This window comes from Elephas maximus, chromosome 3 (assembly GCF_024166365.1).
Source record: "Elephas maximus indicus isolate mEleMax1 chromosome 3, mEleMax1 primary haplotype, whole genome shotgun sequence".
Classification (NCBI taxonomy): Eukaryota; Metazoa; Chordata; class Mammalia; order Proboscidea; family Elephantidae; genus Elephas; species Elephas maximus.
In genome coordinates, this window is record NC_064821.1 from 194,572,991 (window position 1) to 194,641,921 (window position 68,931).

Sequence of the window (68,931 nt, forward strand, 5' to 3'; positions counted from 1 at the left end):
GACCCTATAGGATAGGGTAGAAATGCCTCATAGAATTTCCATGGCTGTAAATCTTTGCAGAAGCATATTACCACATCTTTCTCCCGAGGAGTGGCTAGTGGGTTTGAACTGCCAACCTTCCACTTATCAGCTTAGCTCTTAACCATTGTGCCACCAGGACTCCTGAAAGGTGTTGTTGGTGTTGTTAAGTGCCGAAGAGTCAGTTCCGACTCATAGGGGCCCTATACACAAAAGAACGAAACACTGCCCAGTCCTGCGCCATCCTCACAATCGATGTTATGCTTGAGCCCATTGCGGCAGCCACTGTGTCAGTTCACCTCGTTGAGGGTCTTCCTCTTTTCTGATGACCTGTACTTTGCCAAGCATGATGTCTTTCTCCAGGGACTGATCCCTCCTGACAACATGTCCAAAGTATGTAAGATGCTGTCGTGCCATCCTTGCTTCTAAGGAGCATTCTGGTTGTACTTCTAAGACAGATTTGTTCATTCTTTTGGCAGTCCATGGTGTATTCAATGTTATTCTCCAACACCACAATTCAAAGGCGTCAATTCTTCTTTAGTCTTCCTTATTCATTGTCCAGCTTTCACATGCACATGATGCGACTGAAAATACCATGGTTTGGGTCAGGCACACCTTAGTCTTCAAGGTCCTTTGAGGCAGATTTACCCAACAGAATGGGTCCTTTGATTTCTTGACTGCTGCTTCCATGGCTGTTGATTGTGGATCCAAGTAAAATGAAATCCTTGACAACTTCAGTCTTTTCTCTGTTTATCGTGATGTTGCTCGTTGGTCCAGTTGTGAGGATTTTTGTTTTCTTTATGTTGAGGTGCAATCCATACTGAAGGCTGTGGTCTTTGATCTTCGTTAGTAAGTGCTTCAAGTCCTTTTCACTTTCAACAAGCAAGGTTATGTCATCTGCATAAAGGAGGTTGTTAATGAGTCTTCCTCCAATCCTGATGCCCCGTTCTTCACATAGTCCTGTTTCTTGGATTATTTGCTCAGCATACAGGTTAAACAGGTATGATGAAAGAATACAACCCTGACACACCCCTTTCCTGACTTTAAACCAATCAGTATCCCCCTGTTCTGTCTGAACAACCACCTCTTGATCTATGTAAAGGTTCATTATGAGCACAATTAAGTGTTCTGGAATTCCCATTCTTCGCAATGTTATCCATAATTTGTTATGATCCACACAGTCGAATGCCTTTGCATAGTCAATAAAACACAGGTAAACATCCTTCTGGTATTCTCTGCTTTTAGCCAGGATCCATCTGACATCAGCAGTAATATCCCTGGTTCCACTTCCTCTTCTGAAACTGGCCTGAATTTCTGGCAGTTCCCTGTCAATATGCTGTTTTTGAATGATCTTCAGCAAAATTTTGCTTGCGTGTGATATTAATGACATTGTTCTATAATTTCCACATTCGGTTGGATCACCTTTGTTGGGAATAGGCATGAATAAGGATCTCTTCCAGTCAGTTGGCCAGGAAGTTGTCTTCCATATTTCTTGGCATAGATGAGTGAGCATCTCCAGCGCTGCATCCGTTTGTTGAAACATTTCAATTGATATTCCATCAATTTCTGGAGTCTTGTTTTTCACCAATGCCTTCAGTGTAGCTTGGACTTCTTTCTTCAGTACCATCGGTCCCTGGTATATGCTACCTCTTGAAATGGTTGACCATTGACTAATTCTTTTTGGTGTAATGACTCTGTGTATTCCTTCCATCTTCTTTTGATGGTTCCTGGGTCATTTAATATTTTCCCCATAGAATCCTTCACTATCGCAACTCGAGGCTCGAATTTTTGTTTCAGTTCTCTCAGCTTGAGAAACGCCGAGCGTGTTCTTCCCTTTTGGTGTTCCATCTCCAGCTCTTTGCACATGTCATTATAATACTTTACTTTGTCTTCTCGAGCTGCCCTTTGAAATCTTCTGTTCAGTTCTTTTACTTCATCAGTTCTTCCTTTCGCTTTAGCTGCTTGACATTCAAGAGCAAGTTTCAGAGTCTCCTCTGACATCCACCTTGGTCTTTTCTTTCCTGTCTTTTCAATGACCTCTTGCTTTCTTCATGTATGATGTCCTTGATGTCATTCCACAACTCATCTGGTCTTCTGTCACTAGTGTTCAATGTGTCAAATCTATTCTTGAGATGGTCTCTAAATTCAGGTGGGATATACTCAAGGTCATATGAAAGTGATCAAACATGCAATCAAGATGCATTGATAATTACTGGTGATTGGAATGCAAAAGTTGGAAACAAAGAAGAAGGACCAGTAGTTGGAAAATATGGCCTTGGTGATAGAAACAATGCTGGAGATGGAATGATAGAATTTTGCAAGACCAACGACTTCTTTATTGCAAATACCTTCTTTCACCAACATAAACGGCCACTACGCACATGGACCTCTCCAGATGGAATACACAGAAATCAAACCGACTACATCTATGGAAAGAGAGGATGGAAAAGCTCAATATCATCAGTCAGAACAAGGCCAGGGGCAGACTGTGGAACAAACCATCAATTGCTCATGTGCAAGTTCAAGCTAAAACTGGAGAAAATCAGAGCAAGTCCAAGACAGCCAAAATAAGAATAGTGTTGGGGAAGATGAAAGAAGAAGAAAAAAAAAGAGGCAGAGAGGGAAGGTGTGGAGGGGGCTGTACATGCCTACCCAGCCCAGATCCTACAGAGAACTCCAGAATCCTGGTCATCCTCTTCTCCCAATTCTGTCTTTTGGGCAGAGGGGACCTGGGGATGGACTGCCTGTGCCTGGGATGCCCCCTTCACCCTTGACTTCTAATTGCGGTCCTGCCAATCTTTCTGCTAGCAGCCAAGTGCTTAGCCAAGGCCCAGCCCAGATGCTGCCAGCTGCAATGTCCTCTGAACTTCCCCCCACCCCCCTGCCACCTCAGTGAGAGGCTTTGGGGGCTGAACGTGGCTCTTGGCATGGACTCCTTGAATCATCAAGTCTTCTCTGTGGTTCCTTCTGCCTTGGGACTTGAGTGCCCCCCTCACCACCAGGGGAGAGGAGGAGTTTTGGCATTTAAGCGCTCTCTCTCACAGGGATGGCAGAGGGGAGGAGGGGAGTTTCAGAGGAGAGTGCAGTCTGGGGGCATCTAGGCTGGGCCTTGAAAGCTAAGCAGGATCGCAATCAGGTGTCATGGGTGGGAGGGCATCCTGGGCAGAGGGAGGGACCTGGGCAAAGGCACCAAGGCAGAGGGATGGCATCAAGCCATGCTAAGAGCACAAGGGGCCAGAGAGTCTGCCATCTCCACTTCTCTCCTTTTCTCCCCTGCTGTGGATATTCGGAAGTGTGTGTGCTGCCAGAAGTTTCCTTAGGCTGAATCTGCTGTTAGAGTGAATCGCAATATGGGAAGGGAGGGGAGCCAGCTGCGGGGGTAGCGACAGGAGGGCAAGGGGAGGAATGGCAGCAGCTGTAGTCCCTGCTCCAGGCTTTTGCTTATCTAGATGGTGCCCGGGTTAGAGCCAGAAGTGCCTGGAGGAAGTGGAGAGGGGTCAGGAAGAGCATGAGGGATCCTGGGAGCCTGGAGAGATGGGTGGAGAGGGTTCTTGGTGACCCTAGAGTCAGGTTCCAGGACTGCTTGGAGGCAATGGGGGAGGAAGACCAGTGGAGAAATGTAGAGGATCCTAGTGGTCTCAAGGGGCCCCAGAGAACCCAAGGAATGAATGTTCTGTGAAGCTAAAGGAATCAGGGGATTTGGGGGTCAGGTTTGGAAGATGTTAGAGGGAATTAGGGCTTTTGTAGACTCTGGGGGCTGAAACTAGAAGTCTAGAGTAGATGAAGAGATTTAAGGTTCCCACTGGCTGTGTGGACCCCCTTCTCTCCTTTTGCATGGTTCAGAGCGTAGACTTTGTAGCTCAGAAGGAATCGCTGGCAGCCAAGCCTGTGATTTCCTGGTGCAACCCTGGAGGGTGAGGTCCTCAACTGTGGTATAAACAACACCCATAAGCACCACAAGGAAGAAGTTCAGGGACCTGGACAGTAGCCCCCTTTCTGTTCCCATTTGTGCCAGGGATTGTGTTGCAAACTATGTGGTAGGCTTTCTATTTGACAGATGAGTTAAATTGAAACTCAGAGAAGTAAATTACCTATAATTTGCTCAAGTGAACTAATACATATGTTTATCTATCAGGTCTGGCTCCAAAGCCTGTGTTTTTTCTTCTCCGTGCCCTCTGCCCCTAGCTGGTTTATCATTAATTCATTGAGCATCTATTGAAAATCCATTATGTGCTGGAGTGTGTGATACGTTCAAAGAATACAAAGATAAATGAGACACTAAGGCAGAGGAGATGCATAAGTAAGCAAATCCAGGTAATTCAGCATGGTGGGAACTGAACTAGAAGCAGGGGATTTACTAGGAGAGTGTAACAGGGAGTGGTCCATTTTGCCTGGGATGAGGTTGCATGGGCGGAGAGTTCAGGAAAGGCTTCAGAGAGGAGGTAATAGTTGAGAGAGTGGATTTAAAGGGTGAGCAGATGACCTTTGGGATGAATGAGAAGGGAGACATGCAGGAGAGTGAAGGCTGTTCCGGATGGAGGGAGCAAAGCGAGTGAAGGCCTAGAGCTGCTGTGTCCCTTGGGAGATGTCATGGGTGTGAAGGGGCAGGAGCTCAAGAGATGAAGCTCAAGTTGCCGGCCTGTCTGAGAGCTTTGCCTTAGCTTGCTAGCACTAGGGAGCCATTGAGGGACTTTCAGCAGGGAAGTGATGAGATCTGTTTCCTTACCCTCATCCCTTCCTTCTTGTTCATAGCACATGGTTCCCACATCTCCATGAGAGCTTGTCATGGCATACTGTACTTACTCATGTGCCTTCTCTCCCTGGAAGCAGTGTGTTCCTCAAGGGCAGGGACTGGCTTTTGTCTACCTTGTGACTTCTCTACCCAACCCAGGGCCTAGTATAAGTAGATGTTCAGCACATCTTGGCTAAATTAATGAAGTCTTTTTTTAAGACCTTCCTCTATGCTAAAAGATTGCTTGGTGCTGGTGCCAGGCAATTGTATAAGACACCACTCCTGCCTATCAAGACTCAGGCCTCACCCATCTCCATAGCCCTCTCAGCCTAGTGTGGGGAACCTTGTATTCAACGTAATAGAGTGGAAAAAGCACGAACAGGTCTGACTTTGAATACCAGCTCCACCATTGATTAGTGGAGGGGCTTTGGGTAAGTTATTTCACTTCTTAAGGCTCAGTTTCCTCATCTGTAAATGTTGGTCATAATTTGAAGCCCACCAGATTGTTTTGTGTGTTAAAGCCTATGCCAAGTGCAGACGTGTAGTAGGTGCTCAATATATTTTAGATATGATAATAATAAATATGTATAATAACTACCATGGGCACTGGAGCCCTGGTGGTACAGTGGTTAAGAGCGCGGCTGCTAACCAAAAGGTCGGCGGTTCTAATTCACCAGCTCCTTGGAAACCTTATGAGATAGTTCTACTCTGACCTATAGGGTTGCTATGAGTCAGAATTGACTCGATGGAATTGGGTTTCTGTTTTTTTTTTTTTTTTCTGTTATCATAGGCACTGGTCACTTACCTATTGTTTTTCAACTCTAAATTCTCCCCTTCACACTCTGCTCTGTGATGCAGGGACTGAGACCCTGCAAACCACATTTCTCAGACTCCTTTATCATCAGGCTCTCTTCTTAGGTTCTGCCGGTAGCAGGTGCTAGAGGCAGACACCGTAGGATGAAGGGACTTGCTCACTCCTATTTTTTTCCTTTCAGTGTTGCTCCAGTACAAGCTTGGGCAGCACCGCTGCTCTGAGGCCTGCATCCTAGCTCTCTGGGGCCCCTTCCCTGAGTTTCTAGATTCTGATGACCCCAACCTCACCCACTTGTTCTCCCAGCCTATGGTGGTAGCCTCTTTCTGTAGTTATTATCTCTGTATTACTTAGTGTTCCATTTTGCTTTTTAGCCCTCCAACACCAGTACTGCCAACTCTTATATTCAATACTCTCTGTGGAAATACCTAGGGTGGTTTGTTTTCCTGAAGGGACTCCTAACATTAATACCAGAGACTCTGGTGACATAGTTAAGAGCTACATCTGTTAACCAAAATGTCAGTGGTTCGAATCCACCAAGTGCTCCTTGGAAATCCTATGGGGCAGTTCTACTCTGTCCTATAGGGTTGCTATGAGTTTGAATTGACATGACAGCAACGGGTTTGATTTGGATCAACGCTAATACCAGGGCTTAATATGACAGCAGGTACTAAATGCCCCATGGACGATGAAGAGATCAGAAAGGGCATATTGGGAGTCTCAAAGACCACATGTCTGTCAGTTTGTTGTACTGTAAGGGCTTGTGTGTTGCTGTGATGCTGGAAGCTATGCCACTGGTATTCAGATACCAGCAGGGTTACCCATGGAGGACATGTTTCAGCTAGGCTTCCAGACTAAGACAGAGAAGGAAGAAGGACCCAGCAGTCTACTTCTGAAAAGAGTTAGCCAGTGAAAAGCTTACGAATAGCAGCTGAACATTGTCAGATACAGTGCCAGAAGATGAGCCCCCCAGGTTGGAAGGCACTCAAAAGGCGACTGGGGAAGAGCTGCCTCCTGAAAGTAGAATTGACCTTAATGATGTGAATGGAGTGAAGCTTTCGGGACCTTTGTTTGCTGGTGTGGCATGACTCAAAATGAGAAGAAACAGCTGCAAACATCCATTAATAACTGGAACCTGAAATGTATGAAGTATGACTCTAGGAAAATTGGAAATCATCAAAAATGAAATGGAACGAATAAACATCAATATCCTAGGCATTAGTGAGCTGAAATGGACTGGTATTGGCCATTTTGAATTGGACCATCATACAGTTTACTATGCCAGGAATGACAACTTGAAGAGGGATGGTGTTGCATTCATTGTCAAAAAGAATATTTCAAGATCTATCCTGAAGTACAACACTGTCAGTGATAGGATAATATCCATACACCTACAAGGAAGACCAGTTAATAAGACTATTATTCAAATTTACGCACCTACTTCTAAGATTAAAGATGAAGAAATTGAAGATTTTTACCAACTTCTGCAGTTTGAAATTAATGGAACATGAAATCAGGATGCATTGATAATTACTGGTGATTGGACTGTGAAAGTTGAAAACAAGAAGGATCGGTAGTCGGAAAATATGGCCTTGCTAATAGAAACAATGCTGGAGATCAAATGACAGAGTTTTGCACCAACATAAATGGCGATTATACACATGGACCTCTCCAGATGGAATACACAGAAATCAAATCGACTACATCTATGGAAAGAGACGATGGAAAAGCTCAATATCATCAGTCAGAACAAGGCCAGGGGCTGACTGTGGAACAGACCATCAATTGCTCATATGCAAGTTCAAGCTGAAACTGGACAAAATTAGAGCAAGTCCACAGAGCCAATGCACAACCTTGAGTATATCCCACCCAAATTTAGAGACAATCTCAAGAATAGATTTGATGCGATGAACACTAATGACTGAAGATCAGACAAGATGTGGAACGACATCATACATGAAGAAAGCAAGAGGTCATTGAAAAGACAGGAAAGAAAAGACCAAGGTGGATGTCAGAGGAGACTCTGAAACTTGATCTTGAAAGTCGAGCAGCTAAAGCAAAAGGAAGAATTGATGAAGTAAAAGAACTGAACAGTAGATTTCAAAGCGCCTCTCGAGAAGACAAAGTAAAGTATTATAATGACATGTGCAAAGAGCTGCAAATGGAAAACCAAAAGGGAAGAACACGCTCGCGTTTCTCAAGCTGAGAGAACTAAAACAAAAACTCAAGCCTCGAGTTGCAATAGTGACGGATTCTATGGGGAAAATATTAAACGATGCAGGAAGCATCAAAAGAAGACGGAAAGAATAAACAGAGTCATTATACCAAAATAATTCTTCGACGTTCAACCATTTCAAGAGGTGGCATATGATCAGGAACCAATGGTACTGAAGGAGGAAGTCCAAGCTGCACTGAAGACATTGGCGAAAAACAAGGCTCCAGAAATTGATGGAATATCAACTGAGATGTTTCAACAAACAGATGCAGCGCTGGAGGTGCTCACTCATCTATGCCAAGAAATTTGGAAGACATCTGCCTGGCCAACCCACTGGAAGAGACCTATATTCATGCCTAGTCCCAAGAAAGGTGATCCGACTGAATGTTGAAATTATCGAACAATATCATTAACATCACAGGCAAACAAAATTTTGCTGAAGATCATTCAAAAGCAGCTGCAGCAGTACATCGACAGGGAATTGCCAGAAATTCAGGCCGGTTTCAGGAGAGGACATGGAACCAGGGATATCCCTGCTGATGTCAGATGGATCCTGGCTGAAAGCAGACAATACCAGAAGGATGTTTACCTGTGTTTTATTGACTATGCAAAGGCATTTGACTGTGTGGATGATGACAAACTATGGATGACATTGCGAAGAATGGGAATTCCAGAACACTTAGGTGTGCTCATGAGGAAACTTTACATAGATCAAGAGGCAGTTGTTCGGACAGAACAGGGGGATACTGATTGGTTTAAAGTCGGGAAAGGTCTGCGTCAGGGTTGTATTCTTTCACCATACCTATTCAATCTGTATGTTGAGGAAATAATCCGAGAAGCCGGACTATATGAAGAAGAATGGGGCATCAGGACTGGAGGAAGACTCATTAATAACCTGCGCTATGCAGATGACACAACCTTGCTTGCTGAAACTGAAGAGGACTTGAAGCACTTACTGATGAAGATCAAGGACAATAGCCCTCAGTATGGATTACACCTCAACATAAAGAAAATAAAAATCCTCACAACTGGACCAATAAGCCACATCATGTTGAATGGAGAAAAGATTGAAGTTGTTAAGGATTTTAATTTTACTTGGATCCACAATCAACAGCCATGGAAGCAGCAGTCAAGAAATGAAGTGACCCATTGCATTGGGCAAATCTGCTGCAAAGGACCTCTTTAAAGTGTTGAAAAGCAAAGATGTCACCTTGAAGACTAAGGTGCACCTGACGGAAGGCATGCTATTTTCAATCACATCATATGCTGGACAGTGAACAAGGAAGACCGAAGAAGAATTGATGCATTTGAATTGTGGTGTTGGCGAAGAATATTGACTATACCATGGACTGCCAAAAGAACAAATAAATCTGTCTTGGAAGAAGTACAACCAGAATGCTCCTTAGAATCAAGGATGGTGAGACTGTGTCTTAAATGCTTCAGACGTGTTGTCAGGAGGGATCAGTCCCTGGAGAAGGACATCATGGTTGGTAAAGTACAGGGTCAGTGGAAAAGAGGAAGACTCTCAACGAGATGGATCGACACAGTGGCTACAACAATGGGCTCAAGCATAACATCGATTGTGAGGATGGCACAGGACCGGGCAGTGTTTCGTTCTGTGGTACATAGGGTTGCTATTAGTGGGAACCAACTTGACAGCACCTAACAACAACAATGAAAACAAAGACCAAAAGAAGGGAGGATGGATGTGGACTGATGTTGAGGCAAATCCAAGCAGGGCACAGGCCTTGTGATGGGCAGCATGGTGCAAGCCGGCAGATAGGGAAGAGTTTAGGTTGATTGGAACATGGGGTTTGTATTGGGCAGGGACATACCATGATGCCGGAAAGGCAAAGTTGCTGCTGGAAGTGAAGGGCTTAAATGCCAAGGCCTTCACAGGCAGAGAAGACACAATTTAGATTTAAAGACAGGGACTGAAGGGCAAGAGAGGACAATTCAGCTATCCTCTCAGGCCTTGAGGCAGGCTGGGTGGTAGAAGGGGGCTGGAGCTTTAGTAGTCGGCTATGTGATCTTAGGCAAATCATTTTGCCTCTCAGATCATTGATGCCATCTTTTTAAAGTGAATTTGAAAAAAAAATCATACTTCGGAAAAAGCTGCGTGCTGGTATATTGACATTAGATACTACTCTGAGTAAGTGGGAAGGAGCAGCTCTAGGGGAGGGGCTTGCAGGTAGGGGGAGGGTATTTCCATGCTGGAAAGAGAGGAAACGGGGAGCCCAGTGGGAAAGAATTTGAGGGGAGGCCTTAAAGGGTCTGGATGGTTCAGACTGGGAGGAGGGGTTGGGCAGTTGTAGGAGGGAGACAGGTTTGGGTGGTGAGTGTGGTATGTCTGGGAAATGAAGGGGTGAGGAAACCCAGACTCTGGTCCACTGAGGTCACTATAGGTGGAGCTGGTCCCGCAGGTTGGGAAGGGAAGGTACCCTCACTTTTTGTGGCCCCAAAGACACTGCAAGCAGAGGGCTGTCAGCCTCCCTTGGGATGGTTCAGGTCCAGAGTTGCCAGGAATCTCTGAGAAAGTTTGCCTTCCATCTCCTGGAAAACATCATGGGGCTACAAAAACATTTACCAATCATAAATTCAAGAAAACTGACTCTGGCCAAGCCCAGGACACGGGGGCCAATGTTCTTGGCGAAGGTGTGTGGGACAGACCGGGTAGGGAGAGGGTACAGCCAGGGGCCTGACAAGCTCTGACCCTGCTCATGGTGAGCCCCGTACCTCGTCCATCTGGGCAGGGAGGCTCGTTCTTTTAAAAAGCAAACTGCTCGTTTCTCACTATGTAAATAATGTATGTTTTATTAAAAAACAAAACAAAACAGAAAGTAGAGATAAGCAAAAAGAAGATATAAATCACCCCTAATCCCATCACCTAGGTGTGTGTATGTATACGCTTTCAGACATTTTTCTGAGTTTGTACTTGTAAATGTAAAAAATGGCATCACTTTTATTATTCGTGACCTGCTCTTTTCCCTCCGCAGTACATCATGGCCGTCTGCCCGTGTCACTAAGTGTACTGCTACAGCATCTTTGTAAATAAGACCACAATTAGATAACAAGGATAATAATTTGTGTAGTGCTCTGTAGCTTACAAAGCACTTGGCTTCCATTATCTTATTTCAGCCCTTGGCCTTTCTGCACAGGGGTCTCTCCCTGAGGAAGTTCTGCTTTCCAAAGAGGCCCCCTTTCACACCTGTGCCTCCCACCTGGCTGAACGCCTTCTCACAGTCCAACTTTCATTCTCTACTTCAGCAGCAGTTGACTTCCACTCAGACTGCCATTGCCAGAGTTGGATGCTGGCTGGACCTCCTCCTAGGTTTTCTGTCCAACCTCTGGCCTTTTTGTCCTCACTTGCTCCGCCTTCCAGAGAGGACAAACCTCTGCCTCATTTTCTCAAGAATCCTTCACCATAGTCCTTTCTCCCCCACCGCCACCCTAGTCTTCTCAGCAGCATTCACCCTTCCCCTCTCTCTCCCTGCACCTCTGCTCGCCTCCCTCCTCCTGCCTCCTTCTGGATAAGGAGCACAGCCTGATCAAACCCAGAGGGAGAGCCTGAGCAGGCCTTCTGTTCTCTCAGGAGGTGCCCGTCTTTATCTCTGAAAATGATTGAACAGAAAGTCTGTCTCCCTGTTGTTGCTCACGAGAGGGAAGGGTTGGGGGCCAGATTTGCAGAGACTGAAGGTGGGTGAGATGTCCTGGGATGGTCTCAAGGACTTCCATTGCTATGAGGAGAGGGTTCTGAACTCCAATCTCCTTACTTCTCTCTCCCCCTTGCCTCACTTTGTTTCTCCCTCTCCCCACCAACTCCCCCCACCCCCATCCTTCTCTGTCTTCTCTCTGTGTGACATTAGGAGAATGGCTTGGGTGCTTGACAGCTGCCGTCCACTCTGGGGGGAGGGGTGGAGATGGGGACCACCTTTGCTGCAGCCCTTTGCTCTGTAACCAGAGCCAGGAGGAGCCGGAACTGAGAGCGCCTCACTTTGTCCTGCCTCCACCAAGGGCTGGCTCAGTGGCACAGCACCCCAGGCCTCAGGTCACCTCTACCTGCACCTCCACAGGCTTCTGGGCCTCTCTTCCTGGAGAGAGGTCTACAACCTGTCCTCCCCACCCTCACAAAGAAGCATCAGTTGTTCTTGAGCTTGGAAGGTGTGGGACATGAGACCCACAACTCCCAGCATCTCTTTGCCCAGGTGGAGGACCTATCACGAGGACACTGGGACAGCTTCGGGGGGTGATGATGAACGTGACATTGTGCCTCCACTCCATTACCCCCTCACCCTCAGCCAGCTGCAGGTTACGTTTTTTGAGAACTATTATTGAGTTCTGTCTGAATCTGGGGCAGGAAAGGAGGGGATCAGGAAGGGTGTTCCTGAATTTTCTCCTTCAGTCACTGCATTTACCCTTCTGCCTCTGTAGTAAGGTGTCCATCCCTTCCTATCCAGGTCAACCTATTGTCTGTCCCCAGCTATCTCTGAGGGGAGACACTTCTTCCCTCCACAAACTTCCTCATATAGTTGGGAAGTCCCTTCTGAAGTCTCTTCTATTTCTCTTGCTATCTTGTCAAATCCATTTTTTTTCTAGGACATAGATGGCAGTAGAACTTATCTTCCAGCATCACTACATTTTTCTCCAAAAAGTTCTTCCGGGCCAGCTACCAGCTGCTGGATTTTGGAGTCAGAGTCCAGACAGCATATTTCTGAAGCCCTCTCCACGTCCAGATGGCCAACACTTCCAGAGCATACAATGTTCGGCACAGTGAAGATTAGGGGGCATGGGCGGTGAGGAGAGGGTTTGACCTCATTGCTGCATTCCGGGCCTGTGCCAGTTCAGATGTACCTGTGGTGTGTGCGTGTGCGTGTGCATGTGCGTGTCTGTGTGTGTGCGCGCGCGCGCGCGCGACTCAGATGGAGACTTCCACTCTGCTGGAGACCAGTATAGAAGGGAGGGAGAGCTGCAGTCCCACCGGCGGCCGTTAGGGGGCACTGTCGCTTTAGTCACAAGTGACTGCCAGGAGTAGGGCAAAGGGGCAGCTCCAGACAGGTGGTCCTCGCTGCCCACCCTACCCTTGTTAGACTACTGTGTATAAGTTATAGTTGCTTCCTTAGAGACAGTCTCACACAGACTCATGCCTGCTCCACTCAGGCCCTGTCCCAAGGAACTGTGGTTTGCTGGACAGCTGCTGAGGGCCTGGATTCAGGCAAGCTGGTACAGAATGCTAAAAAGCGCTGAGCCATGATCAGCCCCTCGCACTGCCACCCCTTCCCCCAGGTTTTGAGTCATTCTTCCGCAACTCTTCACCTTAGCATGCCGTCATGGCACTGGTATAAAAGCCTTGGAACTGATTCCCCTGTGTCCTCTCCAATATGTCTTAGAGGCATTTCACCACTTGTGGGACTTCCAGAAGCTGCGATTCGGGTCTCCCACAATAACCGTAGTGAGGCAGACACACAACCCTACTCTGATGTGTGACCCCTGCCTTGGGTGGGGGTGTCCCCTATGGACTGGTGATGTCGTCGGGGCTCCTCCTCCCCCCATCCCGTGTGTTCTGCCCACTTAAAGCCTACCCTGTAATACCCTAGAAAATGTCTGCCCAATGGAAATACCAAAGGACAAAATAAATATGAGGTGTGGGGGATGGTGTTAAGGCTGGGAGGCCAGATGCAAAGGCCCCCTGCCAGGCTCAGCCACTTCTGGCCTCAGAGCAAGAGATAATAGCAAGGTTGTCCCATTTAACTGCCATGGCAACCCTGGCTGCTCAGGTTCTCATGGAGGTGGTGTTTGACAGCAGTGTATTTATCTCGTACCATCGTCTTAGGGTCACCACCTCAAGTCCCAAAGGAGGGCGAGAGGAAGTTCATCCAACAGTAACACCATATAGATGGAGAGCTAATGGGCTGCTCGGGACCAGGGTACAAACAGACCACAGCATTTATTGTGCCTTCCCCAGTCTTCCCATGAGAGGAGGGGGTGGGGGGCAAGGGTGAGGGAAGGGAGGAAGACAAGGCTCTTAAAGACTTAATAATCCAGGGTAGGAGGGGGATGGAAGGGGAAGAGATTGGGGGATGGGCTGAATCTGCCCCAAGGGATGCCCCTGGAGAAAAGGGTGGAGGAGCACCAAGCTTGGGGGTCCCTGGGTGGGGTGCAGGGAGAGGAAGAGCTGATTGATGGGTGGGTGGAGGAGAGGGCAGGCCTGCTAGGGGGCATGCTGGGAGTCCGCTGTGATACCCCCTGCACCTGGTATCTTACCTAGTGGTAAGAAGAGCAGTCATATGGACCCCCACCCCCAGCACCCCAAGCATTGATGGAGAAGACTCCAGGCCTGGTTCTGACTGCTCATCTGGTTTCAGAATGTGGTGACGGCCCTGGATGTCCAGAAGAGACCCAACGCTGAGGGTAGGGTTCTCTGGATCCTGCCTTCAGGGTGGGCAGTCCCTTTCTTGCTAGTCTGAGCAGAGTTACTTTGAGGACCAGGAAAAGTCTAATCCCCGGACTAACTCCTGGTCCCCCTGTTGTGATCCTGCTTACTTTCTCACAGAGAACTCAGACTCCTGAGAAAATCTTTCCTGCAGTGGGTTGGCTCTGATACCCCCTGCATCCAACCTTTTCTGCTCCTGCCCCACCCATGGCCACCTCTGTCCTGAGTGTGGGGTGGAGGTGTGAACACCTGGACATCCCATGGCAGCAAGGCTGGGTTCCTTCCTCTCTGCCCACAGGAAGGAGGCCAGTCATCAGGGAACGGGGTGCCCCTCAGTGCCATGGACCCCCATTTGGGGGGCTGAAGTTTGAGGAAGCATCTCCTGGGGCAGGGGGGGAGTTGGGCTCTGCCTCAGTGGGCAGCAGGGAAGCCCGGCCCCCCTGGCACTCTGGGCTGTAATAGAAGGAGAGGAGGCGGAAAGAGGGCCGCAGCTCCTCCTGTATGCTGTCTAGGATGTGGGTGAAGGTGGGGCGCAGGCGCGGGCTCTGCTGCCAGCAGCGGCTCATCAACTCCTGCCTGGTGGGGAGTGGGGAGTGTCAGAAGGGTCCTGAGACCCAGCCATACCCTGGGCCTCCTGCACTGTGTGGGTTACAGGGATTGTCTGGAAGGGTCAGAGGGGAGCGAATGGGGGTTGTAGTGGAAATTTCTAATTGGGGGGTCGTAGCCGGGGAAGAAGGAGCCCTGGTGGTGTGAGGATTAAGGGCTTGGCTCTTAACCAAAAGGTCAGTGATCAGAACCCACTAGCTGCTCCGTAGGAGAAAAGACCTGGCAGTCTGCCCCTGTAAAGATTACAGTCTAGGAAGCCTACAGGGCAGTTCTACTCTGTCCTGTAGGGTCACTACGAGTTGGAATCGACTCGATGGCACACAACAACAAAGCTGGGGATGAATCAGTGGAAGCAAAAGCATCAGAGGAGGTGGGCCAGAATCACCGGGGCGGGGCAGAGCAGGGCCGAGGAAGGGGCAGGACGGGGTGACTCACAGCTGAGGGGGGCAGCCTTCCAGCTCCTCCAGAACCCCGCCGTCCATGACAAACTTGAGCACCTGCTCATTGGACAGGCCCTGGTAGGGTTGTTCGGCCAAGGTCACGATCTCCCAGAGCACCACGCCAAAGGACCTGGAGGGCATGCAGGGGGCTGAGCCCAGCACCCTTTACCCCTGCTCAGTGTACCCCAAGGGAGGAGAATGTCCCAGGCCCCTCCCCAGATACCACCTCCACAGCCCCTGAACCCTGTGCTCCAGCCAGGCCCCACCAGACATCCGAGTGGGTGGTGAAGATTCCATCTTTGAGAGACTCAGGGGCCATCCAGCGCACCGGCAGCAGCCCCTTCCCTCCCTTGCGGTAATAATCTGTCTCATACACGTCCCGAGTCATCCCGAAGTCTGGAAAGTAAGGGTGGAGGGGGTCTTGGGGAGAAGAGCCACACACCTGCTCCTGCCCCAGGAATACCCCCCCAACCCTCTCTGCCTCCACAGTCTCCAGGAGTCCTGGAATGTGAGGACTCAAGACCTCTGGGATCATCCCATCAAATCCCTCTGCCCTCAGAAAACGAGCCTGATATCCGGTGTGGGAGTGATTTGCTGAAGTTCTCACAGGTTATTGGGGACAATGCTGTGGGTTAAGCCTAGGTCTCCTGACATCTAATTTAAGGGAGTCCCTTTACTTCTCAGGCCTCCCTTGCCCGCCTGGTACCCTCTCCTCTGTACCCCCAATCTTGACGGTGAAGTCCTGGGACACCATACAATTGCGGGCCGCCAGATCTCGGTGAACGAACTTGTTGGCAGCAAGGTATGCCATACCATCTGCAATCTCACCAGCCATCTGGATCATGTCCCCCAGCGCGGGCCGTGGGAGCCCAGGGTTGTTCTGGGGCCAAGAGAGGAAGCTTGTGAAGGAGGAACCTAGAGGCTGCACTCCTGACCAAAGACTGTCCCAGCTGTGCCCATGTCTTCTCTAATTCTCCAGTCCTAGAATAGGACTAGCCCCTTAACCCAGGGTCCTCCTGGTACCCACCTCTGCCTCAGGCCGCAGAGATCTAAGGTGGCTCTTGAGGTCGCCACGGGTCATTAACTCCATGATGACCAGAGTTGGCTGGCCCTGGGACACCACACCCAGGAGACGTACCTGTGATGAACAAAGAGCCTAGCTGCAGGTCCACCCCAGCTCCCCTTAATCTATGTGGCTAAACCCTTGATCCACTGTGACACCAACGCTGACCCTAACCAAAACCATGACCCTAATCCTAATCCTAACCTAACAATGACCCTAACACTAACCCATGACCTTGATCATATCTATCGTCCCAAACATAAACTTGGCCCAACCCTGACCTTGATCTCAATTGTGACCTTGAGAATGATCTGGACACCCAGTATTGACCCCAACCATGATTGACCTCAGCCCTAGCCATGACCTACCATGACCCTATTTTGAAGCCAACCCCAGCCATGAACTTTACTCCAATTAGGATCGTAACCACAGTCCCAATTCTGATCTTGATGGTGCCTTGACCTCATCCCTGACCATTTCCCCCTTACCACATGAACTTTACCTGAATTATGACCCTGACAGTGCCCCTGACCTTCCCTTACCACATGGTGACACTTGAATGCCTTCATGACAGAGGCCTCCTTGAGGAACTCAATGCATTCCCGTGGGCTGGCCAGCTCATTCACCGTCTTCAGGGCCACAGGCGTGGACTCCTCTCCAGCCTCAAGTCCTCTTGCCAGCCCCTCGTATACCATCCCGAAAGAGCCCTGGCCTAGTTCCCGGATTATGGAGATTTGCTCCCGAGGCACCTCCCACTCGTCAGGGATGTACACTGAGAGGAGGTGGTGGGTCACAGGCAAGGATGCTGCTTACTGCCGTGCCCCCACCCACTTCTCCCCTCCTCTTCAGAAAGGCTCCTGTCCCGAGGCCACCTTCTCTAAGAAGGTCTCTGGAAGTCTGCCTCCCTTTCCCACACCACCTGGCCCCCGGCCCCCAGACCTACTATCAGAGGCACTGAAGTACTCTGGATTCACGGAGGCATACAGGGTGCTGTTTCTGCAATGGGAGGTGAGGGGGTCAGGGTGGAAAGGCTCTCAGGAAGGCAAGAGCAAAGTCAGAGGACAAGAAAAAGGGGCTTTGGGATGAGGAGGGAAGTTACTGACCACATGCCCATGCCCTGCTCAGGGTACTCCTGGGGGACCTGAAGCACTTTCCAGACCAGGCTTGGTCCTAGTCCTGGGATCTAATAGGCTGGGAGTAGGGAGAACACAAGTGGAGGGGCTCCCACCTTCTCAGCCAATTCTTAGGCTAGCTAATCAGGGCCCTGCCTCCATTTCCCTCTTGTATTCAGTCTCAGGAGGATTTGACACATCCTGAGGTCTCCTGCCTCTCCCCTTGCTGTGGCAGGACCACCTTCATTACTTCTTAGTTTGGGCTGAGAATGTGAAGACTAACAGTTCTGAGACACCCAGAGCTGAGGGCTTTCCTAGGATACAGGACTTTCACTGCTAAAACCAGGAAAGTTGCAGGCAATCCAGGGCGAGTTGGCCACCTTAGCTGAGAGATGTTTCTCCTCTATGTCACCCCCAGGGGAGTAGTGAGTGCTCTCAGGAAGTCTTCCAGCTAGCTCCTCTACCACCCTCAAACTGCATTGACTTTATGGTGAAGGCTGAGAGAGATAAGGGGTGGGAACTGGTGGGGCTTGTCATCACCTCTTCTTGCCATAGAAGAAACCGAGGGCCACAAGAATGACGAGCAGCATAAGCCCCACAGGGGTGACAGTGAGAAGGATGTGCAGCCCCCCGGAGTTCTCCTCCTCTGCAGGTAATAGGACAGAGTCAGAGGGCAGTAGAAGGTCGGGCCATCTCGACAAATGGAGAAGTCAGATGATAGAGAATGATTCTCCTTCCACACTGGGAGTTGAGGGTGGGGGAAGGATGGGATAGAGGGAACTGTGGTGGGGTAGAGGCCCAGGTGGGGCTGTTTTGGAGTATAGGTCTGGGACAGAGGCTGTGTGTACCTGGGCCAGGGATGTAGAAGGCAACACTGTCTGTCCAGGAGCCATTGCCAGCCAGTGAGGTTGCCCGAACCCTGGCAGAATAGTTTCCAGGGGGCAGCAGGGCCAGGTGGACTCCCCCAAACTTGGCATATCGCAGGCGGGACACACACAGCACTGTGGCTTCCTGAGGGCAACACAGGGCAGCTGGCTGGGAGCGGATGGAAGTGCAAACTGGGACTAGGGTAGGGGGTCCTCTGGGAATACCTACCTCTCCAGAGCGACGATACTTGATCTCATACTTGAGGATGAGTCCATTGGGGTCCGGTGGCTCAAGCCAGCGTAGGAGGACACTGCTCTTGCTGGCCGCCTCCCAGGCCACCTTCCCTGGGATACCATCAGCCTCTCCTGCAGGAGGGGGCACCCGGCAGCCGGGCCACAAGTATTTCCTCTCACCTTCGTGTTCAAACCCAAGTCGGGCGAAGTTGGGAAGGTTGGGGGATTATGAATTGGGAGGGGCGAGTAAATCGAGGCCCTGGGGGTTAGGGGGAGGTCAAACCAAATCAGTGAGCACTGGTTGCATAAGGCCTTTGGGGTCGGTGGTGGGAGTCAAAGATGGAAGGTCGGGGTCACCTACGGTGGGGCATGGTGCGCGCAAAGACGAAGGTGGCAGCGCTGCAGCCCACGGTGTGCGCCGCGTGGTTGCAGGCGTGAATGTCGATCCGGTATTCCGTGAAGTGGCGCAGGCCGCTCAGCACCGCTCGCTCCCGGGGCACCTTGTCCTCCTGAATCTCGAAATCCGAGCTGTTCCCGGCTAGCCGAGGGGCCTCCGCGGCCCGGCGGTACCTCCCTGAGTCCCTGGGGAAGTCGAGGGTCAGACCCAAGGCCCCCAGCTCGGTAGCCACGCCCCTCAGTCTCCGGCCCCACCCCCGCTCACCTTTGGGGGCTCTTGTTGATGGACGTCACTTTCCAAGGGGACCTGGGGAGGCCAGGTGGGCCCTGTCAGGCCCGCCCCGAACACGCCCGGATCACGCCCCCATGCCCTGTGCAGTCAAGCGCCGTCTCCAAGCCCGCCCCCTCCCAGGGCCCGCCCCCACAAGCCTAGGCTCCTTCTGCAAAGCGCCACCCTACCTCCCCGACAGCCCCGCCCCCAGGGGCCCCGCCCGAGGCCCCCCAGGCCCCCGAGGCCCCGCCCCGGCCCCGCCCCCAGCCCCGCCCCGCCGGCGTGCGCGGCTCCGCACTTGGGGATGGTGATGGCGTTGTGTAGAAAGTTCTCAAACTTCTTCTGGAACGAGGCCTCTTGTGCCTCCAGCGGAGGAAGGACCTGCCCAGGAGGTGGGTGCTGGCAAGGGCAGCAGCCGGGCTCCACCTCGGCCTCGAGTTCCCCGTCTTCGCGGTCGAAGCGGGGGTCGCTGTTGCTGGTGGGTAGCCGCAGGCCTGGCGCGGTGGCAGGGAGGGGAAGTTAGAACCTGGCGGCGCCCGCGGCCCGGCGCCCACCCCCCGGCCCGCGCCTCCTCCCTGCGCACCGCGGTGGCAGTAGTCGTTGAGGTAGAGGTCGCCGTCCTCTGCCAGCCGCTGCCATAGCACCAGGTAGTAGGTGATGTTCCCGTTGCGCTGGATCGGGGGCTTCCAGCGCACCAGCAGGTGGGAGGAGGAACTGGACGTGGAGATGACGTCCTGGGGTACCGTAGGCGCTGCGTGTGTGAGGAGGGCACAACTCAGAGGCTACAGGGCCCTCTCCCAGATACTGTTTGGTAATGGGCCTCTCTTCCCAGAGCCCAACCACCCCTATGATCTCCCGGGGAATGGGTGATTCTCAACTCCCCCCGCACCCCCTTTCCTGGAACTCAGCGTTTTGCTCCTCCCTTCTCCGAAGACGCTTGATTCTGTTCAACAATTCACCCTGCACTCTCCCACCCCCAGCCTCCCTAGGACCTAGGTGAATGCCCCCTGTTCTTTGTAGGACGCAAGCATCTGGCCTCCCAGTCTCTAAGGGCTGGGTGTTCAGCGTCCCCTCTTCTCTGTTTCTGGTGCCTAGGTTTCCCCATTCACATTATGATCCAGGCAGCTAGCCTCTGTTCCTTCCAAAAGGCTTCATCTACCTGCAGGCAGGGTTCGTAGGTACACAATGGGGCTCTGGGCTCCTTGATGGGGGCTGTCCTCGGCGATGGTCAGCGTGATGGCCCGCACAAACACTGCATACTGTGTCCAGGGCTTGAGGGGGGCCAGGGTCACCCCTGGCTCTTGGGTGCGGCTTAGAGGCAGCTCCACATCCAGCAGGTTCCAGCTCTGGGTCCCACAGGCGTCTGGCCCCACGTGCTCTGTGGCATTCTGGAATGGACTGGACACCCCCTCCAGGAGGTGAGGGGCAGGACTAAGCCATGGGTTCCTAGCACCACCTCTTCTCTGAATCATCTAGGGCTCTCATTGTCATTCTTCTCCTAGTATGCATGAGCAAAGCCCTGACTCCAGCCACCCATTACGCCCATTATGCCCGGTGGGCCCTGTGGTGTCTGTGTCCCCAGCCGAATCTGTAATGAAATATCTCCTCATCCCTTAGCGGGGAATATTGAGCTTCAGTCTCAGTGTATTCAGACATCTTGTATAAATAAAACTAGAACATGGGCGTGATAGTCCCCTATCCAAGGAGTTGCAATGGTTGAGGTTATCCTAATTCCCTACAAGTAGAATTTCCTGGGGCCAGAACCAGGAGTCCACTGTCTTCCCAAGGGCAAGTCATATTAAGATATCTGATGAACAGATTTTGAGGGTCTATGAGCCTCCCAAACTAGTGGTCACATTTTGTGCCTGTGTATTTTTTGGCGGGGGAGGGTTCCTAGCTTTTGTCAGCCTCTCAAACATCCTGTGATCCCAAATGGCCAAGACCCACTGTCACAGGGAAATTAATTGGGGCCAGAGGCAACTAGTGCTGGCTGCCTGGAGGCAAGGCAGGGACAGGCTTGGGGCAGAACGGGACCTGCTCCCTGGGGGAGATGAAAATGGAGCCCACGTGGGAGATATCAAGGAGATAATGGGGGCATCATGCTGATGTTCAGAATATTTGTTTCTTTAGAGGGGACAAAAACAAACTTGCTGTCGGTGGGTTGAGTCTGACTCATAGTGACCCTATAGGATAAAGTAGAACTACCGTAATCTTTACGGAACCAAACTGCCACATCTTTCTCCCTTGAAGCTGCTGGTGACTTTGCACTGCTGACCTTTCGGTTAGCAGCCAAGTGCTCCTTTGGAGGGGACAGAGGGATGGAATTCATGTTGAGCCAGGGACAGAACTTGAGGGGAAATCAAAGAGGACGGTGGCAGGGGGAGCTTGAGGCCTAGGTGGAAGTGCTTGCTCTTATTGAGACCCAGAAGCAGGATAGTCCAGAAGCAGGTATGGGGGGTGCAGAGTGGGTGCCATGGGGACAAGTGCTCTGTGGGGCATGACACACTGAGGGGGTCTGGGTCTGCTCATGCAGATTCCACAATGCTTGTCTCTGAGCAAGCATAGCCGAGAGTCACAGCCACAGCACAGGCAGTGATGTTAGAGGCGCTTCCTGAAGAAGCCTCAGAGACTCTGCCCCTTGAGCCCCGAGGCAGCTGTGTGCAGATGTGCAGTTTGTACCCTCCTCAAACTGTGGTCTGTGGACCAGCAGCTTCAGTAACACCTGGGGGCTTGTTAGAAATGCAGATTCACGGGTCCACCTAGGACTAACTGAATCAGAATCTGCTGGGGTAGGGCCCAAGAATCTGCATTTAACAAACTCTCCAGCTCCACGTGCTACAGACTTTCACCCACCACTGAGGCCTAGGAGAGCATTTGAACAGACTTCCCACCTCTGACTTCCTTCCTTCTCCTTCTCAGGCCAGATTCTGTGCTAGTGGTCAACTAAGACCTCTCAATTTTAATCCACAGCAAACACTTCCAAGCCAAGTGGTTCCCATCCTCTATCTACCATAGAGGGATAGCACTTCCCACTCATGTCCTCCCGGCCTGTCATCCAGAATCCATCTCTCTAAGGATTTCTATTTTTATTCCTAGCCATACTTTTGGAGAAGTCCTTCCTGTGGTCTAGCCACTATTCTTCCTGCTGGGGTCAGTCCCACTCTCTCCAAAGAAAAGAGCAGCTAGTCCCTGGTGGACCCTGCTTCCCTCCCTGCTGCAGGCTTTAATGAAATGCTGGCAGAGCTGCTCGTAACACTGGCCAAATTAGTGGGCACTACCCAAACCACTGCCGGGGCAGGAGCATGTGGTCAGTACAGAACATTAGCATAGTGAATTGAGGTTTAATTATCCAAGCCTTCCCAGCTAGGCAGCTCTCATGTGCTCCAGAAGCCCCATTTCACTTGGTGAGGGGAGACTGAGGCACAGAGGAATGAAGGTGCAGGAAGAGAAAGCCAGACATGGGCACTAGAACAGAGTACATCAGGGTGAGTCCTGGCCTAGTTCTCCACAGTCCTGCTGGCCGCTGCTCTTACTTGCCTGCTGTGGCAAAGAAATTGGCCCGGCCCCGTCCTGGCCCCGCCCCGTCCTGGCCCCGCCCCGGCACTCACGACTCCTTGTAGTACACTATGAAGCTAAGCAGGTCGCGGGCCTCCAGCGGCTCGTAGCGCTCCCAGCGCAGCAGGATGCGGTCAGCCTCCGTCACGTTGGACACGAAGCGCAGGGTGCGAGTCTGGCCTGGACAGGGCGAGGGGCGAGCACCTGCTCCCAATCGCGCCTGTCACTCGCCCGAAACTCCTTCCCCCAAACTCCCATTCCCCCCGCCCCCCATCCCCGCATCCCATCTGTAACGTGGCCTCCGGAGAGAACTTCTCAAGCTGACTCCTCCGATCGCCCTCTCCCACCCGGGTGCATGTGCCTGGTGTGTTTCGGTGCGTGAATATCTGCGTGTGTGCCCGCCTGGGTGTGTCCCGGGACCGTGTCTCTCACAGCGCGTGTGCCTGCTCTGGGGTTGGGGTCTTGGGTCTCACAAGCGGCTCGGTCTCCGTTGGTGCGGGGGTTGATCTCGGCCTTGTTTTGCCGCCCCCGCGTGCCGGTCACCTCCTCCAACCGGTAGATGTGCTCCAAGCAGAGGCGCGGGTTGAAGGCGAAGTAGATCTTGCCCACGGGAATGGTGAGCCCGTCGGCCACCCAGGGTCCCAGCTGCTGTAGGTTCTGGTTGTCCAGCACGTACAGAGTGTAGTTTCTGGGGGAGGTGGGAGCAGGGGGTGGGGCAGGGGGTGGCTTATGGGCCTCCAGGAGGAGCGAGGCTGGAGGCACAGAGGAGGAGGGGCACTCAGCAGCCCACCCACCCCCAGCACATGTGGGGCATTCTTACACACCCATTCTATACCATCCATCGGGGTGATCTCCCGCAAGTCACCTACCCTCTCGGAGTTTGTTTTCCTCATCAGTGAAATGGGGTGAACAGCTTCCCGGCCTTTCTCCCTTCCTCCCTCATTACACATTAACTGAGCACTTCTATGTGCCAGGCTCTGTGCTGGCTTTGGAGACACAGAGGAGTGGCACTCAGCCCAGGGCTGTGCCTCTCCAGCTGGGCTGTGGGCACCTCTGAAGGTACATGGCCAGGAGGCATGAGAAGCCACAGGAAAATATCTTCTCCAAGTGTCCATTTGACTGGATGGTAATTTTAAACATTATTTTTATTTTGAAAAATCCTGACTACATTATGGAGTAGGCCTCAACTGGTAGGTTGTAGGACTGGGTTTCAAACCGAGGCAGTCTTACTCTGCTGCTGAGAAGATTAGATGATAGCAGTGAGTATGTTGTTTTGTGCATGAGTTGATTCCAACTCATAGCGACCCTGTACGACGTAATAGAACCGCCCCACAGTGTTTCCAAGGCTGTAATCTTTACAGAAGCAGACTGCCACATCTTTCTCCTGTGGAGTGGCTGGTGGGTTCGAACTGCCGACCTTTTGGTTAGCAGCCAAGCACTTAATTCCTGCGCTACCAGGGCTCCTAGCAGTAAGTACAGACAGCCAACAACCCTTACAGAGTTATATATAACCATAATTTACATAGGATATACTGTGTCCCAGGCACTGTTTTAGGTGCCTTACACTTAACTAAGTAATATTCACAACAGCATTAAGAAATAAGTAGTGTTATATTAGCCCCATTTTACAAATGAGAAAACTGGGGACCAGAGAAGTTAAGTAACCTTCCCAGAGTCACATAACTAGTAACTGACAGAGCCCATGTTCTTCACTACTGCTCTGGAAGTGTTGGCAGGCTGGGGTGAGGGATAAAGCGGGCTGGTCAGAGGCCTGATTCTGACCCCTTACCCATCCACCATGGCGTCCCCCCGGATTAGTTTGAGGTTCTTGAAGAAGCCCAGGGACACAAGGGCAAAGGAGTGCTTGATTTTCAGGAAGCCAGTGATGGTCTCCACCAGCCCCAGGCTGCGCTGCAGCTCCGGCTCCAGGTTATCTGGGGATGGGGAAGGCATGGCTGGAGCAGGGGCTGAATGGGGGTCCGGGGAAGTTGGGCCTTCGGGGCTGGCACCCAGGATGATAAAAAGTGGTGCTTTAGCTGGGTGATTTTAAAGGGCATGGTAGGGAAGGAAAGGTGTGGCCTGGAGGAGGGGTGTGGCCGTGAGGAAGATACTGACAGCCCTGGCGAAGGTTGAGGATAAGGCTCCCCTCCACGTGGGTGCAGCCCACCAGCTCCTGTGCCGCCTGGACAGAGTCGATGGTCTTGGTGCCCACCTTGCACTCTTTGGGGCACAGCCCCTCGCACTTCTGGCAGAATATGCTAGCAGGGGCAAGTGGAGGGTGTGGCATGAGCCCCGGACCAGTGTGGGCCTCCTCCCACCTCCTCACTACTCCGAGGTGCCCCCACCCACCCCATGCTCACCTGCTGCCGTTACGGGTGAAGCCAGGAGGGCACTGGGCCAGGCAACTGCCCTGGTGGATGCCAAAGGTGGAGGCGTGGCCAGGCACAGAGCGCAGGCTGGCACAGTGCGCAGCTGTGACACAGCGCCACGACTCATGCTGGTAGGTACCTGGAGGACAGGCCTGGTGGCAGGTACCCTGGAAGTAGAGGTGGCGGCAGGCCACGCAGGCACGGGGGTCTTCTGGACGGCTGCAGCCCCCCAGGCATTCAGCGTGGCAGCACTCGCCCTTCACTGTGCAGGCCAGCCCGTGGAGGCAGGGGCACACTGTGGGCAGAGTGCTTTGTCAGACCTTACCACCCCAGTCCTGGCCCCCTCTAATTCTGGCCCCCTCCTCGGAGAAGCCTTCCTGGGGTGAAGCACTCCCAAGCTGCACCTAAAACCCTCCGATTCAGATGACACTGATTGCTGACTGTCCCTCAGATGGGAGCTCTTGAGCGCAAGGACAGAGGCCCCTCTCTGTGGTTCCCCACCTTCCACAGTGCCTTGTTGGGGCCGACTGAATTCAGGACAGAGCAGTGACCTTGTCCATCAGGGCTGCTGCTGTCCAGCCTGCTGGCCTGTCTAGGCCTGGTACTCAGATCATCACTGGGCACAGTGCCAGGGTGAACCAGCCTGTCTCTCTTGAACAGTTTGGTCAGCACAAGGTGGGCCCAGGATTGTGTAGAGGGAGGGGCCACAATGCTTCCTCTTCAGCTCCCAGCCCTGGGCAGGGGGCAGCCCCAGGCAGCAGGGGTGGGTACGGGCCTGGTGCCCAGTGGCCTGGGAATTCTGCTCCGTGACAGCTGGGTGTTGAGCAGTGATACATGGGGCGGGCGGGGGGTCGGCATGTTGACACTGTACACCAGAGGACGTGCAGCAGGGTGTTTACAGCCAGCGGGGAGACAGCAGGGAGGGGGCCCAGAGGATACAGCAGGGATCTGGTTACTTGCCTGCCCTAGGGCATTGGGAGTGGGAGAGCTGACCTCTAGGACCTGTGTGGGAAGACTCCTAAGCTGGGGGACACCAGGTCTGTGCCAGCCTCTGAAAAGGATTCCTTTCCTCCCCTGTAACTTTCACTTCCCCCTCCTCCAGCTTTCCCCGCCTTATTCCTTTCCCCCCTTTTCTCCTCCTCCTTCCTCTCCGTGTGTCTTATTTCCTAAAGGAGATCCTACCTCACATACCTCCCCTCACCTGTGCTGTCTCTCACCTCTCGCCTCCTCCTTTCTTCTACCCAGCTCCCAACCTGTCTGTTACAATACTGCCTGGCTACTCCAGATCACCTGTGCTATGACCACTTTTAATATGAACAAAGTACTGCTACGGTGGCCCAGGTACTGCTCTAATGCTTTATAGACGAGCTCGTTCCTCACAGCAGCCCTATGGTCATTTCACAGACAAGAAAACTGAGGCACAAATGGGCAGAATGAACAGCCCAAGGTCACAACATCAGCAAGTAATAGAGCTGTGATTTTAATCCAGGCCATCTGGCCTTGTACGTAACCACTGCCCCATACTGCCTCTTGTGCTTCTTCCTTGTATCCATTCACGCCTACCGTCTTTCCCCATGCTCACCTGTAACTGCCCTTCACCTGCTCTGTGATAACCTGCTACCTTGTGCCTACCCCTTGACCATCTTATGCCACATCATTTATTTAACTTTTCTGAACCTCAGTTTCCTCTTCTGCAAAATGGGAATAACAATAGTACTTGCCTCATAGGATGAGTGACGGTGAAAAGAAGCCGTGGCAGCAAAGTACTGACCCATTGCATGTGTGGCTACCCAGTGCCAGCTGACCCACCGTCCCCGTGCCCTCAGTCGTGTTTTGTGCCCGTGCCCACCTCTCTGGCAATGGCTGGAGGTCCAGCACCTGTAGTCGGTGTGCCCACTGAAGGTGGTCCTGGCACAGGGCTCGCCGGCAGCGCCCAGCATGCCAGGGCATACGTCGGCACACTCCTCGTCCAGCTTGTTGCCCACGATATGGTTGGCTCCAGGTGCAGGCTGCAGCAGCCCCCAGTCAATGGTGGAGAGGTGACAGAGCTCCTGGTTCTTCTCCACCCGCACGGCCCCCTGCAGCACGGCCCCCAGTGCCGGCAACCCCACGTCCCGCAGATGCGGCATCTCGAAGATGACCAGCGCATAGCCCAGGAAGAGACGGGCACCACGGATGACTGCTAGGTTGGGGAAGAGGTCACGCAGGCTCTCCAGGCCATAGACGCGAAAGAGCAGCAGGTAGTCAGTGACCTGGGTGAGGCGTGGGAAGCTGAGGCCGTGGAAGTCCTCTCCTGTGGCTGTGAACATGAGCAGGATCTGCAGGTGGCCCTCTATCACGCTGCAGTTCTCCAGTCGCCGCAGTTCGGCCACCTCTGAGCGAATGTCCAGGCTGGGGCACACTGTGGGCACAAGGCAGTCAGTACAGCTCCAGCCAAGCACCCCCATCCTGCGCAGGTGGATTTGGAGGACAGGAGCCACATTGGCAGTGGGACATTGAGTACAGGTCCGGGCTCTGCTCTGGCTGTGGGATGACCTCTTCCCTGGGCCTCCAAGGCCTCACCTGCACCTTGAAGGAGCTCTACCAGATGAGCCAACATGGGCAAAAGTGAGCTCCTGATGTCTCTCCCAAACCCACTTCTGCTTCTCAGTTGATGGTAACTTCATCCTTGTAGCCACTCAGGCCCCAAACCTTCCAGTCATCCTTAACTGTTTTCTTTCTCTTAGTGCCCATATCCTAGGGGCTCTATCTTTAAATATACCCAGGATCTGACCACTTGTCACCACCTTCCCTGCTTCCATCATCATCTTCCCCTGGATTTGCAGTAACAGCCTCCCAAATGGTTTCCCCACTTTTGCTCATGTCCCTTCTACAGTCGGTTCTCCACTCTAAAAACACAAGTGGCCTTGTGTTCCTCCTGTGGTCAAAACTCCCGAATGGCTCCCATCTCACGTGATATAAAAGCCAAAATCCTTACCACAGTCTACCAGGCTGTACACTATTTGGTCCCCTGTAACCTCTCTGATTTCATCCCCTTTCTCTCTTCTTCAGCCACACTGATCCTCTGCTGTTCCAGGAATGAGCCAGCCAAGCTTCTGCCTCAGGGTCTTTGCACCTTCTGTTCCTTCTGGTGGGAACACTTTTCCCTCTACATGGCTTCCTCATTTCCTTCAAGTCTTTGCTCAGATGTCACCTTCTCACTGAGGCCTTTTCTGATTATCCTATTTAAAATTGCAACACTCCCTCACCCCCTTCTTACTTAATTTTTCTCTGTAAGTGTTAATACTTTATAATATATAATTTGCTCATTTATTTTGTTAATTGTAAGTTCCATAAGGGCAGGAATCTTTGTATAATTCACTGCTATATCCCTAGTGCCTGGTATGGTGCCTGGCACAAAATTGGCACTCAATAAATTTTTGATGAATGAATGAATGAATGAATTCTGTGGAAAGCAGTGGTCTTAACTTCATACACTCGACTTTTCCCCGGTCTTAAGAAGACTAAATGCCTGGTCCCTGCACTTGTTCGCTCCTGAAGGGGCAGACCATGGCTCCCCACTGCCAAAGGCTCAAGTTTAAATTCCTCAGCCTCATATTCTGGGGTGTTGATAAGCTGATCCCCACTAATTTCTCCAGCATCAGAAGGGACACTCAGCCTGAAACACCCTCAGCACTTGTGCAGGACTCAGGTCAAGCCCCTCTTCCCTAACATCCTGGCCCCAAGTCGTTCACTGCCCCTTCAGGCTGGGCCAAACTTAGTCCAACATGGCCCCGCATTGTCATCTGTATCTCTGACGCCCTCTCCAAGGAGGGGGCCTTCTGAGGGTGGGGCTCTTGTTAGTCAGCTCTGCATTCCCACATGGTGCCCATTTCAGGGTTGGAACCACTGGGCACTCAGGGACCATGGGTTTAATCAATGGACATCTGGGTTCCTAGCCCACTCCTCTCCTGGGGACCTGAGGGTGCCTGGCTCCTTCAGATCCAGAGCCCCAGGCCCATCTGCCCACTCTCTCTCTAAGGCACCTAGTACCATTCCCTAAGGGAGATGGATACCTGGTCCCTGCACTCACTTGATCCCAAGGGGACTTTCCATGGCTCCCCAGTGTCAAAGGTCAAAATCTGAATTCCTCAGCCTGAATTCTTCAGGTCCTGCTAACCTCTCCAGCCTCCACTCCCTTCATCTCCACCGTGCCCTCCAACAACATCACACAGAGCCCAGGTTCCATGTCCCCCAAGGTTTGTTAAGTGTGGGGAGGGGAGTGGGGGACGTGGGGGAGGGGAAGCAGGCAAGGCTGGTTCCCTGGGGCTTACTTCACACCTTCTCCCTTTTGTCATTAATGATCCTGAGCTTGGCCCAGCCCAGCTGTGTGTGTGTGTGTGTGTGCATGTGTGTGCGCAAAAAACGTGGGACAGGGAGAGAAAATGAGAATGGGAAAACACTTCTATCCCTCCCTGGCGAGGGCCAATCAGGCTCTGCAAGGCAGATGGGGGGTTTCTCTCAGGCATGCCTAAGGCCACTTCCCATCACACCCCTGCTTTTCCAGCGCTCCCCTGATGGGAGTCATTTGGAAAAACAAATCCACAACCTTCACAGATTAACCCCTGCCTCCCCTCAGGACATGGCTCTGTGCAGAGCTGTGCTGGGAACAGGACATCTGGGTCCCCTGACCAAACTCCCCCGCCTCGGGGATGTGCTCCTGTCCTGACAACCTGGCCCCTGCCTGGCATTTGCTGTCCCCTGGCCTGGAGGTGGAGGAGGGGGTTGATAGTCACAGCCTCTGTGACTAGCGCCCTCCAGGAGCCCCCTACCCCACCAGATTTGCATCATTCCTCTGTCTCTGTAGGGAGGGGAGACTCTGCCCTGCTCCCGGGAAGCCCCCAGTCTGTGGGGAGTCATGAGACCCCTCAGGCAGAGACTGAACTCATCATGGAAGCAGGCTTAGAGTGCTGGATTTTGGAGCTTCCTCAGTCTGGAGGGGAATGGTGGGGTTGGGGAAGGGGATACTTCTTAGTCCTTCCCCTTTTGAATCTTCCATCTCAGAGTCTTTTTCTTCTTTCTCCCCCAGCACCCAGCACCCCCATAAAAGCCATTTAGTCAACATGTTCCTACCACCCCCTCTCTAATCAATAGGAAGTGTCTAGCTTAGGGATAGGCTCCAGAGCATTGGCAAAGGGTAGTTCACCCCCAACACCAGCCCCCACTGGGTAGCCCTGGGGGTGGGGGGCATGGTGCAGGGCCCTGGAGGTAGGAGCTCAGGACCCGGTCTAACTTTACCCTTCAATTATCTGAGCCTCAGTTTCCTCATCTGCATAATGGGTCCACTTACTTAATGGTGTCTGGTTCTCAGCTACCAGTCCCCTTCCCATTCGGTGGCCCCAGAGATGACCTCTAAGAATCTCCTAGCCACATTCCCGTTCTCACTCAGGCTTTACTGGGATCCCAGTCTCACAATCGAGATTGGAGGACATCTATTCATGCCCCCGTTTTGAAGTCCTCCTTAAAACAGGGAACTGAGAGAAAAACACCTTTATGTGGGGAACTAAGTGCTCTTCCTGATGGGAAGTCCTTCTGAGAGCTAACCCCAATCTTCATGTTGCAGTGCAGAGTAAGTAGATATATTCTGGCTGGAAGCTCAGTTGTTTGGCCTACAGCTGGCTGGGAGGGAGATGGGGGTCAGAGACAGTGCTGGGGACTCACCCTCAAGTGTGTGCAGGCCGAATCCCAAGGAGAGGAGGATCACAAGCAACCATGCTATCCAAGGCCACAGGCTGGGTACTGCCATTGTCCCAGCCTTGGCTTGTGCCTGGTCCTGGCTCTCCTCCAGGTGGTCCGGCGAGAAGGGTCTTCCAGGCCCTAAAGGACACCTCCCAAGGACAGAGAAGAGGAGGGGGGCAGGGGCAGAGAGACAAGAAATCCCACACAGAGACAGGAGAAATAAAAGAAATGGGGATCACAGAGACACTAAGACAGTGACTGGCTTCCACAGACAGGCTCAGCGTGAATCCAGAGACCGGAGATGGGGACAGAGATGCAGACAGTGACAGGAAGAGACTCAGAGAGGACTCAAGAAGGAGAAAATAACACAGGGTTCAGAGCAAAAGGCAGATCAGGAGGCTGGCCAGTCCTGAGGGTGGAGCAGAAGCCCTCAGAGGGAGCTAGGGCCAGAGAGAAGCAGCGGGGTCCCGGCCTGCAGGCCGGGGGGCGGGAGGGGGGTGTCTCCCCGCACCCTTGGGATGCGCTGGGTTCCAGAGCGCCGCACTTGCCTCCCCTTCCGAGGGCTGGCACCAGGGGCCGGGCCCAGCTCCGGCGGCTCGCTCTCCCCGCCCTCAGGCCGGGGCTGAAACGGGTTGCTTTGCCGGGCCTCTCAGCTCTCTCCGCCCCTCCCACTTGGTCAAGGCAAAATATTTAGCCTGACAACTGAGGGGTGGACAGGTCTGTTGGGGAAATAAAGCCAAAGCACGGGGAGGGCTGGGGGGCTAGGCCAAGAACTGAGCTACACTCTCCTTTCCCGCTGCGGCTGCAGTGGCTCCCACCCCAGGCTTCTCTCAAGGGGCTGCACGGCGGGAGGGGCAGCGAGCGGGTCGGGACCCTGGAGAGGGCTGTTCTGGGTTCTGCTACTCGGCGTCCTGGCACCTGCCCGCTAACTTCCGGCAGCCGCGGCCCCGCAGAGTGAGAGCTCCTTGAAGCAGCTCAGAAACGTGAAAAGTGGCTCTTGAATATTCAAGCCCTGAGACTCTCGGAACCCCTCCCCGTCTCCAGGAGGCCGCCGGGTCTGCTTTGGGACCCCCTTAGCGCCAGCTGGTCCAGACAAAGGTCCTGGTCCCGGCGGAGACCAGCGAGGGAGGGCGACCACCGAGTGGGGCTCCGCCTCTGCCTGGTCATCTTTCTGAACTCGCGCTGCTCTGCCCGTCCCCGGCTCCGAGGCTTGCGGGACGGTCGGTGCTGGGGCCCTGGTAGAGAGGAGAACCGCGCGCTCCTCCGCCGGCTCCCGGGGGCCCTTGGCTGTCCCTTGCGCCCAAGAGCACCTCCTCCAAAGCCTTTCTCCCACCATCCCCCCTTGAGACGGGGCGGGCCCTTGCAGCCTCAAAGCCCCGCGCGGTGAGAGAGGCCGGGACCTGTCCTCCGATGCCCTGGATGCTGGGGATCCCGGGGCTTTCCGGGTGCGTGGCCTTCTAGGGCACGCGGGTCTCCAGCTCCACCCGCGGGCGGCTCCCTCGTCCGAGGAGCTAAGAGAAGATCTATTAATTTCTCCGCGCAGAAATCGATGCTCTTGTCAGGGCGGCGATCGATGCCAGCTCTGCCCGGCCTGGCCCTGCTGGACCTGGGGGCCAGCGCTGGCGGATTGGGGTCAGGAGCTGACCCTGGGGCCCAAGGTGCAGAGCGTTGGGGGCTGTAGACCGCCCCCCAGCCACCACCCAGCCCGGCGCTCACACCTTTGCGCGCCGGCCTCTGGCGCCACCCTGTGGCCTCTCCTGGAACGGCGGGGTCTCTGCTCCTGGTCTCCCCTCTCTGGCGTTTTTTGGGCGACTCCCTCCCTTTCTCTACATCTTGTGTTTTCCTTCCCCAGGCCCTGCATTTGGTTCTTTTTGGAGTCCCCACCATTTAAGCCCTAGGGCTTAGAGAGTGCTGCACCTAAGCTACCCCCAAGTGACATCCACATTCTCCTGAAGGAGCTCTAAGGCCGGGGCTGGCTGGGATGACCTGGGCGGCAACCTTCCCCAACGCGGTTATCTCCCTACCTCCTCCCCAAATCTGAAAATGCAGCTGCTTCAGGTTGGGAGAAAGAACGTACCGACTTACCAGTTCCCCTACCCCCAGCCGACATCGCCGGGAGCTGGTGGGATCCTGAGCGAGAAGCCGGCGTTGGGGGGCCTCGGCAAGGGGGGGCCGAGTTGGGGTACCGGAGAAGAGGGGGCGGGCAGGGCCGGAGGGGGCGGGCCGAGCGGCTGGCCCCGCCCCTTGGCGCCGGCCGGGCCTTTAACACCGCCCCGCGCACATGTCGGGGGAGGCCCGGCAGCCGCCGCTGAGAGCGCACAGACGGCCGCCGGGTCCGGGCGAGGCGGGCGGCGCCGCGATGCTGCCAGGCGGACGGCGCGGGCAGCTCGGCCGCTACGGCCGGGCCACGGGGCGGGGCGGCCTGCTGGCCTGGCTGCTGCTGGCATCCGCAGGCGCCGCATCCTGCCCCGAAGCCTGCTGCCCCCACGGGACCTCGGGGCTGCGCTGCGCCCAGGCCGGAGCCCTGCGTAACCTCCGCTACCTGCCGGGCGCCGAGAACCTGACGGAGCTGTGAGTGTCCGGCGGGCGAGGGGGCGCGGGGGCACACGGGCATACCCCTGCCCCGAGGGCGCGGACCCGCTGCCAGCTTGCTGGGCCAGGTGGAGCGGGCGCGGCAGGAGGCTGGCACAGCGCAGCCCTCGCGGAGCCCGGCGTTTCTCCGCTGCTGCCACTGCCCGCAGGCTCCGCAGTCACCGGCCGGACGTCGCCCAGGGCTAAGGGCAGCTGGAGCGTCGGCTCCGGGGAGAAGGAAGGGACTCTCCACGGACCAGGTCTGAGGAGCCCAGCCGTCTGGAAGCCGCTTTTTAGAGCTCGGCCAGGAGCCCAAGCACTGCCCCATGGAAGGGGGTGGTCAGCAGCGGAGAACGCAGTTAGGCACCCTTACCGCACTTCCCTTTTCCGTGGGGCAGGGGCTAGCGCCCATCCCCTTCCTTGTCATGACCAGGCAATGCCAGCTCCTCCCCTGGAATTGGAAACTGAGCTGGAATTGGTGGGAGGTCGTGAGGATTAACGGAGTGGGGTTGAGCTCTCCTCCCCCTATTTCCAGTCCACCCTGTCTTCCTAAGACCCGCATCAAGAGCTCTGGATTTAGATTTGGGAAATGGGGGCCCCTCCTGGTTTCTCTCCTCCCGCTTCCATTTCCCTTTCCACCCTTGTGTCTCCACTTGGAGCTCTGAGTCAGGACCCTTGCTGAGATACCCTCTTCCCTTCAGGGGTTCAAAGCTGGGAAGAATCTCCAGCCTTCTGCAATACTCTGACATCTTGCAGTAATTGGTTATAAAATACTCAAGTACTTCTTAGCAGCTGGTGAAACCTATGGGAGTATTCTGTAATAATTGGCCTAGAGGTACTCAAGCATCACATAGAGATGGCTGAGAAATACTTGAGTATTCTATGTGGCTGGTGGGGCCAGCAAGACCTCCAGAAGAGGAGAGGAACTGCTGGAAAACCCTCCTCCTGTGGCCTTGGGCTTAGAGGGTGTGCAAGGAAGCCTGGCCTCATGCAGTGATGAGCTGGAAGGCACCCTAGGCAGGGACCATCGCTGTCTGGAAGTTACTTGAGCAGCCTGCAATAATTGGCACTGAGTTCCTCGGGTATCTTTCGGTAATTAACGGGAAGGTACTCAATATTTCTCTCTAATGGCCCTAGGGAGACTAGGAGAAGGGGAGATGGCCTTGTCTGGGCCTGGGCTTAGGTCCCTCCATGGAGGGTGGGAGTATGGCATCCAGTTCACTCACCACCCTGGTCCTTTAAACTAGGGCCCAGGCTCCTGAATGCTCCCCATCAGTGCCCCCACCTCCCAATTCCCTTCCAGGTTTCAGGGGTCCCAACCTGGATGGGAGGTGGGTGGGAGAGTGGATGAGGCAGGACTGGGGACTAGGAGGCATGTAGAATGGTGAGCTGAGATGTCCCCTTGGGTGGGGCAGCGGCCTGACCCACCGCCTCTGTCTGCCGGGTTCCCTCCCTCCTCCTTCGCCCTCCCTCCCTCACCCGCAGAGCTAACGAGGAGATAATGGACTCGAAGAGACAGATTGATTATGAATCCAAACGAATGGGGCAGCTTTGAGCACACTGCCTGACAGTTCACACACTCCCCGGCCACTGCGTTCTCACCCCCTCCCTGGGCCCCTACAGTTCTAAACTCCTAGGGTGAGGGACAAGGCCGGGACTAGCCCTCCCTCAGGGTCACCTGGAGGCTACTCCCTAGCCCTTTGGAGACCGAGGACCTGACACCTGGCTGTCCTACTGGGGCCAAGGCTGGGAAGTGGGGAGGGGGAGAGGGGTCACTCAGGCTGGTCCTGGATCTCCATAAGTTAGGGAAGAAGAGGGTGGAGGGGAGGATTCTGAGAACAGGCTCGGCAGTGAGTCAGGGGCCCCTGGCATGAGTGCGTGGGAGGGGGGACACATCTACATGCCATTGCAGGCCAGCCAGAGTTCTCAGGAACTCTCTGATGAGCCAGTTCCAGAAACTGGGCAAAAAAAAAAAAAAAAAAGCAGAAGTCGGGCAGGGCCTGGGGCCTCAGCCACCCCTGTCCCCACATACCTGCTCTTACCTCTTTCCCTGTTTTGCGTTGCCTGCTGCTCTGTCCTTATCTAGCTGTCTTTCTATTTTCCTTTCCTTATCTTTCTCCTCTCCTCGCCCATCTCTCTCTGCCAGTCTCTTCCTGTCATTTCTTTTTCTTAGTCTCTCTGGTTGCTCTCTCCCTCTTTCTTTTTTCTCTCCCCTCCATGTGCCTTCCCATCTTTCTCCAGCCTGTGTCCTTCTCCCCACCATTAACACACACATGCGCAAAATGCTGATTCTATCCTCCCAGAGTCCCTCTCCTCCTTGTGCATCCTGGTTCCCTCCTGGGGCAGGGAGTAGTTGGGGGGTTGCTGACTGACAGCCTCTGTGCCCCTCACCTGCTCTGCTGAAAGGTGGGGGGCGTTGGGTTGGGATTGCTACCTGGATGTGGGGAGGGCCCAGTGGGTTTAAGGGGAGCCCTGATAGTGGCTCCCAAGCAGGTGTGTTTGGGGACACATGTTTGCATGAACACAGGCTTCCTCTGTGCTGGGTGGGGCAGTGATGGTGATGAGCCTGGGCCCTTTGTGGAAGCAACTGTTTGGGGATGACCCCCCCATTGTCGGGCATGAGCGGAGAGGTCCTGTGTGTCCAAGCAGGACACCAAGCTGATGATGGACCTGTGTGTTTGTGTGTGTGCAAACATGTATATTTGTGCATGCAAGAGAGAGATGTGTGTGCATATGTGTGCATGTATGAGGGTCTGTGTGCATGCCCATGTGTGTTCATGCATGGACATGTGCGTCTGTGAGAGGAAGTATATTTTTGTGCATATGTACGTGTGTGTGAGTGTGCATGAATGCCTGGGTGTGTGTGAGAGTGTATGCCTGTGTGAGGGCGTGCATATTTGTGCATGTACGTGTGCATGTGTATGTTCCTGTGTGCACGTGTGAATGTATGTGAGATGTGTCAGTGTGTATACACATGCACGTGTGAGTGTACATGCAAGCAATGGCGTAATGTGTATATGTGTGAGCAAGCCTGTATGTGAACGGGTGCGTGTGTGTATGAGTGTGCATGCCTGCACGGTGCCTGTGTGACTGTGGGTGGCATGCGGGGGGGCCTGTGGCACTGTGACTCCCATCCCCTCTCCCCACAGCTACATTGAGAACCAGCAGCATCTGCGACGTTTGGAGCTTGATGACCTGAGAGACCTGGGAGAGCTGAGAAATCTGTGAGGAGACTGGGGACTCTTTGGGTGTGGGGCTCAGCACCATAGGGACTGGGGGACCAGAGGGTCAGGGAGGGCCGTGGGATCTTAGGGGCCTGGGAGGCCGAAGACTGAGGGGCTGGGGGCAGTCAGAGAAGCTTAGGAATTGGAAAGTCCAGGGTAGCTGAGGAAACTATGAGGGTGTGGGGAGGGGAACAGGGCTCAGCACTGGGGGCTGGAGGACTGGGATGGGCAGAGAGGGCCAGGAGTCTGAGGGGCCCAAGATAGCTGAGGTCCTGGGAGCTGATCCTCCTGCACCCCTCCCCAGCATCATCGTGAAGAGCGGCCTCCATTTCGTGGCGCCAGATGCCTTCCATTTCACTCCTCGGCTCAGTCGCCTGTAAGTGGCCAAGGCTGGGCAGAGGGGTGGGAGGACACCCAGACTTGGGCCATTAATGGGCTTGGACCTCCCCAGGGAACTATTCTGAGCCTGGCCAGGGATCGTGACTCACCCATTCTCCTGGGACTCCTCTTTCTCATCTACTCCAGGGATGGCTATACTCCCAGCTTCTACCCCACCAGCTAGAAGGTCTTTCTTGCTGTTTTACTTCCATGCTGCATGCTACAGGGACACTTCTCATAGGTGCCTGCTCCATCTGCATTACCTGAGTTCTGATATAGAGCAGGCCAAAGGGACCAAGAGATGGGAAGCACTCCTGGATTCTGTCTGGGGCTCCATCGCCACTAACATCCTCCCTGGTGGGAAGCATCCACCTGGCCCCTGGGATAGCCTGGGAGCTGGGGTGTCACGTCTGCCCTCTCCAATCCTGGGAATCACAGCTACCCCTTCTGTAGAGATCAGAGGGGTGGGATGGAAAGGAGAGAGTCCCAAAGGAGACACTCCTGCGGACCCACTGACCTTCTGGGGGCAGACACTCAGTACCACCCCTCTATTGGCAGGTGGAGAGATGGGAAGGGTGGTCGGATCTGTCATTCACAGAGTTGTGCTGGACACTGTGCTCAGTGACACTTTGCAATCCTTATGTCAGTCAGTCTTCACGATCTGGTGAAGACGGAGTGTCGTCCCATTTTGTAGATAAGGATTCTGAGAACCAGAAAGGTTAAGCCTCTGAGCTGCGATCACACAGCTGAAAGTGGCAGGAGAGAACTCACCCAGCTGTCTAGCTCTGAAGTGAGGGTACTTTCTGATCCCTGCGTGGTAGTGTCTCTCCAAGCCAGCCCCCCCAGAACTGATGATGGCTAGTCATAGGAGGGGTCAAGGCAGACAGTCCCAGGAGCCACAGCCTGGCACAGAATACAGAGCACTGGGGTCAGTGGTCAGTGGTGGCTCCTAAGCCGGCTTCCAGTGTGGCCTGGAGCCAGCCCCTCGGCAGGGCTCACTTTCTCATCTCTACAACTAGCCAGCTGGAAGACCTGGGTCCCTTCAACCTTGACTTTTCTCAGTCCCTGAGGAGGGGCCAGAAGGAGGAGGTGGGTGGGGTGGTGGGAGGGGGGAAGCCTGAGGAAATACTTTGAGATCCTTGTCATCTGTCTGGAAGGGAGCAAGGGAGTGTGGGAGCCTCAGTCCTACCCTTCATCCTCTGGCCCCATCCTGGGCTCTGTGGAGAGGGGAGCACAGATGGAACCCCCACCTCCAGCTATGGCCTCAGCACTTTGCCAGCTGGGTCCAGAGGGGTGGGGGGAGGGAGGGGAGCGGCTGTTTCCTCAGATCCCTGTCCCTGGGGCCTGGGGAGGGGGTTAAGTGGGGTTAACCCTGTTCCCCTCCTCCGACTTGTTCTAGTTGCCAAAGTTGGGGAGTGGGGAGGGGGAGCCAGATGTCAGCTTCCTCCCCTGCTCCTCCCTTCCCTCACACTGGGTCAGAGCAAGGTCGGGTTGCTCACTGCTCACGTTGGTCTCTGTCTCCACTCCCACAGGAATCTCTCCTTTAATGCTCTGGAGTCTCTCTCCTGGAAAACAGTCCAGGGCCTCTCACTACAGGAACTGTGAGTGTGGTGGCTTCCAGGGGCAAGAGCGGCAAGTGTGTGCGTGTGTGTGAGTGTGTGTGCCCTGTGTACTTGTCTCCGTGTGGTGGCACGTCACTGTGTGTGGAGCTGGGGGCGGGGGCTGTCTCTTTGGGGACCACGTGTTTGGCTTTAAGCTGTGACCCTGTGTGCCTGCAAACCCCCCTCAAAGCAGAGGCTGTAGGACCACCCGCAGAGGGTGGCTTGGCCTGAGGACTGTTTCTGTGTGCGTGGAGGCTGGAGGCTGGCACCATTCTCTGAGCCTGTGCTGAGTGACCACAGGACCCTGCATGTGTATGTGGGGGCATGGCCCACGTTCCCACCGCACCGCGCTCATGGAATGGAGCAGTGGTCCATGCATACTTGGTGGGCACTATGGCCTCTGGGTCACTCCTGGAGCCAGTGGTCCTTCCTTGTCTCCACACTCAGACCTCTCACCTGGCTTGTCACCCTGGGGAGCCTGGGGTAGGGGGGTTCCATGTAGCCCACAGCCAGCTGTTTTTTTTACTTTTCTGGTGCTAGTTCTTTTTTTCTTTTCTTTTGTGATGAAAATATATATAACAAAACGCTTGCCAATTCAGCAGATTTTACATGTACAGTTCAGGGACATTATGTCGATCATGGTGTGCAAGTATATCCGAGAGCCTTTTCCAAATGATTCCACCACCATTAATAGAGACTAGGTGCCCCCAAGCAATGACTCCTTCTTTTGCCCCCCCTCCCGCCCCTGGTAACCACTAATAAGGTTTGCCAATTTCATGTAAATGGGATTATACAATATTTGTCCTTTTGTGATTGACTTATTTTACTCAGCATATTGTTTTCAAGGTCATCCGTGTTGTAGCATGTATCAGGACTTCATTCCTCTTCATGGCTGAGTAATATCCCATTGCCTTCTATTTCTTTTGGTAACATCTTATTACTGGGTCCAGGAGAGGGACCTGTTATCCTGTGTCCCCGCTCCTTCCTCTCTTTCCTCTCTGTGCTCTGAATGCACTCCCACTTATAGTAGTCACATCCTTCCCTGTGGCTCCTCAGGCCCCTTCCTTGACTCTTTTGGTGTCTCCCACGCCCACCAGGGTCCTGTCGGGGAACCCTCTGAACTGTTCCTGTGCCTTGCGCTGGCTGCAGCGCTGGGAGGAGGAGGGGCTGGGCAGAGTGCACGAGCAGAAGCTGCAATGTCCGGGCCAGGGGCCCCTTGCCCTCCTTCGCAACGCCAGCTGCGGTAGGTGCTGGGAGTGGTGCTGGGGGGCTGGGAAAGGGAGCCTGCTTGGGGGGAGGGCATTACCCGGGGCGGGTGGGTGTGGAGCAGGGCTTGGGAAGGAGGCACTGAGGGGGATCTAGGGTACTGGCCGGGGCTGGGGAAACTGACAGGATCCCTGATGGTACAGTGGTTAAGCCCTGGGCTGGTAATTGGAAGGTCGGCAATTTGAACCCACCCACCACTCCGCGGGAGAAAGATGTGGCAGTCAAGTTTCCTAAAGTTTACAGCCTTGGAAACCCTATGGGGCAGTTCTACCCTGTACTACAGAGTCACCATGAGTTGAAATTGACTCGATAGCAAGGGCAATGGAGGGAGCTGAAGATTAGGGGGCATTGCCTGGACTCAGTGTCATTGAGGAGGGCGGGGGAAGGAGCATTGCCAGGGACTAGGATTCTGAAGCCACTCTCAGTTCTAACACTCCTTGGGCATCCTGGGTGGCCAGGTGTGCCCACACTGAAGGTCCTGATGCCTAATGCTTCGGTGGACGTGGGAGACAGTGTGTTGCTGCAGTGCCAGGTGGAGGGCCAGGAACTGGAGCAGGCCGGCTGGATCCTCACAGATCTCGAGGAGTCAGCCACAGTGATGGTGAGGAACCCCTCATCCCTGAGAGGCCTGGCAGGGAACAGGGGGGACAAAGACATGGAATGAGATACACACTGTGGGGGAAAGAGAGACAACTAATAGGGCACACACAGAGGGGAGAGGTGGACAGAGATGGTGTAGACACACAGAGCTCAGGCTCATGCTGTGGGGCAACCTCGGGCACACACACTCTCAGGAACCCCAGGCTCCATAGGCCCACCAGGGCTTAGGTCCCCTCTCTGGGGAACAGATGCTGGCTGCAAGAGAGAGGGTCACAGAGTGCTCACAGGAGATGAGAGGGACACAACAGACCATCCCTCCCATCCACCCCTTTTCTAGATAAGGAAACTGAGACCTGGGGGGTGGGAGGAGGTGGTGCAATATCTATGCTCCTTCACTTGGGGGAGTTCTTGGGGGAAGTTTCAGGTCTTTTTCTGGAGATTCTGGAAGTAGCATCCTCTCAGATGTGTGACGAGTGAGGAGGCACAGGCTCTGGTTGCAGCTCTCTCACTAATTAATTCTCAGAGTGGCTTTCAGAAGAATCCCTTCATCTGCTTGCACTTTGGTTTTCTTATCTGTAAGCTGAAGAGGTGGACGTGATGGCCTTCTGATGTCCTGCCTGCCTCTAGACATTTTTCTAGCCTCTATCTCTGTTATCCAGACATGTCTTCGGGCACCTGCCCAGCCCTTGTCCTTGGTTCCCAGGCTGGTGACAGGCAGCTGGGAGTAGCCACAACTAAGACTTTGGTGGCCTTGATGACAAGGTCAACAGGGGCCAACAATGGGCTATATCCACTCAAAAAGCTGGCCCCAACTGGGTGGAAAGAGTGGATACACAGAGTCCAGTCCTCAGGGGAAGCTGGGTCAATGGGACTAGGGGTGTATAGTTCAGTTTGGGGGCCCTCACTTTGTGGGGGGGGGGGCAGGCAACAACCAGAGTTGCTGGGGGCTCCTGGAACTATATTGAAGGAAACCATTGGCGCCCTGAGCAAGGGTAGGGGACTCCATTGGGGAAACCACTGGAGCCCAGATATGGTGGGGAGCCTTGACCACTGAGTGGTCCCTCTCCCCCCAGAGATCAAAGCCACCTGGAGTGAGTCACAGAAAAGGGACAAGGCAGGGGCAAGGGGTTGGCCGTGCCTGTCTGTGAAAAGACCTTACTTAGATCAGTTACCTATTTGGGGAAATTTCAGATGTTTGCTTTTCTGTTTGGGGGATTTATATGTTTGCTACCATCTGTGTTTTCTAGAAATTTATAAAAGTCATACCCTAACTAGGTTAAATGGAAGGGAAGGAAGGTTGATCACCCTTAGTTAAGAGAGTGAGGGGTGTCAGAGAAGCTCAAGGAGAGGAATTATTGGGACACCAGGCCCCAAGGTGATTTGAAGGAGGGATCATAAAGAGAGTATAGGGCAGGACAGGGCAGGGCTTCCCCTTAAGGGAAGTGGTGAGTCTGCCCTGTGGCAGGAACGCAGAACTTGCTCAAGAGGCTGGAAAGCGCTTCTGGAATCTTTGGACTCATGTATTCCAATGGAAGCCCAAGGAAGCCTTATCTCCTCTGGCATTTTATTAAAGGAATTCTACAGTTATGAAATTTCCAGATAAATGAGATCCGTGCACCACTTCATTTGTTTTTGTCATTTGATGAAAATGGCTCTCTCAAATATCGAAAGATCATTTTGTCCACCTCCTCAGCTTACAAGACAAGAAAACCACAGTGCAGCAAGATTTCAGAAATTTCTTAAGGTCATATAACTGTTCCACATGTCCATGGGTTCTTAGGAAGTCTTTTGATGATGATTCAGGATCAAGTCACTTTACTACCCTAACCTCACTCACTGTCTTCATCTGCAAAAAGGAAGTGGTGCTGCTGCTTTGCTTCTAACTGCTGCCCTGTATCAGAGCCATCTCTTCATTTCTGATCGTCCTTGGGCTCAGACTAAGTTTTTTAGAACTGTCTGTAGATAAGAATAAATAGAAAAAAAAAAAAGACCAGACTTACTGGTCTGACAGAGACTGGAGAAACCCCAAGGGTATGGCCCTCAGACACGCTTTTAGCTCAGTACTGAAGTCACTCCTAAGGTTCACCCTTTGGGCAAAGATTAGACAGGCCCATAAAACAAAATAAGACTAAATGGGCCCACCAGCCCAGGGGCAAGGACGAGAAGACAGGAGGGGACAGGAAATCTGGTAATGGGGAACCCAGGGTCAAGAAGGGGAGAGGGTTGGGATGTTGTGGGGTTGGCAACCAATGTCACAAAACGATATGTGTATTAATTGTTTAATGAGAAACTAGTTTGCTCTGTAAACCTTCATCTAAATTATGATAAAAAAAATTTTTTTAAATAGCCAAAGCAAATAAATAAAAAGGCTTAACTAGGTAGTGAGATCCTAGTTGGCGCTCCAATGAGTCGTGTCTGAATTTGGTACTTGGGATTTGGCACTTAGCTGCTCAGATGGGTAGTTTTGGTTTTGGTTTGGGGTATTTTGTGCCTATTTAGAGGTTATTGGTTATGCTGTAGATTTTTCAGATCATTAAATAAATGATCCAGGAGTTAGTTTACAAATAACCTATAAAGGAGGAGGCCATCTCTCTATATTCTCTCCCTCTGCACCTACCCCCCCCCACCCTGTCCTCCTCTCCTTTCCACCTGGAGCCTGAGGGGCTCCCCAAAGACATCTGCTTCAGCCCCCTGACCCCAGCCCCTAGGTGGCTGAAACTCTTCCTGATTTCTTCCTCTCTTCCCTGACCCAGCAATCCGGGGGTCTGCCATCCCTGGTGCTGACCCTGGCCAATGTCACCAGTAACCTCAACAGGAAGAACGTGACATGCTGGGCAGAGAACGATGTGGGACGGGCGGAGCTCTCTGTCCAGGTCAACGTCTCCTGTGAGTCTCCCATGACTTCCCTAGCACCCACTCCTTCCCACATCCCTCCTTCCCTGAAAAGAGGATGAGAGGGTGCGGCGTTGGAGGAAAAGAGTGGGATGTGTGTCTCCATGGCTGCTCCCTCCCAGCTGTTTTCAGACTCCCAGGAAAACCTGATCCTTTGGGTCCTGGGGGCTCGTCAAGGCCAGAGGGACGGAGATGGATTTCTTTCTGGCCCCCTGCCCAAGCCTTGCTACCTGAGGCCCTGAACACCAGCTGCCCTGCCATTCTCACTGCTCCCGCAGTACTTCTTCATGCCGCCCCTCCTTAGGCCCTTTGCCCTGAATCCTAGTTTTAAAAAAGGAAATTCTCCTCCCGAGTTCCTCTTTAGGCTCGCACCCTAACTCCTCTAGGTCTGTCAGCAAATAATATTAAACCCTCTCCTTTTATCATTTTTCTTCTGTTATTGTGAAATACAATGCACATGGAAATATGCATAAAACATATACCCTTTAAACAATAATTATTGTTACCAGTATTTCAGAACACCTCCCCTGCCCCTCCCATTCACACAGCATCCCGCTCCTCCACGTCCATCCTGCCTTGTGTGATGATCTTTTCCTTGCTTTTAAACATAATTCTACACATATGTGCTTCCTTATCCCTATAAGTTAGTATGATCTGTTTCTGTACATTAGATTGGAAATCCTGGTGGCGTAGTGGTTAAGAGGTACATCTGCTAACCAAAAGGTTGGCAGTTTGAATCCGCCAGCACATTAGATAAATGGAATCATACTGTCTGTATTATTTTGTGGTTAGTTTCTGTTGCTCAATATTATGTTTTTTCTAAATTATTTATTTTTTTAATATGGAACACTTCACGAATTTGTGTTCTTCTTGTGCAGGGGCTATACTTATCTCCTGTGTATCATTCACAATTTTAGCCTACGCGCCGCCGAGGCGAGCACTCAGTGTTATGTGTTTAAGATCCATCTGTGTTGATGGGAGTAGCTGTAGTTCATTCAGTTCACCACTGAATAGCATTCCATTACATGAATACTGGCTGGAATTCCCGTATAAAGTATATATGTCTATACATGTAGATATATTTTCTTTCTATTATTGAGGGGCTTCCCTCCTGCCCCCTTCCCCCCAGATTGGGCCTATTTCAAACCCATATCTTTCTTCAAAAAGTTTTTTTTTTTAACTGTATATTTCAGCTTGTTTGATTTTTAAGTCCCCTGCCCTATCTTCCTGAACTTGATTACACTTAATTTTTCTCGAAAATTCTTTAAGCCTCTGAATTTTATAGGCCTGCTGCCTGGTTTATTTAAGATTTACTGTCAGCTTTCTTCGAAAGGCCTCTCCTTGAGAATGTCTTGGGGCCGATGGCCAGTTTCTCTCAGGCCCACCCCCTGATTTGTGCCCTGCCCCGTGGCCCCGGCCTTGTGGCCGGCTGAGCTGGCCCCTGAGCGCTGGCTGTCCTTCTCTCTGCCCGCAGTCCCGGCCAGCGTGCGGCTGCACAAAGCAGTAGAGCAGCACCACTGGTGCATCCCCTTCTCGGTGGACGGGCAGCCGGCGCCCTCGCTGCGCTGGCTCTTCAACGGCTCCGTGCTCAATGAGACCAGCTTCATCTTCACCGAGTTCCTGGAGCCGTTGGCCAACGAGACTGTGCGGCACGGCTGCCTGCGCCTCAACCAGCCCACCCACGTCAACAATGGCAACTACACGCTGCTGGCCACCAACCCCTCCGGCCGGGCCGCCGACTTTGTCATGGCCGCCTTCATGGACAACCCATTTGAGTTCAACCCTGAGGATCCCATTCCTGGTGCGAGAGCCCCCCCTAAATCCTGCCCCTAGTTCCTAGGTTTCATCTGGGGAACAGGTCCAGGTGTCCAGGGAGGCTTGGCCCACTTCCTACTGTCACTCTGACCCCAGATGTTGGGGTGCCTGGTCTGGGACACAAAGGAACCTGGAGTTCTGTTGTCTGAAGGAGCCACCCTTTTGCTGTCGGGCTCTGTCCTTGCCTCCTCCCCCAAGCTGGAGGATTCCTGAACCCCTGTGCTATTCCGTTCACTTGGGCTGGCTGAAGAGAGAGCCCCCTACCAGGGCATCCAGAGCCCAGCTGGAAAACGGCCAGTGCATCTTCTCCCCTGAGGTCCATAGCTCCCTACCTCCCCCTCACACCCCCACCCCATGAAGGGATGAGTCCCCGGGGCGAGGTACTCACTTCTCCCTTCCCCGTCTGACTGCTTTCTCTCGTCCCTCCTGCTGCAGTCTCCTTCTCGCCAGTGGGTGAGTAGCTGGGGCCAGACGGCGGCTTCTATCTGGTCCTTGGCGCCGAGCCTGGGGCACAGGGTGCACCTGACCTCACCCCTGAGGGGTCAGCTGGGGCTGGGGTGGGAGAGTTGCTGGAGGAGCCACAGTGTGTGCCAAGGCCCACACTTTGGCCTTTAACCCCACAGACACTAACAGCACATCGAGAGACCCAGTGGAGAAGAAGGACGAAACACCTTTTGGGGTGAGCTTGGGAAGTGGAAGCCTGTGCAGGCCTTGGGGTTTGTGAGGTCCACTACCAGCTAGAGGCTCGCCTGTGTGTCTTAGAGAACATGTGCCGTCTGGCCTGAGCTGTCAGCCACTCCCAGCCATGCTGGGTCCCCAGGGGAGGAGGGCAGGTCTGCAGGCAGGCTGTGGACTCCTATGGGGGTTAGAGAAACAGTTTCTGCAGGGGAGCCCTGAGAGGGCAGGGAGCCTGCTGGATCTAACCATCCCCACCCCAGGTATCAGTGGCCGTGGGCCTGGCTGTCTTTGCCTGCCTCTTCCTTTCTACTCTGCTCCTTGTACTCAACAAATGTGGACGGAGAAACAAGTTTGGGATCAACCGTGAGTAGGGGGGTTGCAGAGGGGTTGTCCATCTGTCCATCCTACTGGCTTTGTTTCCTCCTGGCTCTTCCTGACTCTGTCCTCTGTATGGGGGGGGGGAGCTGTACATACGTGGAGTTCTAGGGTGTGTGAGCGTGTCTGGGGTCTATATGGGGCCTGGCTGCAGGGTTTGTGAGTGTGTGTGAGCGTGTGTCAGGGTTGGTGCTGGGGGGCGGTTTCAGAAGTAGCAGCTGCTAATTGGTGGCTGGATTGTAGTCAAACACTAAGTGGGTCTGGGTTCTGCAGGGGGAGGGGGGCAGTGGTAGGGGAGTTCTTTGGTGCCCGTGGGGCCCGGGGTTGGATAGGAGCCAGGCAGTGAGAGGCTGTAGTGCCTTCCCTTCCCCCGGCTGCTGTCTTGCACCCTAGCTTCTCTGTTCATCCCTTGCAAGCTAGAGGTGGGGGTTGCCTGCCATGGTCTGCCACCCTGCCAGAGTGGACAGGAGCCAGGGTATGTGCCCGCGCTGTGACCCTGAGCATGGCTGTGTCTCTTCCTTAGGTCCTGCTGTGCTGGCTCCAGAGGATGGGCTGGCCATGTCCCTACATTTCATGACGTTGGGTGGCAGCTCCCTGTCCCCTACCGAGGGAAAAGGCTCCGGGCTTCAAGGCCACATCATCGAGAACCCACAATACTTCAGTGATGCCTGTGAGGGGCTGTGCGGGGTCAAGGGTGGGGTGAGCCCATGTGTGTGCGCGTGCGTGCGCATGCATGGGTACATGTGTGTGCGTGCATGTATGTGTGTGGAGAAGCCCCTGTGCCACAGCCATTGCCCATCCTGGGCTTGAACCATAACTCTCCTGCCCCTCTGCCTTTCCCAGCACATGGTCCTCAGGCTGAGATCAGCCTGACTTCTAGGCCACGTCCCCTCTGGGCAGATGCAGCCTCTACCAGGGCATAGGGCCTGGTGAAGGAGTGGAGGCTGCATTTCGTCCCCATCCACTCCTTTGACTAGATAACAGTATGCGGCACGAGGTTCTTGCCCCAACCCCATTCCTCCCAAAACTCAGGCTCCCATCTGATCCTGCAACCCTCTCCCCAGGTGTTCATCACATCAAGCGCCGGGACATCGTGCTCAAGTGGGAGCTGGGCGAGGGTGCCTTTGGGAAAGTCTTCCTCGCTGAGTGCCACAACCTGCTGCCTGAGCAGGACAAGATGCTAGTGGCCGTCAAGGTGAGACCCTGCCACCAGGTACTGCCGGTCTGGGTTCTCGCCTCCAGGAGAACTGATGTACCAGTACAAGGTGCCTGGCCCAGGGCTAGGATGATGGGGTCTGATGTGGCTAGTGGCTGGGGGTGGGGTGAGCCCCCTGGATGTGGGAGGGTGAGGGCTGACCCCTGCCCCACTGTCCAGGCACTGAAGGAGGTGTCAGAGAGTGCCCGGCAGGACTTCCAGCGCGAGGCTGAACTGCTCACCGTGCTTCAGCACCAACACATCGTGCGCTTCTTCGGGGTCTGCACCGAGGGCCGCCCGCTGCTCATGGTCTTTGAATACATGCGGCATGGCGACCTCAACCGCTTCCTCCGGTAGGAGCACCTAGCCCCTGCCCTGGGCCCTGGGTCTGAGCCCCATTGTCCCTGCCCCACAATCCCATCCCCGTCCTGCCAGTTTTGCCTGGAAACCTCATGGCTCAGGATCAGGCAGGCACAGTTCATCTTCCCAAGGAGCTGTGAGGTGAAAATGTGTGCCTGTGGGACGGTCAGTGTGAAGGACAGAGTGGCAGTGGTCACAGAGCTTGCACCAGCAGAGACCGTGAGCTAAAGCTGTAGCATGGGTGGGCTTTGCAGAGAGCTTGTGTTTATTGGTGTGTGGAACCATGAAGTCAGGCCTGTAGGAGGTGGCAGTTCAGATATCAACAAACACTCATCAGGCACTTTCTGTGTTTCAGGCACTCTGTGAAGTGCTTTACAACTCATTTTCCATACTTTTTTATGTGCTTGTATGGAGCCCTGGTGGCTCAGTGGTTAAGAGTTTGGCTGCTAAGCAGGTCAGCAGTTTGAATCCACCAGCTGCTCCTCGGAAACCCTATGGGGCAGTTCAGAATCAGCTTGACAGCAACAAGTTTTTTTTTTTTTTGGTAGATGCTTACACATTAATATAAATATATGTATTTACTTTCATAGTCTCCAAGCAAATATAGCAGTTTATACTTAAAGTTACTAAAAATAGACTTTTAAATTTTAAGTTAATTGTTTCTCTCGTTTTGGACAGAACAATTCCGATAGGTTTATTTATGTGTGCTGATGATTTTAATAACTTCAAGAAATATACCCATTTCACAGAAGAGGCTTAGAGAGGTTAAGTGACTTGTCCAATGGCTAGTAAATGACCCAGCAGGATGTGGCCCCAGGCAGAGCCCCTGCTGTCAACTCCAACTGTCTGTGACGTCACACTTTCCCTTTGGCGAGCCCTTCTCCCCTGAGACGGGCCCCTGTGAGGATGGGGCAGTGTGGGGCAGAGGTAAGGGCTAGGGTTTGGAATCAGGAGGCCTGGCCTCCAGTCCTTGCTCTACAACTCAGCAGCTGAGCTTCCTTTGCCAAGCAGCTTTCCTCTCCGTAAGAGGGGAGAGTAGAGGGCTATGGGACTGGGTAAGGAAGCACTGTGGTTGTCTAGTCGATTGTTGTGACTTGGTCCTCAAACGTCTGCTGCGGGAGTGAGGGGCCATTCACCCGGTCAGGCTACAGAATTCAGCTGGGAGAGACCCCTGTCTGACACAGGGGTCTGAGCTTATCCTGTGCGTTAGGGGGAGCTGATAGAGAGTGTGGAGTAACAGAGAGCAAGCCAGACCTGGAGCTAAGCCTGGATGCTGAATTGGCACAGACCTGGTCAAAAGAAGACTTTAGAGGAGTCCATCTCTGTGCTTGCTAGGCCTGGCGTAGGTTCAGTGTTGTGCTGGGGGGATGCAGGCCGGCGGCTCAGGTGGTGGGAGAAGTGGCCACCACTGGCAGTCCAGGAGAGCTCTCTCTAAATGCTGGAAGGACCACTGCGGGGATCAGAGGAGGGAGTCATGAAGCTCCCTGGATGCATAGGCCTGAAAGACTTCCCTAGGAGGGCCATCTGCTCCCTCTCACCTCTGGGTCTTTGTACTTTCAGTTCTCTCTGCCTGGTACATTGGGCCTCCCCCAACACATCACCCACCCCCATGCCTTCTCCCTTCCAATAGCTTACCTACGTCTCCACCTTGGGGCTTGGGTCTCAGTTTAGACATCCCTTCCTCCAGGAAGCCTTCCCTGACTTCCTCCATTCTCACCTGAGTGCCCATTTGTGCCCCTCACACTGCACGCTGTGATCCATTTGCCTGCGTTATACTCTCCATTGTAGCTCCAAGCTCTGGGTTTATTTGAAATAAACGAAGAAAGAAATGGATGAGAAATTGGCCAGTGGGAAAGGGCATTACTGGCCAAGTGGCCAGCTCAGGCAAAGGCTCAGAAGAAGGACTATTTGGGGAACAAGGTGAAAAATTAGGGATTGACCTGGAGTGGTGGTGGTTGGAAGGAGGAGGGCACCATAGAAACCTTTAGAAGGAAGGAAGGCCCGGCAGTCATGGCTGAATATTGAGGGTAAAAGTGAGAGAGACAGGGGGATCAAGGAGGACCCCCAGGATTCAGGCTCAGAGCCTGGGTGGGGAAGTTCTCACTGAGGCAGGGTCGGGCTTGGGGGTCGGGGGGGGAGATGCTGAGCTCAGCTTAGGAAGGGCTGCCTCTGAGGTGTCCATTGGCTAGAGATGTAGGGGCCAGTGGGTTGCTGAATCCTGGGGTTGAAGTTGAGGGGACTGCCTGAGAGGAGGACATAGATATGGCATTTGTGGGCTCTGTTGGAAGCCTTGAGGGTGGGCACACCTGCCTGGGCACCCTATTCCAGCCCTTTCAGACAGCCGCCTCCCTGTTCCTTCTTTCCTCCATTGCCAGCCCCCAGTCCCCTTCCCTACTTCATCCCAGCTCCATGGGACCCCTTCCTCAGGCTCCTTCTCCCTCCCTCCTTCGCAGGTCCCACGGGCCTGATGCCAAGCTGCTGGCTGGCAGGGAGGACGTGGCTCCAGGCCCCCTGGGTCTGGGGCAGCTGCTGGCCGTGGCTAGCCAGGTCGCTGCAGGAATGGTGTACCTGGCAGGCCTGCACTTCGTGCATCGGGACCTGGCCACACGCAACTGTCTGGTGGGTCAGGGGCTAGTGGTCAAGATCGGCGATTTCGGCATGAGCAGAGATATCTACAGCACCGACTATTACCGTGTAAGGGCCTTTCGCCTCCCCGCCTCCCCCAGCGTCCAAAGTGTCGCCACCCTGGACCCGGAGTCCCCCGCCGAGAGCAGGCTGTTGCCGGGCAGCCCTCCTCTTCCTCGAGCGGTGTGGGGCCTGAGACTCTGGCTCTGGTTTTTAACCCCCCGCCCCCCCCCCCCCTTCTCCAGCGGTGGAGGGCCTGTTTTCGCTATCCGGGACGGAAACTGCACCATCGGTTTTTCCCTCTTAGCCCTGGCCCCGAAACCCCTATCCATTTATTTTTAATGACAGGCGGGGGCGGGGTCTGCGCCGGGAGGGAGAGACTGTCTCGGGCGGGCTCCCCTTCAGGGTGACGGGGCACCGCCCGCCCGCAGGTGGGAGGCCGCACCATGCTGCCCATCCGCTGGATGCCGCCCGAGAGCATCCTCTACCGCAAGTTCACTACCGAGAGCGACGTGTGGAGCTTCGGCGTGGTGCTCTGGGAGATCTTCACCTATGGCAAGCAGCCCTGGTACCAGCTCTCCAACACCGAGGTCAGCCCCGCCCCGCCCCGGGGTCACCCGGCCAGCCACGCCCCCACGCCTTCTGGTCCTTTTCCCAGAAAGCTCGGATCCTCTTAGAGCCCTTCTGCCATTCATCTCGCTGCCCCAGGGGCACCTACCCTAGCATCCCACCCCTCCAAGCAGACGCTGTGTCCCGCCCCCCCCAGCCCAATATTCCTCTCCCCCTCTCCTATTCTTGCCTCCACTTACGGTCCTAAGCCCAGGCACCACGAGCTCCTGGGGGCGCCTCAAAGAATTTTATAGGTGGAGCCCAGACCCCAATCCCCAGCTAACCTCATAGACGTGGTAGGAATTGTCAGGGTGGGAGGGAAAGGCATGGGAAGAAACAAGAGGGACTGACGCTGCAGCAGAAGGCTAGAGGTTAGACTGCCAGAAGGACAGCCCTGCTCCTCCCCCTGCCCTCCCAGCTGGACACAGCCAGAGCAGGCCCCAGGTGTTCTGTCTCCCAGAGCAGTTCCCACCACCCCCTCCTTGGCTCGCAGCTGTCAGTTTCCATTTCTCCTCCTAATGCAGTGTGCTCCCTGGAGGCTGTGGGGTGGGGGAGAGGGTTATAGATTTTAATTTTCTCAAGCACTGAGAAAAGGAATGGAATTAGTACTGCCCATAACCCAAGTCCTCTAATGGGGGGGAAGAAGGGGGACAGGTTCTAGGCTCCTTCTCCAACTATCTCCCTGTCTTTCCTTATCTGGATCCCTTAGCTGTTCCAACAGTCCCTCCTGGAGTCTAACTTTGATCCTTCCTGCTGCAGTTTATTATTGGAAGTGCTAGGTCCCCACAGGAAACGTGGTGGTTTAGTGGTTAAGTGCTACAGCTGCTAACCAAAGAGTTGGCAGTTCGAATCCACCAGGTGCTCCTTGGAAGCTCTATGGGGCAGTTCTACTCTGTCCTATAGGGTCGCTATGAGTCGGAATCGACTTGACGGCACTGGGTTTGGTTTGGGTTTTAGGTCCCCACAGAGTGGTACCCAAAGAAGGTAGAAGGAAATGTGGGTTGCCCTCTACCTTAAAATGGAAGCCAGCTATTTTTCAAGGCCTTCAACTGCAGTTCTGCCCTATTTTCTTTTTTTCCTTCGGAGCTGAGAGGCAGAAGACCCTTCCCCTTTTCCATTCAGCCCCCAACACTAAGCTGATGTCTTGGCCCTTCCCCTTCTTCAGTCCACCTGGAAAGTCTTCTTAGGGTCTGATTCCAGCCCCTCCAGAAGCAATTCTACCCCCAGCCCAACTTCTCAGTGTCTAGCCTTACTCCTCCCCATGGTTCATTGTCAGAGTAGAAAGGAATCTGGGGATTCACTGTGTCTGGTTAGATTATTAGCACCCAAGAGGCCCAGAGAGGCTTGTGACCTGTTCTGGGAGCTTCATCTAGGTAGGGGCAGCTCTGGGGCTGGCCTCACTCTCCTGTTCCCAGCCTAGTGTGCTGTCTTCTCTGTCTCTCTGGTGGCTCATATCCTCAGGCGATTGAGTGCATCACGCAGGGCCGTGAGCTGGAGCGGCCACGTGCCTGCCCACTTGAGGTCTACGCCATTATGCGGGGCTGCTGGCAGCGGGAGCCCCAGCAACGCCACAGCATCAAGGACGTGCACGCCCGGCTGCAAGCCCTGGCCCAGGCGCCTCCCGTCTACCTGGATGTCCTGGGCTAGGGGCCCGCCCAGGAGCTGGGGCTGGGGAGCTGGGATGCTGGGACCTTCCCTCAGCAACTCCTATAGCTCCCAGCACCCCCAGGGTGATCACAAAGCATCTAACTCACCCTCAGCATGCGGGAGGGGCTCGGTGGGGCTGGGAGTGGAGGATGTTCTACTTCTCTAAGGCAGGGTTCCATCATAGCAATTATATTTATTATCCCTTGGCTGTGTCTCTTGCCGGTTCTTGAGGTGATGTCGTTCAAGGAGGGGGGGACTGGGACTCAGGTAGGGGAACGATGGCTCTCCGGGATCCTCCCTGTCCCTGGTTCCCCTCAGACGCATACCCTAACGCCATGCAGCTTTCACTCTCGCTTCCTACGCTGTGGCTGTGGTTTGCGTCCTGGTCCTCTGGGCGCCTGCTCCACCTGGAGGAGAAGGGGCAGGACAACCCCAGGTCAAGCTTCCCAGACCTTCAGACCCTAATTGCCTTCCTCTGTACTTCATGTTCAGGAAGGCTGGTGCTGCAGGGGAGGGATGGAAGTTAGCTGTCCTGGTGGACAGGATGGAGGCATTGACGGGCTGAGTCTTAGTTGTCTTTTGTGCCCATCACAGAGCAAGCACACAGGAGAACAAGTGGACACGTCTGTGTGTGTGGCAGGGAGGGGGAAGGAACAGGACTGAGGATTGATGAGGGAGGCAGGACCCTTGTTCCTTCCCCTCAGCTCTAACTGTGTGCTTGGAGACCAGCACCTAGAGGCCAGGCACTGGCAAGGTAGTTATTTCCTAAGGACACATGCATCTCCTGTCCCATCTTGCCTAAAGGAGGAAGTGGGGCCTCCCTTGCCCTCCACCTCTTGGAAGACCACTGGCCTTACTGAGTGGCCAGCAGCTTCAGTTGGCACCATGGCTGGGTGAGGTCCCCCCATCACCATCAAATCAAGGGACCTGGGCCCTGCCCCCATCTTCCCCAACCCAAGAGCTCGTGCTACACCCCAAAACCAGGGAAAAGCAACTTCCCCCTCTTCCTGCCACCCTTTCCCCTCACCCCCCCCCCCACCTCCCTCTGCCCCCTCCCAGCCCATCACTTCCAATCACCTACCCAGTTCCTGCAATAACCCATGGCTCCCCAGGGCTAATCTGGTGGCTGTCTCACGTCCCTGGGTGCCCAGCCCTCCCCACCCGGTGATTCAATCTGGGTCTTATCACCCCTAGGCCTAGCCTGGTGGCGTCTGCCTCTTGTCCAGGCTGGTTAGTGCTAATGGAGGTCTGACCCAGGGCTGCAGGCTGATTGATGGTGGGGTGGTCTGGTCCCTGAGGGCCAAGTTCATGGGCACTCCTCTCCTACCCAGGGGTGGGTGGAGCTGCACCACCCCTCTGAGGGAGGGTGCTTAAAGCACATGGAGTGATTGGGAGGAGAGAGGATGGGAACTTGGTAAGGGAATGGAGGCAGGGAATCAGATCCAACAGGTGAGCCCAGGGACTGATGCTCAGAGAGAGACTGAGCAGAGAGGCAGACCTAGGGTCCTGCAGACTGCAGAGGGAGACACAGAGATGGAGGAGACACTCAGACAGAGAGAAAGACACACAGACAGACAGACGTAGGTGGACACAGATGGAGAAGCAGAGGACAGATGAGCGCTGGATACAGATATGGATAGGATAAGCAGCAGGATAAGAGGACGTCCTGGAGACCAGCATGGTCCCCCCACAGCCCCTCCTTCCCATCCACCTCTTCCTCCTGGGCCTCTCTCCAGGGCCAGGGAGGGGTGGGCCACTTCCAGCCTTGGAGGCTCTGGGCGTGGAGGTGTAAGGGAGTCAGGCTCACCCCACACTGAGCAGGATTTAGGGCCTTCACTGAAGCAGAAAGGAGCTCTGGTAGTGCAGTGGTTAAGTGCTCTGCTGCTGACCGGAAGGCTGGTGGTTCAAACCCACCAGCCACTCCGAGGGAGGAAGATGTGGCAGTCTGTTTCTGTAAAGATTTACAGCCTTGGAAACCCCATGGGGCAGTTCTACTCTGTCCTCTAGGGTTGCTATGAGTGGGAATCGACTGGAGGGCAGGGGGTTGGTTCTGGGTACTCAAGCAGAGGGGTGGAGCTTAGGCAGGAGGGACCTGCAGGGCACGTGGAGCATTCCCAGGGCCAAGAGCATCAGGGCATCAGCAGCTCTTAAGACCGTAGCTGGAGGCATTGCTGGAAAAGATAGACAGGTCAGCTCTGGAGGTGAGGGGTTCTGGGAACAAGGTTTGGGCAGGGAAGGGAAAATTCCGGGCGAGCGTGGGAGGGGAACTGAATAGCTTTCATCAATCTGGGAATAGGAGCTGAAGCCCATCACTCCAGCTTCTTCAGGCAATCTGGGCCTGGCACAGTGTGCCAGGGTGGGGAGGGGGCTCGCAACCACAATGGCAGTTTCATGGCTCTCCCACTCCCTCCACTCCACTGACGGACCTCCAGATGTGCTGCAGATGTGCACATGGGCAGGCACCCTGGCCTACCTCACAGCTTGGGCATGTGCGCGCGCACACACACACACACACACATACACACACACACACACACACACAACCTCCTCAGTCACTCATAGCTGTTGAATTCCACTGTCATTAACTGTGCCCCACTCCACCTTGCCGCTACCCCTGCCCCCTCCCTGTTAATTACCTCCTGGCTATGCCAAGTCCATTAGCGACCCCTCCCCGTGAGGGGCCTAGCACCAGCTGAGATGGATGCTTGCAGGGGGATCGATGAAATGGGGCCCCGAGGACCCCATGGGGGGCTGGGACCAGGACACACAGCAATCTGAGGCTGTGGGGATGGGACATCTGGGTCCCCCAGACTGGGACTAGGCCCCTTCCTCCATCCCTTCCTTTCAGAGAAGGCTGTCTTGGTTAGAAGACAGAGATCCAGAAAGGGTGGTGGGCACCTCAGAGACACACAGCACTGAAGAAATAACTTAGAACTCTCCTTTCTCAGGAGGCCTCTGCTGGCTATTCTGTGCCTTCTCTGGGGAGGAGGAATCAGTGGTACAGAAGCCAGCAGGTCTCCCCATAGACTCCCAACACTGGGTTGGGGTCTCCAACGAGCCCAGGGGCCCAAGCCACCCCTGATCTCCTCAAACTTCCTAACCAATTTCTGCCTCCTTCCCGGCCTGCTCCCTCAGGGGCTGGATTCCCGACAGGAGAACAGGGCATCTGGCCGGGTTTCCAGGAATGAGGCGGGCAGAGCGCTGAGCTGCAGGGGTGAGGGATGTCCTGTCCTGTTCTCCCTTGGTTCCCCTGGCTGAAGATAGACCCTAGGGAGCATTCCAGACACAATAAGCCCTGGGCTTTCTGAGCACCAGCTGGAGAAAACCTGTCTTGCCAAATTCCTGAAGTGGTCTCCAACAGGCTTCCCAGTGGTGGTGATGGGAACAGTCCCCAGAGGATCCAGAACCCAGGAATTCTGACTTTCAACCTACTGCCAGGCTGTCAGGCAGTTCAGGTCCCCTCAGAGGGGAGTGAGGTGACTCCACTGCTCAGAGCATCAGTCCCCTTCCAGACTGCCTCTTGGTCCCCCGACCCTCACCCCGGCTCTGAAGACTCCTGTGATAAGATGGAAACTTTGAGTAGCTTTGGCTGTGGGGCGTGAAGAAAGGAACCTGGAGCCCGGGGAGACAGACCAGACAGGTCCAACAGCACAGGGGTGGAGCTGCAGGTGGAGCCCACATGGAGCCGGGAGGGACATGGAGACAGAGAGAGAGGGACAGCCCACAGCAGTGCAGAGACCCAAGACATGAATTGTGTAGGGTGCAGAGACCCCCAAGATGCAGGGCAGAGTCCCAGAGACCCACATGCCTTCCACTGAGCCCTGCCCCTAATCTAGCTCTTGGAACCTAAGCCTCTACCGCCTACCCTCCCACTAAGCCAGCCCTCCTTGCTCTTCTCCCAGGGCTGTTGTTGCCTAGACTCTGGAGCCAGATTGCCTGATTCTGCCACTTAGCAGCTGTGTGACCTTGGGCAGGTTACTCAACCTCTCTGTGCCTTAGTGGCCTCCTCTGAAAGATAGGGATAATAATAGCACTGACCTGATAGGATTGCTATGGGGTTTAAACAAGTCCCATGTGTAGGGCTTTTCCAAAAGGGCCTGGCCTGTGGTGGGTGCTATGTAAGTGTTTGCTCCTATCCCTCCTCTTTCCTATTCCTCCTCCTTCTCCTCTCTATCCTGTCACAAGGCCTCGGGTATTCCCAGCCCAGGCCTTGGCCCTGGTGTTTGGAGTTGGGGCAGGACAGGCTGGCAGGTTGCATTTTGGGGGGATAGTGCTCACAGAAGAGATGCTGTGTCTCCCAACGTCAAGCACCCCTCCAGTTGCAACTGCTTTGGACAGAGGGGCCTTGCCTAGCTGTCGAGGGGTGAGGAGGGGGCTTCTCCCTCCCTCTGAAACCCTGTGGGCTTCAGGTCTCTGAGCTGCCCCAACAGGCCCTGATAGAGGAAGGAACTCCAGGGGTGGCAGAGAGGGCAGGGCTCAGATTTCCTGATTTTCCTCAGTGGGAACCCCCTCTCAATTTCCTTTGGGAAACCCCCAGGGATTAAACAGGGACCTTGGCACCCCTGTAGAGTGCTTCTGAGATCACAAATCCTCACAAAGTCAGGTCTAAGGAGCTCTATCCAGGAGTGAGATGGACAGACCTCCTACCCCTTATCCTTTATCCCTTTGGCCTTCCGTTCCTGAGGGCCAGGGAGTCATTCCTGCAGCCTACCCTCATGCTTCCCACCTGGATCTGAAGGGGTTACTCAGCTCCAGGCCTGCCCACTGCAGGTCCCAGCTGCTTGGGGCCTGTGGTCAGAGCTAATGTAGGTGAGAGTTGGAGGACAAGAGGGGATAAAGTTATTAGTGTCTTCATCTTTGAGGGATATCGATTGTCAAGTCTCCAGACTCATTTGGTCTTGTAAAGGGGCTCACGGGGGTGTTAGGAGGGGCTCAGAAGAATCTCACGAGCGCCTGCCCGCCCCCCGCCCCCATCTTGTAGTGGAAGCTGGGCTGCCTGGGATTTCTCAAAGGCGGAGACTCATAGAGACACAATTTGGAAGGCAAGGGTTCTGAGGTGGCAGGGGTGAGGTAGAAGAGGCTGAGAGTCAGCTCTTGGAGTCCTGGGCAAGCAGCAGACTGTGGGGTGGACCAAACAGTTATTTAGACCTTAAAGCTTAGGGTGGAGGTGTGCCTGCCTTCAGTTCATTACACTGCTTTAAGGTGTGAATGTGTGTGTGTGTTTGTGTGTGTGACAGAGACAGACACAGAGAGTGAGCAATGGCGCTAGAGAGATTCAAGATGACAGGCCGGGGGGAGAAGGCAGGGACCCCTCCTCCTCAGGCTCGCATACACACAACTGACCTACAAACCTCCCACCACAGTGGCAGAGCCTCCTTCACTAACACTTTGATGTTCTATGACACCTTAACCTGCTCCTCTCCAGGCAGCCATCGGTGTCATTTGAGCTGCATGTCCTTGGTGTGATTCTGTTTGTGGGTGTGTGTGGTGGGGGATGTACCACCTCTCCCCACCTCTGGGTGACTTTGGTCCCAGTGTGTCTGGTTTTGTGTTTGTGTGTCGGTCTGTATAAATTGGCTCTCTGCATGGGTTGTGCACGTTCCTTGTTCCCAATCTGAAATCAGAAGGGATGTGGACAGAAGGGGCCCAGGCCTCTGGCTGTCCACCTTGTCCAGGGAGGGACCCTCTGTGGCATTTCCAGCCTGAGGTTTTCCAGCTACAGGCTGGTCATCTCCAGTAGTGGGGATGGAGTTTAGATGCAGGAAGACTCCAAGGGTGAGAGACTCAGAGAGGGAGATGTGGGGAGAGTGGCAGGGGCTGGGGGTGTGGGGACGCTGTGGACAGGGTACCCCTCCTTTCCTTCCTTCCTTCTTTCCTTCCTGTCTCCTCCCTCCTTCCCTCCCTTCCTTCCATCCTCTGGATTCCTTTCTTCCTCACCTTTCTTGCAGAAGCAGGGAAGAGGGGGCAGGTGTGGCTTCTCTGGGCAGGGGGTCAGGCATTTGGGTTCCTTTGCCCTGGAGGAGCCAGCTTCCCTGCTGCTGGGCTGGGAGAGAAAGTAATTAATTACAATGAGGCCAGAGGGGAGAGTGTTCAGGGCTACTGTTGGTATTAATCAGGAGCTGGTCCCCAGCGAGGGATAAGATTCAGCTGGGGCGTAGTGTATGTGTGTGTGTGTGTGTGTGTGTGTGTGTGTGTGTGGAGGGGGTGGTGGTGGTGATACACACTGGGAAGTGAGAGGCTTTGGGGGTCTGAAAGCTCCTGACTCATCACATCAGCCTCCCTCCTTCCCCGTAATGTTCTCTCCTCCTCCCTCCACTCATCGTTGCAGTCTCCCTACCACTCTTGTTTTTTGGAAGTCCCTCCTGCTACCCGTCCTCCGACCTCCTGCAGACGGAGGGGCAGAATCCCTGCCCAAGTCCATGTCCATCCTCGATTGTGGGGTGGAGCTGACTGCCCCCGTCCCCACAAGGCCCTCACTAGCCCTTCCCTCTGGCAGGCGCATTAGGTGATTCCCGAGGCTGTCGGCCTGCTAATTGCCTCTCAACCTTCCCCTCATCACCAGGGCGCCCCCCCACGAACTCCATTAGCCCCCCCTCCCCTGATAGCCCCTAAATCAGCCCCAATTATTCACAAGGGGGTCTGGCTGAGCTGTGATTACAGCGAGAGTGGAGAGGCGAGGGGGAGTGGGAGTGCCAGGCAGGCTGGCAGAAGGGGAGGTGGGACTGAGGCGGTGGCTAGGCCTCCAGCTGGGAGACAGGGAGGAGGGGGCTGGGGCCTTGTGGGAAGATTCAGTCCAGGGACCACCCAGGGGCCTGAAACAGAGAGCGAGACCAGGCTGGAAGATGGGCAGCTAGGGGTCCTGACTTGTATTTCAAGGTTGTCAGGGCTTGCCACCCACACACATAAGACTCAGGAGGGTGAGGTCAGCTGGATTTGGTCCTGTGAGCAGGTCATTCTTGCCATTGTCATCAGCATCATTGCCAAGCATTTATGAACAGCTTGTTAGGGTATATCTCATAGCGACCCTATATGACAGAGTAGAACTGCCCCATATATAGGATCGCTATGAGTCAGAATCGACTCGACGGCACTGGGTGTTTTTTTGTTGTTGTTAGGGTATGGCCCTGCCACCATGAGTCTATGGCTAGAGCGGTAGGGAGAATAGCAAGAATGTTCTATCCCTGTGGGATTTCCTAAGAGGGCATCACCACTCCTTGCAGTCATGACCCAGGACAGCCACCCACCTGTGAGGTGGGAGGGGGCAGAGGCTGCTTCCTCCCTTGCTCTGTGTGCTCTGGTGAGTGCCTCTCTGTGGGGCTGTGGTTGAGACAGGGAGTGTCGCGCGGGGTGTGTGTTGACGTTCAACCTGCTCAGTCACTTGAAGCGAGTTGTGTTTGTGAGAGACAGTGAGACCAGCCTCATGCTCAGCCCTCAGCTGTCCTTTCCAAGCAGGTTCAGGGAACCCTCTCTAGCCCTCTCCCAGAGCCAGGGTGCTCTGTTCAAATTCCTTCAACCCAGCTTCCCCTAGGACTCCCCATCAACCCTTCCCATCCCGGAGGGAGGAGGTGCCCAAACCCACCCACTAGTCCACCCTCCTCACCCCTTCATCAGCCCCACACCGCCATTGCTCACCTGGATTATTGCAGCAGCCTCCTCACTGGTCTCCCTCTTCCACCCTTGCACCCAACAGCTAGTCTCAACACAACAGCCAGAGTGATTATTTTAAAACCTGAGCTGGATCATGTCCCTCCTCTTCAAAATCCTCCAATAGCTCCTCATCTTACGCAGAGCACAATCCAACATCCTGACCACAGCCTACAAGGCCCTGGAGGATCCGATTCCCATCACACCTCTGTCCTCAACCTCTCCCACCATGTTCCCTGTCACTCTGGTCCATCTTCCTTGCTATTCTTTGACCCCGGCACATGCTCTGGCCTCGGGGCCTTTGTACAGCTGTTCTACCTGCCTGGAATGCCCTTCTCCCAGAAATCTGCACGGCTCCCTCCTTCCCTTCCTTTAGGTCTTTGCTTGGAGGTACCCCCAGCACGCCTTATGCTCTTTCCGTGTTTTATTTTTTTCACCATAGCACTTATGATTATCTAATGTGTCATGATTTTATTGATTTATTTATCATCTCTCCACTACCACCATTACTATAATGTAAGTTTCATTTTCACTTTCTGTGTTTAAGCAGAGATTTTTGTCAGTTTTGTTCACAGCTGTAGCCCCAATGCCTGCACATAGTAGGTGCTCAATAAATGTTTGTTGAATGAATAATCAACTGTTCCCCAATTAGCAGGCAAGCTCTTTGAAGGCAGGAAAGCTTTATTTATTGCCTTAAATAAGTTGTTACGTATAAAGGTCTTACAATAGCTCCTGGTAATCAGTAGGTATGTGGGCAGTGGTGGTTCATAGTAGAATTCTTGGCTTCCATGCAGGACACCCAGGTTCAATTCCCAGCCAACGCACCTCATGTGCAGCCACCCACCCCACCCGTCAAGAGAGGCTTGCGTGTTGCCAGATGCTGAACAGGTTTCAGGGGAGCTTTCAGACTAAGATAGACTAGGAAAAAAGGCCCAGTGATCTACTTCCAAAAACCAGCCAGTGAAAACCCTGTGGATCACAATGATCCAATCTGCAACCGATCATGGGGATGGTGCAGGACTGGGCAGGTTTTCATTCTGTTGTGCGTGGGGTCTGCCTCCATGGCGGCTAACAACAAGAAAACAATCAGTAGGTATTCAGTGAAGGTTGGCAGTTGTTATCACCATCATCATCACTGGTGTCGTCTCTGTACCCTCGGGCACCAGGTAAACACAAAACGAGAGTCTGTTGAACAAAAATAAGAATGAGCGGACCTTTGAACCTTTTGGGAGACCTTAGAGGGACTTCCATTCTTCTAGCTATAGGCCTGGATCCAGGAGGTGGAGCTGGGTCCGGAGGGCCGGAAGAGCATTGCTCAGTGTGTCAGCCATTCCCTCTAACATTTACTGAACGCTTACTTTGTGCCGGGCACTGAGGGCACAAAGATGGAGTTCATCCTGGCCCCATTCCTTGAAGAACTCAGAGTCTAGAGAGAGGGGGACAAGCATCACACTTTCACAAGCAAGGGTGGGGCCGGGAAGGGGGCAGGGTCTAGACAGGCTCTCAGAGAAAAGGGAGGATTAGCTGAATGTAGACAGATGAGAACAACTGATGTTGCAGGAGAAAAAACATCAGAAAGCTCAGTAAAGCAAAAAGAGGGTTTTATTCAGCATATATTCAAAAAGACAAAAGTTGAGAAGTGGATGAGCATGCTGCCAGAGCTAATGTCTGCCCAAGTCCAAGGAAGTACTACAGAGTAAGCAAGAATGGGAAAAGGGACAAGCACGTTTCACAGCCCTGTCTGCCCGAGTCTGAGGAATGTTACAGAATAAACAAGAATGGGAAAATAGGCAAGCATACTGCCACAGACAGGTCTGTCCAAGTCCAGAGAATATTACAGAATAAACAAGAATGGGGAGATGGACAAGCATGCTGCCACAGACATGTCTGTCCAAGTCCAGAGAATATTACAGAATAAACAAGAATGGGAAGATGGACAAGCACGCTGCCACAGCCATGTCTCTCCAAGTCCAAGGAAGGTTACAGGGTCATCAGTGTATATTAACACTGCAAATGGACAAAACCACTGAAAGCTTCACTTTTTCACAGATTGGCTAGAAACTGTCATCCTACATTTTGAATTGTCTTTTTTAAGGATCATTGGTACAGGTCAGCAATGATAGTCAGGAGGGTCTTCACTGGTCCAACAAATTTCTATTCACTGTATATTAATAGAAAAATTTAAGAGTGGAAAGTCTTTTGTGTTCTGGGTGATGTGCAAGGTTCCCTAAAAGATATTTTCCAAGATTATTCTATCCATTTTCTTTATCTCAGGGCCCAATTGATGTGTCCTTGCGAGTCCTTGTGAACTCTTGTGAGCCCGACTCAGCTTGGTCACATTCTCTATGCTCAAGGACAGGGAATAGTGATTCCAATATTATTTTCTAAATCATTCCCTCCTTTTTATGAGAGATTGGAGATAACACATCAATAACCAATAACTGGACTTAGTCAAGCTCCTAGATGGCAACCACGGCAGGTTCTTTAAACTCATTGGGCTGGTTTTCCACTGGATACCACCTGGTTCTTCACCAGGGTCTTAAGAATGATGTTTTCATCAATCACATTGCCAAAGTGAGAAAACTCAATGTACATCGACATTTTAGCCAAAGACCTTCTTTTGCCTTATAGGTGTGTAAGACAATAGAAGATAAGTTTTATTATGCCTAATACTATCAGGATGTAGAGTTTACTTGTAGTAGTGCAAATAAATCTGGTGTTTTTAAGGGTGTTAGAGTATTTAACCAAGGAGCTTGCTATCCAATTCTATTTGTATATCCTGTTCTTCTCCTGTATTATTTATCTAAGTGCGACAAGAGGCATTTGCTACAGCACATATTACACTTTTTTGGACCAATAAATAAAAATCTAAGGCTATTTTGTTATCTCATGTCACCTTGGCTTAATGAGGTCAGAGATCACTGTTGTGTTTCCATCCCATTAGCAACTTTGTCTGTTATTTGTCCCATAGTGATTGATAAATTTCTTAAAGATTTCTCCAATTCAAATATACCATAGTAGGAATTAAATTTTCCAACCATACCCTGAGTGTTGGACCAATGGGCTTCTTTTGATTCTCATTTTACAAAGGATAACAAATTAACATTACCTTTCTAGTATTCCTTATGAATATCTAAAGATAATCTTAAAGTTCCCAAAGTGCATTGCCCACGCATTCACCAGGAATCTAAACAAGAGATTGCCCACGTAAATTCACTATTAGTTAGAAAGGAATCATCTAAGTTAGTGTTGTTGGATCCACCACACAAAAGCATATATCTGTAAAGGGCACTCAAAGTTTGTCTAGAGAAAACGGAAGGTATAGAAAAATTTACATGTGACAAACAAGTTTCTATTAAAGAATACATGATTAGCAAGATAATACAGGATGGACTTCTGTTGGAGGTCTCCAGTTAATCTGTCTAAAACATACTAAGTGTTTCCCTGAGGGCAAGCTGTCGCTCGGTGTTTTACCTATTAACAGTCATGGGTCACTCAGAAGCAGAAGTGAAATCTAAGACAAAATGGAGTCTGAGCCATGAGGTCCATCTCCTCTGAGAACCTGATTTCTTTAAGTTACATAATTTTCTATATAGCAAGAGGGTAAGAGTTTGATTACAAGTATTAGACAGGTATTTCATACAACATTGTCTTGAAAACTGATCAAACTGATTACTGATTTACCCTAAACATAACTCTCAGTCCGATCTTTGGAGTCAGTTTCTCAAAACAGACTGAATTCTTCAAAAAAAAGCACAACGCCCAGAGCAAAATGGTCTTGCCAGTTTATCTGGACAATTGTTTGACTCAAAGTGGCTTCAGGAATCAGTTTTTTTCTCAAGGCTCAAGGTTCAGAAGGACACGCAAAGGCGATGGCCTATGTAGGTTGCCCCAACCTCTATGAAAGCCAGAAATCTGAATTCCAGGAGAATTATATACACTGTCTCATGGTTCCTTCCTTTGGATCATGATTTTGTTATAGAATCTCTGATCAAAAATGCTCAGTAAATGGTAGTTGGGCACTATCTGGTTTTTAAGATCCCAGGCACCATACAGTAAATCAGGAGGTAGAATAGAAACACTAACACTAGGCCAATTGTCTGAAATAATCAACGAAACCATGACCCTGAGGTCTTTGAACCAAGGAAAAAAATCTCATGAGGTGTTCGTTTACGCGTAAGCAGCATCAGTAACTGTCTTCCACGTGTCTCTGTAGCAACCACATTCTGCAACACCTATGATTGTGTATTGCTATAAATACAGCAACATTTGTCTATTAAGGCACAAACCATTCCTTGAGAGAACTAACAGAACGGGTTTTCTGGGTTTTAATACTATGCTAATTTGTAAAATCATAGCTCAAATTTCAGACACTTTTCTGGTTATGATATTTACAACTTTGCTAAGTTTACCAACAGGAACTTCTAATTCAAGAGTTAAAATAACTAAACCCATTTGTTACATAATTGAGGAGAAAAGAGGAAAGTGGTTTCTTATATCCAGAAAGTAGGACCTTAAAGCATTATTTCCAGAGAGAAAGACCTTAAAACATCAGAAATACTCTCACATAAAACCCATACTATCGTTTCGTTTACTCAGTCTTATGTAGTTAACGTCCGTTGCAGGTGACTCTGGATCGACTGCAGTTTGCAAACCCAGCAGCTTCTGTATAGAGTCCTGGAAATCTTGATTGAGTCTGGTCACAGTCTTTTTTCGCAAGTTCAATACAGTCCATATTTTTTGTTGAGATATTCTGGTCAAATGTTTTCAGAAAATCATCAAAGTAAAAACTTATCTACAGATGACAAAATTTAACATGGCCATGATTAATTTATAACATAGCTCTTAATAGTAAAAGACCTGATAGGAAATAATTATAAGCATAATGTAAATGCCAAATAAAATCAGTTTAAAAGAGTTAGATAAAAATCTTTCTAAATATAACCATTAACCATACTTTTAAAGAACTTTATAATAATCTTGAGATATAATACCATATAGTCAGAGTACATTAAGAATATACAAGGATTATCAAGTCTCTAAATACCTGAATAGTAATAAAAAATAACTTCATAGGTAAATAACTTGGGTTCTCCAGTAAAACTATTGGCTTTGATGGTGCTATATTCAAAAAATAAAGCTTGAACCAAGTTTGCAATTAAGTAATAATAAAATTATGACATAATATTATGCATTTGTTGTCTACTATTAGGCAAAAACACAACAGGAAATACTAACATATAAATTTTAAGCCAAAGAGAGTCAGCACTTCTCTTGATTTTAACAACACGTTCTATGTAATTTATAACATGTTGGATAAACCTTTTTAGTACTTTTCCCTTACAAAAATTTTGTCCCTTTCCATGAAGTTTCAAACTTGTCAGGAATTTATCATAAGTTACCGTGAAACAATACTTAAGTTATTTAACCAAAGATCTCACAATTAAAAACCTTAGCTTTTTTTTTTTTTTTCCCTAAAGCCACGTGGCTTGGTTCCTGACCCAGGAATCTTATTCTAATGAGAGACCGAACCTTTGTTTTAGAGGCAGATTACACTAGTAAATTAACTCTTTAACTCAGAAATCAAAGAAAGTTTTGTTATTTGCACAGCGAGAAACCTAGTTCTTTGTTTTATATGCTATAAAATCTCCTAAAAATCTCATAAATCAAACCATTAAACTTCAGTCAGGCAGATAAAACTTTTGACCGTTTCAAATAAATTTATTTTTAATAAACCTCTTAAACATTGTCTTTGTTGCATACCTTATAGTAGATCCTTTAAAATGGCAAAAATGAACTCACTCATTAGAAGAAACCAGAACCCAGTGCCATCGAGTTGATTCTGACTCATAGTGACCCTATAGGACAGGGTAGAACTGCCCCACAGAGTTTCCAAGGAGCGCCTGGTGGATTCGAACTGCCGACCCTTTGGTTAGCAGCCGTAGCACTTAACCACTATGCCACCAGGGTTTCCCCAAATATACACACACACAAATATATATCTCCTTTGTCTTGCTGTATAAAAAGCAAAAGTACATAAGATTAAATTATGACAAATATCTATTAACTCGATTCAACATCAATAAGTTACCTAAATCAAAACCAAAACCAAACCCATTGCCATTGAGTTGGTTCTGACTCATAGCGACGCTATAGGACAGAGTAGAACTGCCCCAAAGAGTTTCCAAGGAGTGCCTGGTGGGTTTGAACTGCTGACCTTTTGGCTAGCAGCTGTAGCTCTTAACCACTACACCACCAGGGTTTCCTCATTACCTAAAACGTTCTTAGAAATTATTTTAAGCCTGTATACCATAAAACAAAACTAATTAAAATAAAGTTTCTCTGTATATTCCAAATTTTCATTTGACTTTTACTATTTTTCATATTTTCCCAATCTAATTTTATCAATTGGCTTTGGAAATCACAAAGTCTCTGCTCAACTGACTAATTCATTAATAGATTAAAAACAAACACTAAAAAGTCTCTGGCTACTGTTGGAAACATTTTCCCAGGCCATTTCAGGTGTGTCTCATTGTGATTTTTATTTGACCTTGGAGACTGAGGTTTGGGGGCTGAGGAGGGAGTCATCTCAATTCATTTACGTATGTTTAAGTCCACCTAGACATTTTGAAAGGCAAAAGTAACTAATTGCTTTCTCTTTTGCTGTTCTGGAACTGTTACTTTTACTTTAAGACAAAACTATCCTTTTTCTTTAAATAAAACACATTTCATATAACATCTAGCTTAAATTACTTAGAAAGATTTTGCTTCTAAGACTGACAAACAGAACATAAAGATCTTGGTGTACTTTTCCAATAAACCAAACCCAGTGCCACCGAGTCCATTCCAATTCATAGCAACCCTATAGGACAACGTAGAACTGCCCCATAGAGTTTCCAAGGAGCCCTGGTGGATTTGAACTGCAGACCCTTTTGTTAGCAGCCGTAGCACTTAACCACTACACCACCAGGATTTCCACTTTTCAAATAGACCCCTTTATATCAAAGTAGCTACTAAAAGCCTAAATCATAAGATGGACACAAGACGCAGGTTTTCTGAATGAGGTAAGAATTGAGGTTCTAAGACAGCCTTAAAAAAACCAACAGTTCTTAGCCATAACCTCTAATCTGACACAAGACAGAAACTTAGACACAGTGCTCTAGACCAGAAGCAAGCTCTTAGAACAAAAGCAGACAGAAAAATCACACAAACTCACTAAGCAATTCCACACAAAACGAGGGTATGGGTATCTTAGTTTCTAAAAGTATATGTAGCATTTTTTGATAAGATAGACTCAATTCAATGGAAAAAACAGATTCTAGATAAAACTTATTAACTTGCCAGGGCTTCAAATGGAGGAATATTATACTTTTTGACAGAACCTGAGCATCGAGCAAATTTCCCAGAGGAAAAGACAACGCAAATGAAAGTTCATTTTCTCAAAATGGTCACTGAAATTTCAAATTACTTCTGCTATACTCAGTTTATAACATTTTTAAATATGAACCCCAAACCAGTGTCTCAGTAGCTGGGGTGGGGGTGGGGGAGGGGAAATCCAAGCTCATTTATCAAAGATATTAAGCTCTAAGGTTCAAGCTTTTGGTTTCCTTTTTTGATCTTAGTTCATTCTGCTGGCTAGAGACCTAGTCTCTTATTTTAGACCTTTAAATATACTAGTTCTTCCAACTGGGAAGTACTCTAAAGCTACTGATGATTTTAACTTTAACACGGATTTTTCATTGAGAAACTGTCTCATAAAAAAGGTACAGAACTACCACTACTCCCTCCAAATTTCATAACACAGGTCAGGAGCTGTCACCTCCCTCCTGAGAATGTGGGAAAACAGGTCAGGAGCTGCCACCTCCCCTGCAAATTTGGCAAAACAGAGCACTATTTTCCAGATTTTCTCTGAGTCACAAAAAGGTCCAAACTTTGTGGCTTATGGTGATCCAGAGATCTTTGAAAATAGAATTACCTCTTTAATGTTTCCAACGTCCGAATTCGGACCTAAACTGCAGTTTACCTATTGAGTTACCAAATATCACTCTTAGCTAAATGATCAAGCAAAAATCTAAGAAAGATTTTCCTTAATCAACCAACTGGTTTTCCAAACAAATATGCCAAAGCTTAAGAAAACATGACAAAGAGAACAAAAAGGAATAAGCAAAAGCTCATTTTCTGTGAGCACTCATCCTGTCGCTGTTGAAGGGAAGTGGAGTGGGAGCACGTGGGTCCAGAAAATAGGACCTCTCTTTTTATCGGCTTCTGCTCCACAGTCCAGGTCTCCTCAAGTTCGACTGGATTCATAGCTTCAGAAATCCTGCCGACTACGCCATTAACTGTTGTAGGCAAAAAAAAAAAAAAAAAAATCACAAAATTTAGTAAAGCAAAAAGAAAGTTTTATTTGGCGTATATTCAAAAAGACAAAAGTTGAGAAGCAAAGTGTGCTGCCAGAGCTAATGACTGTCCAAGTCCGAGGAAATATTACAGAGTAAGCAAGAGTGCGAAAAAGGACAAGCATGCGGCCACGGACTTGTCTGTCCAAGCCCAGAGGATATTACAGAATAAACAAGAATGGGAAAATGTACAAGCATGCTGCCACAGACATGCCCGTT

At 52.2% G+C, this 68,931-nt stretch overlaps 2 protein-coding genes and 1 non-coding gene across 3 annotated transcripts; 1 reads left to right on the plus strand and 2 right to left on the minus strand.

Moving 5' to 3' along the window:
• Window positions 1-13,717: 13,717 nt before the first annotated feature.
• Window positions 13,718-31,002, minus strand: INSRR (insulin receptor related receptor). The gene is made up of 22 exons (XM_049880817.1): window positions 30,819-31,002; window positions 26,968-27,519; window positions 25,110-25,413; window positions 24,865-25,007; window positions 24,539-24,683; window positions 23,223-23,437; window positions 22,803-22,929; window positions 20,354-20,592; window positions 19,778-19,945; window positions 19,493-19,688; window positions 19,189-19,230; window positions 18,889-19,109; window positions 18,523-18,659; window positions 18,276-18,438; window positions 17,968-18,073; window positions 17,259-17,311; window positions 16,858-17,087; window positions 16,280-16,390; window positions 15,973-16,132; window positions 15,519-15,648; window positions 15,248-15,382; window positions 13,718-14,782 (listed from the first exon to the last, which is right to left on the minus strand). Exons 1-22 carry the CDS (start codon window positions 30,901-30,903, stop codon window positions 14,539-14,541), a joined length of 3,906 nt encoding a protein of 1,301 aa, XP_049736774.1. The 5' UTR covers window positions 30,904-31,002; the 3' UTR covers window positions 13,718-14,538.
• Window positions 31,003-33,195: 2,193 nt separating this feature from the next.
• Window positions 33,196-52,852, plus strand: NTRK1 (neurotrophic receptor tyrosine kinase 1). The gene is made up of 16 exons (XM_049880816.1): window positions 33,196-33,407; window positions 36,557-36,631; window positions 36,936-37,007; window positions 38,542-38,610; window positions 39,708-39,853; window positions 40,335-40,477; window positions 43,230-43,362; window positions 44,843-45,169; window positions 45,807-45,862; window positions 46,122-46,224; window positions 46,760-46,906; window positions 47,301-47,431; window positions 47,612-47,784; window positions 50,245-50,485; window positions 50,848-51,006; window positions 52,487-52,852. The coding sequence occupies exons 1-16, from the start codon at window positions 33,196-33,198 to the stop codon at window positions 52,670-52,672; spliced, it is 2,373 nt and encodes a 790-aa protein (XP_049736773.1). The 3' UTR covers window positions 52,673-52,852.
• Window positions 44,204-44,307, minus strand: LOC126074138 (U6 spliceosomal RNA). Its single transcript, XR_007516942.1, has one exon. It is a non-coding gene; the product is annotated as a U6 spliceosomal RNA (small nuclear RNA).
• Window positions 52,853-68,931: the final 16,079 nt, after the last annotated feature.

Excerpts from the sequence above, each read along its gene's own strand:
- INSRR (XM_049880817.1), bottom strand. The coding sequence starts at position 30,903 with ATGGCAGTACCCAGCCTGTGGCCTTGGATAGCATGGTTGCTTGTGATC. Across the intron at positions 18,439-18,522 it reads AGTATCGTCGCTCTGGAGAG|GAAGCCACAGTGCTGTGTGT; the intron begins GTAGGTATTCCC and ends TGTTGCCCTCAG. Across the intron at positions 15,649-15,972 it reads CTTCACCGTCAAGATTGGGG|ACTTCGGGATGACTCGGGAC; the intron begins GTACAGAGGAGA and ends CTTACTTTCCAG.
- NTRK1 (XM_049880816.1), top strand. The coding sequence starts at position 33,196 with ATGCTGCCAGGCGGACGGCGCGGGCAGCTCGGCCGCTACGGCCGGGCC. Across the intron at positions 33,408-36,556 it reads GCCGAGAACCTGACGGAGCT|CTACATTGAGAACCAGCAGC; the intron begins GTGAGTGTCCGG and ends CTCTCCCCACAG. Across the intron at positions 50,486-50,847 it reads ACAGCACCGACTATTACCGT|GTGGGAGGCCGCACCATGCT; the intron begins GTAAGGGCCTTT and ends GCCCGCCCGCAG.